The sequence below is a fragment of the Ictalurus punctatus genome, chromosome 6, assembly GCF_001660625.3.
Source record: "Ictalurus punctatus breed USDA103 chromosome 6, Coco_2.0, whole genome shotgun sequence".
Classification (NCBI taxonomy): domain Eukaryota; kingdom Metazoa; phylum Chordata; class Actinopteri; order Siluriformes; family Ictaluridae; genus Ictalurus; species Ictalurus punctatus.
The window spans coordinates 2,470,962-2,543,050 of record NC_030421.2 but is presented as its reverse complement, the minus strand read 5'-3'; the positions used below and the strand labels follow the sequence as shown (position 1 = coordinate 2,543,050).

The window sequence follows — 72,089 nt, the reverse complement described above, 5'->3', positions numbered from 1 at the left end:
TGATGATGATAATCCGACATGCTGTGTTGCCTGATATATTTTTTCCCCCCTTTTTCTGCATAATGTAGAGTACGTAAATTTCAGTCCTTGAACTTGCAGCTTAAATCTTTCAGATTTTAGATCCATCCGACAGTGCTTAACCTATACAGGTTATGCACGCCATTTATCCATTATACGGTTTCTCTACTATACTATAGGTATGTTGGGGTGCAGCATTGTGCAGCTTTGCCTTGTCCTATTCTAACACACGTGACTGAACCAGGGCACAATGACTATTCACACAAATGAAGCACGTGAAAGTTTAGTAGTTGAATAGCTGGAAGCGTACACTCGCACATAAACGTCTCACGAAAGGCAAATACAGATACTAAACTGCATTTGGTCACGATTTGAATTGTTCATGTAAACAAATTCCAATAATGACTACTTTAACAGTAATGTATAAGGAGGTATAGTAGATCTTGAAGGAATGGGTAATTAGCTGATGAACTTACCGATGACTACTCTCGGGTCTCCAAAGCCAGCTCCATGAAACCCCTTCAGATGATTCAGAATGCAGCAGACCTTGTCTGGAACAGCACCCTCCTACCTCAACTCTCTCCTGAAGGCGTACATTCCCTCACGCAATCTGCGGTCGGTTAACGACCGACGCTTAGTATTACCTACTCAGTGTGGATCAAGATCCCCTTCCAGAACCTTCACGCTAACTGTCCCTCAGCGGTGGAACGAACTTCCGATCTCAATCCGGACCACAGAATCCGTCTCCATCTTCGAAAAAAACCTCTAAAATGCCAACCCAGACATTTATTTTAAATAAATAAATAAGAAATTTACTCTGGCTCTTACACCTCTACTCTGCGCACTTTGCTTCTCTAGAACTCGAGTGTAAATCTTGTACGGTAGCACGACTTGTATTGTTCTCCGCTCGATATATCGCTTCGCTCGTATTTCCTCATTTGTAAGTCGCTTCGATAAAACCGTCTGCTAAATGAACGAACGTGAATGTAAAGGATGAGCTTATTTACAGCAGGAGATCCAATCAACTGTGCCTTGTTTCTCTCAGTAACGTGGTGATGCTTATCCTGATTTAATACCCTTTGTGTGTTCGCTCTTCTCTCATGATGTAGGTGGTGCGAAACAAACCTGTTGCGAAAGAGGCTCCGGGCAAAAGGAAATGCAACTGTCGCCAGGAGATGAGAACCACGCAGCTCGGGCCAGGCCGCTTCCAGATGACCCAGGAAGTAGTCTGCGATGAGTGCCCCAATATTAGGTAAGTCTTCCCATACCATACGTTTATCATGAGAATATATACTGAAGTGGCGCGCACACAGAGTAAATAACGCTGCCACTGTTGGTTTGCAGGCTTGTGAATGAAGAGAGGACTCTAGAGGTGGAGATCGAGCAGGGGGTCAGGGATGAGATGGAGTACCCCTTTATTGGTGAAGGTGCTGTGTGACTGGACCGAAACTGTTGGATTTCTAAGACTTGAATTTCCCGCGTGCGTGCCTGGCAAATCACTATCGTATCTTGTTCCCTTCTGTGCAGGCGAACCCCATATCGACGGAGAGCCTGGAGATCTTCGCTTCCGCATCAAAGTCTTGAAGTAAGATCATTTATTTCAATCCATCCAACATGGTCCTGACAATATAGGAGTTGTTTTATTGTTATTTTCACTTCATTTGGCAGTGATAACTATGGTAAGGAAAACCCTGCCGATTTGTTACCGTGTGAGCCATGTGATCGCCTCTCCTGTAATGGGGAAATGTTTTGTTTTTACACACGGACATCTGCGTGTCCTTGCTTAATCTGTGTGTTTTGGTACTCTAGGCACCCAGTGTTTGAGCGCCGAGGTGACGACCTGTACACGAATGTCACCATCTCCCTGGCGGAGGCTCTGGTTGGCTTTGAGATGTATATCCCACATTTGGATGGCCACAAGGCAAGTGTCCTGATTACCACTCGCACATTTATACTGCCGTGTAAGTTTCCCCGATCTATTGTATAAATTGTGGTTCCTCTGGTTTTACAGGTTCATATTGTTCGAGATAAAATCACCAAGCCCGGAGCTCGAATCTGGAAGAAGGGTGAAGGACTTCCCAACTTTGACAACAACAATATCCGTGGATCGCTTATAATAACCTTTGACGTAGACTTCCCCAAGGAGCAGTTTAATGAAGAGGAGAAAGCTGGTATGGCAATAGTGAAGGTTTATTGGTCTAGATTATTAATTTATTCACTTATTTATTTATTTACTTTTTATTGCACATGGGGTATAGGGTGTGAGATGCATTTTAGTTATTTATTTATTTATTTTATTATTATTGTTTTACCTCCTGAGGTTTCCATCATGAATTTTTGTCCGTCTCTTTCCTTGTGTAGATCTAAAGAAGCTTTTGAAGCAGACACCGGCTCAGAAGGTTTACAACGGTTTACAGGGATACTGACACACCAGCCAACCAAACCAGGACTGATTACCCTGTCAAGTTCCATACCCCATTTAAACACACACACAAAAAGAAGCAAGCATGGAGGATTTATTTATTTTCTCAGACTGTACTCAGGATAGGTTGTCTGTACGTGTGGTTTTTTTTTTTTGTTTTTATTTAGTTTTGATTTGGGATTTTTTTTAAAACCTTTCTCTCGAAGTAAGGTTATCAAAAGCAGCCAGTTTTTATTTTTTTATTATTAACCTTTTTTTCCCCCCCGCGATTTGTTTCTTCTTTAAGGCTTTAATGATTTCGGTTTCAGTGTTTGCGTTACAGTTTAATAGTTTTTTTTTCTGTCTTGGCCTACCCAGTCTACCCAGTCATGACTCAACACTGTCCAGGAACCGAGCTGCCACAGGAAAGCGTAACGAGAAAGACCGAGGCTTTATATCGGAGGACACTGCGTCTGTACTGTTTGCCGTCAAAGCCGAATATTTCTTTTTCAGAAAGGATTTATATGAATGTGTTGTTTATTTGTAGATGTTTACCTTCGTGCTTCCTTCTTTGAGTATTTCCTGGGGTGGGGGGGGTTTTGGGTCATGTTTGTTAACTGTCAGATATTTCATCCAACCTTTTTCAATTTTTAACATGTCAGACGTCACCTCCATGGCCTTGCCTATGATTAAACTTTCGCCTCTGCTCCTGTTAAGTCCCATGCCGGTGTGTTTCCACCAAGGGACTACTGCACTAAAATTGCCCAATAGGAGGAAAGTTTACAAGGATCACAAGAAGACCTCAATTAAAGGTTTATAATGATGTTTCAAACTGACTTTGTATTAAAGACATTTTCCCGTGTCAGGCCACATGTCCAGCCCAGGGTTAATAATGGATAATAATGATTACAGGGTTCATACAAAGTGCATGAATTAGGCTTTTTTTTTTTTTTTTTAAATGTAAGTACTGGAAAACCTTGAAAATAGCCATTTTTTAAAAAATCTAGTGGTGCTTTAAAAAGGTCTTGAATTATCAAGTTAATAAATGCGAAATCGCAGAATATCTTTAGTGTTTATTTTCCGATAGAACGCGAATACAATCCTTTCACTTAAAATATGACATCTCCTCCCTCTCCCTTCTCCCTCTCCTCCTCCCTCATTTTGACTGAGACGGGGCCAGTCCGCTTTTCAGACCCCTTTAGTGACAAATCTGTCAACTTTTTGGGCAAACCGTAGCTACTTTCCATAGAAGATGGTCACCAGTACTGCCCTGCGAGCGCGAGGTCCTGCTTTCCCCCCAGCAGGTACACCTCTCTCTGGGGCTACTCTGGTAGGGCAGATAAGAGCAGCACGTTCAGTATGAGAGGAAAAAATAAGAATAACATTCCGTCGCTTCTAACTTCCTCTCTGAGTGTTCGTTTCACATGTAACTACAGCCGAAAACAGCACGGCCGTTGTTTAAATGATGTCTGTGGTGGTTTCGTCAGCAGGCATCGCGGTTATAAAATCAGGATTTTAGCAGCAGCTTGGAAGTGACTGCTCGTTAACGTGTCGTCTCTTGACGGGCCGTGGTTCCGTCGCTATTTCACGCTCGTCCCGGTGTCAGACGACAGAAACAAAAATATGTCAATGAGAACAGCTTTATTGGGAATTCGTCTGTATTAAAATGCAGCATGTGAGCACCGAGGGCAGGAGAGAAGCAGACCGACGTAAAGAGTCGACACTAGACAGAACGCGAATATGACGTAATAAAATATGCTAATTAGCGCGTGACATCATTTAGTGACGTTTCATTGAAAGTTGTTGGCAGCGGTGCTCCTGTCACTCACCTGGAGCACAGGGTGTCCCAGAATTCTCCATACATGGGGGAAATTAACACTTTTTTTTTTTTTTTTTTAAGCCAAATGTACATTTCTTTACAAAGCATCCTGTACATGATTGCCATGTCTTTGTGAACGCACATGGAGTCGTCTATCACAGCTTTGGCTCCCGGTTTGGCCACGGTCTGGTGTGAGATGTGTTCGCCGTGTTTCCTGTTAAAGTCCATCCCAAACTTGCGACAGCTTCCCGATCCAGCCACGAGAAGGATTTCGATACGTTCTTTTGTCAATGGGCATTCTTAAAAGGAAAAAAAAAAACATTTTTAACTGAGTATGAAATATTTTGGAAGACATTTTGCTAAAAATATTAATTCCCCCCATGTGTGGAGACTTTTGGGACACCCTGTATTCTGACGTTATGGTGAAGATGAAGCAATGCCTGGGAAATGCGAATTCAGTCCAGCATGGCTGCAAGAGGTGCCATTTTATTACTGTTATTATTATTTATGAATTTATGAACGAATATGTTTGAATGACTTGAATCTCTTGGTGCATGGAAAGTCTTGGAATTTCATTATGAAGCATCTGTACGAACCCTGTGATTAATAGGTCAGGTGATTATCTGTGTGGCGATGAGGTGGCTGTGAGAAATGAAAGGTTATTCGCACAAGTAACAGTTCTGTGCTTGTTTATCAACTAAAATGTATAGACGGTAGATATTACCAGAGCACCTGTAATTCATAAAATCATTGTAAATGATCTGTCAAGGTGCTTTGGATTCCCATGAGGCAGGAGGCCGGTGGTGATGGTCCACGGCGGCGGTCTGAATCGGGCAGAAACGTACAGCCACTTTAAATTGAAAGCAAACTTGGCTGCCAGAGTTCTCGGCAAAGCTGCAGCCCATGTCTAACCGCATTAGGGATTACATCGGGGATCTGTAAGAGAATATCATGAAACAGCGTGCACGTGATCCTTCTCGGAGAAGAACGCGGGTCAATCCAAGGTAGGTGGCGCAAGCGAAGTAACAGAATAGATTTCTTTTGGGAAAAGAGAACCAGGACACAGAGATGGTTATCTGGTTAGAACCTCACGTCTATGTCTACAACAAAATCCTTCACGGGGCGGTTATTTTACCACATTTGAAACTTGAACTTAAGAAGAAAAACTAAAGCAGGCATATGCAACTAATGCTTACGGTTATTAAACACTAATCAGTAAAGTGGCTATTAATAACAGTCATTACAAAGTACATCAATCACTGATCAATTTATAAATGAAGCACTAATGATACATTGGGAAACTTTGGATTTCCACTGCTGACCCAAACGCTCCTTTGTGTCTGACCACAGCATCTTTCTGATGTCTGCCGGCTTCATATTCATAAATTCTGGTATTTAGAATATTTTTTTTTCCCCCTCGTGCTAAAAATGTGTTTGGTGACATGCTTCGTAGTCTGTACGTGTAAAGTAGAGTAAGCCATCACAGAAATTCTAATGGTTTCCACTACGAACCCTAAGTTAACCTTAAAACTATTACCATTATTGGTCCTTAATGGTATCCACTAGACATAACATGCCACCAATAGAAGGCAACAAATAACCAGTGGAGACCTGCATGGACCATTCCAGTTTCCAATAAAACCAGTACGATTTCCATTAAAACCATTACAAATTCTCTGAGGCTATCTCTTGTTCTTTTTTCAGCAGGAATGTTACTACAGTAATAAAATCTATCGATTTATTTGACATTAGAACATTTACAAATCGCTGACATGAATAAATATACCGTATATTTGGCATATTGCGACTGTGGAACTATTTTGTTTGTTTGTCAGATGTGTGAGAGAGTAATACGGTGTATTAGCTTAGCAACGATGAGAACAGTTGATAGCATTATGAGCTCTAAGTGCTTTGAGAATAGTAACAATGGTCGTTCATTGTTGTACTAAGTACTGTAATTGAGGAACTAATGCAAAACATTGTGCACGGGTCAAATCTTATGTAAGTGCTCACAGTCTCCAGTAGAGGGCGACAAACGTGCATTAAACTTGCGTGCTGTCCAACTGTAATGGTAAGGTAATAAAAGCTTTGAATGCCCTAGAAGTGTACGTTCTTAACGGCACAGTTTGGGAATACAGGTGAGTGTGGGTTTCCTTGCACGTCAAGCAGATTCAGGTTAAAACGAATTAATAACCAAATGTGATTATTTGAAGGTGACATGTTGGAGCCCGGTAGTGTTGCCACCTCACACCTCCAGGATCACTGGTTTGAGCATGAGCTCAGATTACTGTCTGTGAGGAGTCTGTGCATGTTCTCACCATGACAGTGTAGGTTTCCTCTGGGTTCCCTGGTTTTCTCCCACCTCCTGGAAAACCCAGCAGATGGATGAGCGTATGAATGTGTGTGTGTGGACCAGGGTGAATTCTTACACCTCGCTCTCAGAATTCCTGGCATATGATTTGTATCCACTGTGACCCAGAGATGTTCAAGTCTGTCGTGATTCCAGCTGGACCACTCAAGAAGATTCACAGACTTGCTGCGAAGTTACTCCTGTGTTGTCTTGGCTGATCCAGCTCACTTTCGTGGTTATGTCGTGGTTAAATAATTCCCCAGTTTGAGGTCCTGAGACCTAACAGGTTTTCCTCAGTAACTTTAAAGCTACAGAATGTTTTAGCTACCTTCAGCAGATCTGAGCCTCGGTGAAATCCAGTCTCAGATGTGTGTGGATATTTACTCTGACTTTACTTATTGATGCCTGAATAAATTGTTTATTTTTTCCAGACCGGATAAAAATGAATTTGATGTATTCTTGAGTTAGTCTGAATGATTTCAGAGTGCACTGTTTTATGTGATGATTAGATAAATATATGAAGTCAGTATAACTGAAATAATGTGCGTGATATTACATCAACATTGTTTCTTATACTTTTCTTCCTAGAACTACCTTCTCTAACAGTGACGTTTTGGATTGCATTACAGCATTTGGCAGACACCCTTATCCAGAGCGACTTACAATTATGTCATTTTTTTATATATACAACTGAGCAGTTGAGGGATAAGAGCCTTGCTCAAGGGCCCAACAGTGGCAGTTTGGCAGTGCTGGGATTTGAACTCACGACCTTCCGATCAGAAGTCCGACGTCTTAACCACTGAGGTCTCACTTCCCACTTCACCCATCCATCCATCCATCCATCTTCTATACCGCTTATCCTTTTCAGGGTCACGGGGAAACCTGGAGTCTATCCCAGGGAGCATCGGGCACAAGGTGGGGTACACCCTGGACAGCGTGCCAATCACATACACACTCACACACCCATTCAGACACTTTGGACATTCCAATCAGTCTACCATGCATGTCTTTGGACTGGGGGAGGAAACCGGAGTACCCGGAGGAAACCCCCGCAGCACGGGGAGAACATGCAAACTCTGCACACACAGGGCCACGGTGGGAATCGAACCCTTCCCACTTCACTCGGTTTAATTTTTGCTTTCTTTTTTTACTAGGAGCAGGCCACAACAGATGTGGAGCGTTTTGAGAAGAGGAAGCGTTATTCCGTGTTGTGAGGTCATGCCGGAGGAGGTATTTTCCGGAATTTTGTCTGGACGTTTGTATTCTGGGATTCCATCTCTGAATCTCCACCGAGAAACACGTCCTCTCTCTACACTCCAAACCACACCGGTTCACATGTATGTCTGCATGTTTTAATTTATGCATGCGTGACTCACCCCCGCAGTGTTCTCTTAAAACTGTGGGATGAAGAATTTGCTCTGGTGGTCTTCCACACAAGCTCACAAGCCGTTATAAGTGAGGAGTGTGGAGCTTTTACTTCTAGTTGACACCAATAATCAGAGCAGACCAGAAATTGCTTTCTGGTGTGGATATTATTCATAAGGTTCTAATGTTTGCACAAAGTAATAATTGATTCGTGAATGTGATTGATTATCGGATATCGAACGGTTAAAGCAAAGACCTTTGCTGTGAGTGTACCACTGTCCATCCGGTACAGACCTCTTTCCTATGGGTTTGTGGCCACAGGAGGGCGATGTTAATTCTCAGTGTTGCTCTGTATAAAAACCAAACTTGGAGCCTGGTCTGTGCTGAGAGAATGTGAGCCCAGAGTTCAAAGGGGCACTGGCAGGCTGTGAAGCTTAATGGCACACATAGGGGTTAAAGCTTCCTGGCAGAAGTGCTGCAGCGCCTCTGCTTACACTGCCTTGGCAGAACTTTCAGCCTTTCACTGCCTTGGCAGTAGTTTTGGTTAATAGAGTCTGACTTTGTGTGTGCATGTATGTGTGTGTGAGAAAGAGAGAGAGAGAGAGAGAGAGAGAGAGAGAGAGAGAGAGAGGGCATATTGTAAATTCACTTCCTAGGTAGACAAAATTTTCTGTCTTTTATATCTCAAGCACTACAAGGCTTAATAAAATTACACTTTGTAAGTAGTATTGTATTCACTAATTTCTGTCATGAAATCAGAAATAACATAACATTTTCTAAAGTCTAAATGTCTGTTGTTGTTATCTATCAAAAATACTAACCAACAAAGCATGGACTGAGGTAAAAAAAAAAAATATTTAAAAAAAAAAAAAAACAGCTTAAAATAAGAGAGCTGATGGACAAATCCTGCAATTTTGTGGTAGAGAGCTTGAAGTAAACAAAAGGCGGCTCTTGTGTGGAATAATGCCTGTCAGCCGTGTCCTCAGCCCGCCGCTGCTTTGAAGGTGCACACAGCCTCCCTCGGCCTAGAAAGCCTCTACGCTCTATGTTACTATATAGAATCCCATTGATTCAAAGACGCACACAAAAAAATGAAAGCCTCAACTATTTAACAGCACATTGTGGGCTCTAATTATGGGAAGCATGGGCAGGAAAACGCCGCTTGAGGGTTTTTTTTCCCAGAAAGCGCCGGAGCCCTTCGGAGAGTGAGGACGACGCTGCTGTTTGTTGAAATACTTTCACGGGCTAAACATAGTTAGCTGTCATTATGGATCGTTGCTGAACTCCTAACAACATCTCCAGTCCACTCCTATCCTAATGTCACGGTTTAATCTGTCGCTTTGTCCGTTGCAGGAGCCCAACCTACTTCGTGGCGTCCACATCCTGCGGAAAGGGTGATGGTGGCGAGCGAAGGCGGAGGTACAGAAGTATGTTCAGACGATCAGATTTGATTAAAAGCCTCCAGACAGTTTGATGCAAAGGTTATTCCAAGTAGCACAAACACCATATATATGTCATCTCAGTCACACTGGGTTTACTGGCTCTATTACCCAGGTGTTTTCTGTGGAACCCACTCGATCTTTAAGAAACATCCTTCAGAGCTGCATGAAAGGAGATATTAGTATATCAGCCTGAGTATATGTATGTGCACATGAAGTACAGTAAGAGTGTAGGGGTGCTGAGGGCAGGCAGGCTGGTGAAAGCGGTCTTTGTGTGGGTGAGGAGTGCGTTCAGGCCCTCCCCTCAACCGCCATGCCTGGGTGCTGTGGTGGCAGATCACAGTTAATAACTGTGTGGTCGGCTGTCAGGAGCACTTAGCCTGATGCTGGGCAGGCAGGGCCCTTGAACAGAGCGTCCTCTGCCTGAGTGGGAGTGTATATATGTGTGTATATAGAGTATGTATTTCTGAGAGCAAATATAAGTATGCAAGAAGCGCAACCTGCAAACTTCCACGAGCAGTTTAACTGGAGTATCTTAGGTTAGGGTAGTCATAATCAGCTTAGTGTAATTTAGTACTTAAATACTGGAATGGTTATAAGCTAGCTTCTCATTAGTTCTTGTACTGGAATGGGTGGTTTACTTCTACACTCAGTATTGGATGCACAGTTGTACACTATGCATTTAATGATCCAGTACCAAACGTTTTTGGGCTAATTGAAAATAACAAAGTGGGGAACTGGACCAGAATAACCTTTATAAGAACAGCTAGCAATTTTTCAAAGCAATAATGTTTACATCTAGTACGTGTCTGCTATGTAGCAGTGTTTTTGCTCGCCAAGTCTGCAATTTTGACATTTTTATACCACAGTGACTTCTGATGGATCTGTTTTCTGCTACAGTCTGAGTGCAGTGTTCCTGTATTTTTACATCATCCGAATATCAAACCTTACATTACATTCCACTGATTTTCCCAGTGAGAACACACGACTTGCACGGTGACTAGTGTACTATGGAAGCATGTGATTTGAGACGCACAGTGAAGAATTTCAGTTCCTATAAATCATTACGCTATTTAACGTCAGTGACGGCGTTTACCCGGACAGTAACGATCTAATCATCGGCCTTATTCTGAATAAGACGTATAATATTCTGATTAAGGTGTTTACATGAGTCGCTTTTAGAACATTCCTTTCATGCTCAGGTTTTACGTGTTGTAGAACGTCGAGCGATTAACGGCGCACGTCGTCACGTCCCGACGCCACGCCGTCCGACGTCCTGTCCGGAATTTCACGTATCGACGTATAGTTCGTCTTTGTTATGGGACCGTATACAGTTCTGGATGTTTCAGTTTTAATTTTACGAAAGCTTCAAGTGAGTTGATTATTTGTCATGCTATACTTGTTAATAGACGACCGATTGAAGCCGTGGGCTGTGTCCGATGCATGTACATACATATCACTCTCCTACTCTATAGCAGGTAAGGACGCGGTTTGGGACGCGGCCGTGCTCTCTTGTTCGCCATCAGACGGTCGAGCGCTGCCGTGTGTGTACGTGTCCTGTCTCACGATGCGGTGAAAACTCTCACACGACGTTAATAGTGTGATTAAGGTGTGTACGTGTCTGTAACGCGACTAAAACAGGAATACTCCACACGTCTCAATTCCATCTGTGTTTACTTCGAGTGTGACTTTAATCGGATTAAGGTCATCGATAATCGCTGTTCACGTGCTAGTTTCGTAATCAGAGTATCGTCTTAATCGGGTTCGTATCGGAATATCGTCGTCCGCGTAAACGTACTGGGTAATGACAGTGCATTGGCACAGACGCTGATGAATGGATTTGGAGATATGTCGTTATTTTCAAACTCTCAGGTAGAAGAACCACTAACTAATACCTGGATTTAAAAAAAAAAAAAAACCCAAACAATTTCAGAACTCTTTCTTTAATGCTTTTGCTATGAATAATGTGAATCTATATTGCCTTTAAGATCAAACCTCTTTGTAGCCAGGGACACTTTAAATTAAATTCCACAAACTCCTCAGTACAGATTTCATGAACATTATTTAAAACTGTGCAATAATATTTTGTCTATTTATTGGCGCCATAGAGCATTCTATTCCTAAACTTTCCACTGACAGAACACATTAGGTCCAAGTTGACATTGTTTATAGGCCTACTTGTTTTTGAGTGGTTGAGGTTTGGATTAAAACCATCCGATTCGAGGGTCCAGTTCAATAAGCTAATAAGAACTCATTTTTACAAATTTATAATCGTAAATTGGGATTTATACCAAGGTAATAAAATAAAAATAAAATCACTGGTTTATTCTTCACTTGTCTATGCTTCATTGGCCCCACTTCGACAACCGGCGTTGTTTATTGCTTATTTGTGCAGTTAAGATGAACTGCCTACAACTCTCATTATCTCATCCATGAATCTAATTCCATTGCCAAAAACAGACAGAGCTGCACTTTGCTGGCTTTGGTGGCCAATAATTAAAGCAGGACATGAGTTCAGCTCATTAGATAACAATGCATGTAAACAGGTATCTGCTTTGCATGTTCTTTTTATTCCAGAGTATGATCCAGGTTCAGGTCACAGGGTATCACAGTGTGTATGACAAAGTGGTTTTGTTTGCTTTGTAGTAATCCCAAACTGTACAATGGCATTTTATTCAGTTTTATTATTAGAGTATACGTAGAATATTTTAATACTTCAAACCAAACTGAAGAGATACATCCATGGAGCAGTGAGTCAGAGAGTGAGAGTACTACAGTGTCCAACATGATAAGTGTGTGGTAGTTAATTACCCTGCCATTAAAAAAGCTTTGGGGACCCTATTCTTGATGACTATCATCAGTCTAAGTCAAATGAGGTAAATAGCATGAGGAGATTGTTATGCATCCATGTAAGGGAAAACAACACATACCTTTCTGGCTGTATGGGTTCTCCTGTGTGAAAACCTGGTCTGGCAGGTTCTGTTTCATGCACCTATGACTCCCAGAATAAATCATAACTTCCTGCTCTCAGTTCCTGCATTTGCTTATCCTTCGTTTCTCCTCTCCACCCTTCCTCGTGATGCAGCTCTGGATTGGTTTTGGAGAGCCTGTCACTCAGCAGGCACTTGGGCTCCTGTGTCAGACTCCCAGGGGCTTTGTCTCCTCAGACTCGCCCACAAATTAGAACACAATCAGTTATCCATCCCCTCAGCGCAGGCTCCAGGCAGACCCCCAAGCCAGCAGACGCAAGCCACCCTGTAGCCGTAATTCCACCTCCTGTTGCACAAAGCAGAGGCAGCTTTGGCCTTGTCCTTGACAAGACCCTTTGGATTGCCTCCGCCCCCTGCTTCCACACAGTCCTCCAAAGACCTGCTGAGAGAAACCAGGTTCTCTATGGTTTGAAAAAAAAAGTGTTGGCTGCTTAATTGAACCCTGGCAATCTTACACCATTCTTCAGCAGCTAGGCTTTTTTGCATGTCTCATACCTACATTTATTCATTTTGGCAGATGCTTTAATGTGAAACAGCTCACAACGGAGCTGAACAGATGAAGGTTATGTATCTTGCTCAAGGGCCAAGAGTGGCAACTTGGTAGTACCAGGTTTCAAACGTACAACCTTCTGATCACTAGGCCAGGGCCTTAACCAGTGAGCCACCCCTGCCCTTCCACACCGCTCTTACTGTTTGACTAAGGAGAGTTACAGTACAACTAATACCCTGTGTTCTTGCATGAGTGGACAAGCCTAGGTGTGAATGTGTGTACATATTGTCCCGTTCTGGAATGGTGTCCCATCCAGGGTGGATCCTGGTATAGGCTGTGAATCGCCTGTGACCCTGACTACGGTAAAACACAACTGAAAGTGAGAGCAAAATGATATATCACGGTTGCCATGATGTTCAGTACAGTGCTATCTGAATTGTTACTTGTTCTCTATGGGCAAAATTTGTTCTCTATTGGCAAAAGTTCTATGATGTCTGAGCCTGAACTTGCAACAAACCTGTAACACATTTAACGATCCGGGGACAGTATGGAAAATGGCAAAAAAAAAAAAAAAAAACTCGTTTGAAAATTCTGTTCACCCTGCACTATATTGAAAACACATTATTGATACATTATTTGATGTTTTACTTTGTGAATTAAATTTAATTTTTGTAAATATACACTCATTTCAAATCTGATGACTGTAATACACTCCAAAAAAGTTGGGACAGTCGACCGTTTAGCGCTGTGTAACATCACCTTTTCTTTTAATAACACTTATTAAGCGTTTGGATGCTGAGTGAAGACTCCAGTTGGTTAAGTTTAGCGAGCGGAATTTCCCCCCGTTCGTCCGTTACGCATTTCTTCAGATGTGTAACTGTATGGGGCCTTCGTTGTAATCCGGGCAGAATGTGGTTTGGCGTTGTCCTGCTCTGGATGGCAGCATATGCTGCTCCAAAATGTGTACATATCTTTCTGCATTAATGATGCCCTCACAGATGTGCAAGTTACCCATACCATGTGCACTGACACACCCACATACCATGACAGACGTTGGCTTTTGGACCTGACACTGATAACAGCTCGGACGGTCCTTTTCCTCTTTGGCCCGGAGAACACGACGGCTGTTTTGTCCAAAAACTATTTGAAATGTCGAATCGTCGGACAACAAAACACGACTCCACTGTGCTACTGTCCATCTCAGATGAGACCGAGCCCAGAGAAGTTGACGGAACTTCTGGACAGTACTGATGTACGGCTTCTGCTTTGCATAGTAAAGCCTTAACTTGCATCTGTGGATGCAGCGGCGAATGGTGTCGACGACACTGGTTTACCAGCGTATTCCCGAGCCCATTTCAGGATCTCCATTACAGACTCATGACGGTTTTTAAGACAGTGACGTCTGAGGGATCGGAGATCACGCGCATTCAGAAGTGGTTTTCGGCCTCGCCCTTTACGCACCGAGATTTGACCGGATTCCTTCAATCGTTTAATTATATTGTGCACTGTAGAAGGTGAAACGCCCAAAATCCTACCGATTTATCTTTGGGGAACGTTCTTCTCAAAGTGTTGGATTATTCGCTGATGCACCTGTTTGCAAATCAGTGAGACTCGATGCATCCTGGCTCTCGAAGGACCAGACCTTTATTGGAGATACAATGATTAGACGATCGCCTCACCTGTTTCACATCACCTTCTTATTTCAACTTCTCACATCGCTATTGGTCCTAAATTGCCCATTTATCTTTAAAAAATAACTACGCGGTTGATTAGACAAAACATCAAATATCTTGTCTTTATACGTTTTTGTCTAAACACAAGTCAAAGTACATTTACACATCACTCCTCTTTGTTTTTATTAGCATTTCCCAACCGTCCCAACTTTTTCATAATTGGGGTTGTACTTACAATCAATAAGTGAATACGGTAAATGCTGCGCCATTAAAGCTCTCATAAAAGGGTTACATGAAGTGATGCCTTGCGAGGTAAATAAATGATCTCATAACTGGCAGAGCTTTCATAGATTCGAGCTGTCACAAATCACTCATGATACAGTATAAATTCTTAGAAAAGCTGCTTTAAAAACCCATAATGTAGCCTACTCGGTTCAGCGAAAAAGTATTTCAAACTATAAAAAAGAAAACCCATCCTGATATATACCTTGTTAAAAATATCATAAAACATAGTTTATTTCAAGAAAAGCTAATAAAATACTATATTAAACACATGCAGCATAAATACTGCCCATGTGTGGTATGATCATAGTGATTATGTGAACTAATATCAGTCATTTTATTCAGTGTCGGATATAAACACCTCCTTTGAGGGTGTAATGCTAAACTGGAACCAAGCTGGTTGTCTAACCATTAATTTGCATGCCTGCATTTGGATCAAAACACTCCACCCTTCATCTGTGAGTTTTTGTCATCTAAATAGCTGGGAGGCTATTAAGTTAATTAATGACACATGGAAGGATCTGGATCACCCACGATCACAGCTCTCACTGGCTTTATCTATTCCCTCCCTGTGGCACAGCAGTACACATACTCACTCGCTCTCGCTCCCTCTCTCTCTCTCTCTCTCTCTCACACACACTCCCACACACACACACTCCTTCTTCACTGTATCAAATTAGTCTGACTAATGTTCCCAAAAACAGATCTTTCTATCATCTATATCCCATTTAGTCATCTCAATCATTTAAATTCCACCAAACCTGCTGGTCCTTTCATTCTTTATACTTTTAACTTTCCTACCTGTCACATACTGCGGTTCTGTTGGCAGTAAAACTATGGTTTGATAGCCGGCTTGTTGTGGCGTAATGCCGAGAACCGAGCGCTCTGTGTGCAGGAGTAGAGGAGAGGATGGGAGAGGATTAACACATAGAAATGACAGAGAGAGGAAGGGAATGCTGTCCTGAGACTTCCAAAAAAAAAAACAACCCAAAATAAAACATAATAGCTAGAAATATAGTAATAAAGGGACAATATCAATAATCCCTGGAAGTTGGGGGTGGGTTTGAGGCTGGCCCTGAGGGCATGTTGAACAGAGCTGGTGTGCGCTCTGATGAATATATCTGTATGTGATTATTTTGACAGCAGTTATAAACCCATAAGGTCTGGCCTCAGTTCCTGCTCTTGTTGATTTAAACCACCGTGGGCCATAAATAATGGCTGATTAAGTGGCCTATCTGGCTCTCTCAGCCCCCTCTGCCTGGGTGCGGGCCTGCGTCTTGAGTGCTGGCCCTCAATGTGTTCTGCATTAGAATTAGCGAAGAGCTGGTCGAGCCGGTCGAGGGCCGCTCCCCCAATACTAGTGAAGCCTTCAGTTTTTCAGACTTTAATATTTAAAATGTATTCCCTATAGGGAGACAGACAAGAACAATGAGTTTGATGATAGTCAGCAACAAAATAGACGTGCCTCACGGTCCTAAACATGCTGATCTGCATAGCCTCATTAATTTGTGAAGGCCTATAAAGCTATGTAGGTTTTCTATAAGTGTTCTCCAATGTTAACAAATGCATAAAAATAATACAAACATGATCCTATCACTCCAGTTCTCTTCACTGGCTTCCGGTCTTTTTCAGAATTCAATTCAAGGCTTTACTGATTGCTTTTAAAGCTCTTAATCAACAAGCCCTATCTTATATTTCTGACCTTATTTACCTGCATTCAGTCTCTCTGGTCTGGCAATAAAGCTCTCCTACGTCACATCTTAAATTAAAAGCTGACAGAGCATTATCAGTTGCTGCTCCACGTCTATGGAATCAATTGCCACCTGACATTAAGACTGCTCCATCAAGCTCTATTTTTAAATCATGCAGTTTTACACTCAGGTCTCCTTTAGTGAACAGTGGACTAGTTCAACAAACAGACTTCATATTAAACCATAATGAACTTTCTTTTACTCTCACACTATCCGTCGTGACCCAGATGAGGACGGGTTCACTTCCGAGTCCGGTTCCTCTCAAGGTTTCTTCCTCGTATCATCTCAGGGAGTTTTTCCTCACCACCGTCACCACCGTCTCGCCCAATAGGGATAAACTCACACACTTAAAATCTCCATCTTTTGTTAAAAGTGCTATACAAATAAAAATGAATTGAATTGAAATCTAGACTTAAGACGTATTTTTTACTCTTTGGCCTTCTCTGGCTATTAACTCGCCGATTAGTAACTGCTATCTTTTATTATTGTTAAAAATTTGATGTCATTGTGTATTTTATTGTATTTTATAATTGTTTCTGTACAGCACTTTGGTCAGTGTAAGCTGGATTTAAACGTGCTTCATAAATTTTATTTACTTACTTACTTACGTCTGTGTTTGGGTTAGTGACTTTTAATGCAGTGCATCCGTTTTCCCCAGCTGGCACTGGTGACGTGTGAGCCAGCTAAATTCATTGTTATTGGAGGATTAACTTACATAGGTCAGAGACTTTGTATATGAAAGTGGGCTTTTATGGATATTTGTGGTTATTATTTCTGACTGTTAAAAATCTAGCAGTTTGTGCAGTGTAGAGCGAGTGTTTATGCAATAGCTTGTGTCGCTCCGCTGAGGTCCACGGACAAGATGGAATGATTGGGCGGAATGCCTTTGATGCCGCTGTCGGGGTACAGTCCAGTAAACGCATAAGAAAACACTTTGGATTGGCAAAGGCTAATGATGTTTGAGAGACGTTTCACATGAAAATCTTTTCAAGGTTTTTTTTTTTATTTTTCCTTCTTCGAGGTATATTTCAGCCAACCTGCACCAATATGTTAAGTCTCTTTGCTGAGGTGAGAATTTCAAAATATGTGCTGAGGTGGTATTGATCATGAACCAGCTGGTCAGTCCTTATTTCTCCAGGCCAAGTCCCTGTAAAAACATCCCTTAAGCTGCCACATGCAGTGAGCAATAACTCAACCTGATGTCCTGCCTTTGTACAATGGCCTCCTGCCAGCATTGTAGTAGTAGCGAGTGCTATGGCACATTCCCCTCTCTTAGCGAGGATAACATTTCAGCACTTTAGATTAGCGACCCAGGGTCCCATCAACACCTTTAAGAGGGTCACGCCTCCCTCTTCAGTGCAGGCTGAGGAAGGCTGAGTAGGCCATGCTGTGTTAACCTGACCAAGGGCAGGAAAGCAATAACAAACACAGGATCACAGGACTATCGTGACCTCTGACCCTTACAATCTCTCACAAAACTCCACAAAGATTACTATCATATATATATCCACTTCAAAGCCCCCCCCCTCCCACACACATACACACACACACACACACACACACGACAAATGTCTCTTTATACACTGAAGTGTACAATAAATGCAACAATTCGTTGCTATCCCTCACAAAATTTGAAGTCTTCTAACAGGAAGGCGAATATTAAATAAAACATTGTAGAAGTTCAGGTGATGGCAAGTCTGTAGCAAGGATCTCACAAGAAAATCTACCGGTGTTAACCATTCATAGGTTTTCATAATGTACTCATGCACATTCTAACCACATTGCGATCGTGAAAACCATCCAGTCAGATTAAATGCTGAATTATTATCTCTCTAAATGATTTGAGTGAACAGTTAAAACACATAATAATATACAAAACTGATGATAATAATGATGATGATGATAACGATAATAATAATGACAACAATATAAGCCAACAATAATGAATTTCACTGTTTCAGCAGACTCTCCTTGCAAATACTATACTACTACTACTACTACTACTACTACTTTTAATAATAATAATAATAATAATAATAATAATAATAATAATAATAATAAAAGCCAATAATAATGCATTTCACTGATTTTTCAGCATACTTTCCATGCAAATACTATGCTACTACTTTTAATAATAATAATAATAATAATAATAATAATAATAATAATAGTAATAATTAATAATAATAATGTGTTGTTTTTGTAACTAGAGATACCATTTCCACCAAAGTTTAAATATAAGATCATAAGCGAATGATCGGCTGTGCAGTCGAATTCCAGACTAATTTCATGTTTCGTGTTTATTTTGTCGAAACGTGTCATCATACATAGAAACATCATCAGATTAACTCTGTAGTGGCGTCCCGATGAAACAGACATATCGAATTCTTCCATCTTGCTCTGCGATTGGGGGTCGCTTTAGTCCAGAGCTCTCAGACATGATTGGAGTTTTAATAAGGACATAATAGACCTGGCTCCAGCTCCCCCTCCCTTCTCTTTCTCTCTGGCCACAGAAATCTAGTCCACTGCTCTGGAAAACTTCACAGTGCCAACAGAGATTTAGAATGTAAAGGCTAGGCTCAGTAATGTTTAATAGTAGATGCAGCTCACTGATTGTGACCTTCTCTACTTAAACAAATACGGCCTCCTCCTTCTCCTTCTCCTTCTCCTTCTCCTCTCCGGATTCCACAGCCACTCCCCCGTCAGCCTCTTCTCATCAACCTCAAACTTCAGGTTCATGGACTCCATCACAATGTACAGCATCCATTTCATTGTTAATATGAAATACATGCAGCAGTGGGTCATCAGGTGCTTTTGCTGGTGTCTAACAAGCAAACCTGAGGCGTTTACAATGTTGTGACTGCCTTCTTTAGGTGATTGGCAGTAAATGATTGACACTAACAGTCATGGGAAGTTCCGCATTCAGGTCTTCAAAGTTAGTACACCCATTTTGTTTACCCACAAGACCATTCTGTTGTCAGTCATGCGTTCAGTGAAGAGCATGCAAGTCAAGGAAGCCAGCTGGGAAGACAAATCCAATCCAATTCTTAACAACCCCTGCGTTCTGATGTAACGTGGTAAGTAATAAGCACATGGCCCTTTTGTTTAGATGTGTTTGAAAATAAACCGGGTGTCTAAAAGTAAAGGTCAGACTACAGATATCAGATTTTTCAGATTTACATTGTAAATATTAGCTGTGTGTCTTTAAGAAGGCAAAAATAAATAGCGTGTTTGCTCTACACGTTTCATGTCGCTAAGATTGTCCAAGATTTTACTGACACTCTATCCTAGAGCTTCCAGCTGATCTCTTGCACCAGTGCGCGTGTTATCCGGGTCCACGGCCTGCATCGGCAGAGCTGTCCATTGCACTATATAAGCTGTTCATTGAGTCGCTTGTGTGTCTCAGCAGTGTGTTTGGTTTCCTGTGCATTCTCTGTCGACAGAATGCAGAATTTATATTTTTGCTTTGTTCTCCATGACTGATTCAATGGACTTTGAGCCTTCTTAAGTTAGTGACCCAACCTATAGCATTAGCATCACTAGCTCTACGTATACCCTCACTAACTCCCTTCATTAGCTGATAAGAACATTTACGTTCTAGCTCTGTCTGGTGCATCTGTCCGTGTCAACGTCGATCCTTTGTCTAGACACGTGAGTTTTGAGCGGTTTTCAGACAGAAGAGGACCACAGTGACAGACAAAGTGTTAGCAGAGAACGCCTCGATTGATAAGAAAGTTGGTCATTTCAGACTGGAATCATTGTCTTATAATTTCTAGATATTAACCTTGGTATTTAAACAAATAAACCACACTGTAAAACCGGATAAGTTCATTTAACTCAAAAAAAATTTGAACCTCAAAATTTTCAAGTTGATAAATCAATTTCTTTACGCCAAATACACTTAAATATCACCAAAAAAAAAAAAATTTAACTCAAACTTTGTAATTTAAAATACATTTTTATATTTAAGTGCATTTAGCTCAAAGAAATTGATTTATCAACTTTAAAAAAAAAAAAAAAATTGAGGTAATTAGTTTCCTCAAATTTTTTTGAGTTAAATGAACTTATCCGGTTTTACAGTGCAGTATATTTGCTAAATAAAGTGGGCATAATGGGCATGTTATACACAGGAAACACTGAACTGCATGTAAGCATTAAGAACAAAGAGCTTTCCTGGAATTATTTACTATTTATCTACTAGTTCATGAATCATGCCCATACGAGTTATGTTACTGGATGTGTCAGAAAGCCTGATACTGACACGTTCTGTAGCCAATATACATGTATATACGACATGAAGACTATATTATAGCCAATGTCTCAGGCAGAGACAAGGAAGTGATTCTGACATTTGCCTCTTGGTAATATCCATTGGAAGGAGAGCAGGAGTGGAAAGTTTGCAAAATGCTTTGAACCCTGGTTGCATAATGACCTAAAATCATAGCGTTTAATCAGGACAGTGCATACTGTAGCCTATATATTTAGCTCTAGGATAGTCTGTTTTAGCCACTACTTATGGTAGGCAATGAAAATCCTCAAGAATACACAGCATTCTGCACAGTCAAAACATCAATTCACTCATTCTATAATAATAATAATAATAATAATAATAATAATAATAATAATAATAATAATAAAGAAGAAGAAGGATGAATTCAGGTTTGCAGATCAGAAATCACAGTAAACAGTACTTGTGGGCCCCAATCATTCTTCACTGAATATAATCCTTACAAAATACAAAATTCATTAGGGAATAATTAACACTGGAACTGTGTCGGTCTCCTCGGTTTGGGTCTCCAGAATCCTTCTCAAAACACGAGCCAGTTTTCTTTCTAGTCTGTTCTCGTTTGCAGGGTCTTAGCAGAGGTGTAGGGCATAAGGTACAAGGGCTAACTCATACGTACTCTAATGAAGTATTTACAGATAATTTCAGCTGTCAAACACTAGTGGTCGATGACACAGTGCAGAGTGCTGGAGCTCCGAGCCTCTCTGGTCGTCGCGTTTAGCTCAAGCGGATTTCATTTCAGCTTGGAGTCACTTGGAGCGCAGGAAAGTGCAGAGCTCTGGGGTTTTAACATCCAGCTTCCCTCGTGCTTTAATTTGCTCTCGTTAATGCTGGACAAAGCACGAGAAAGTCACACTTACCCTTGCTGTTAATTATGGGGTTGAGTGTCTGAGAAGCTGAATTGAATCTCTGAGTAATGCGCGGCTAGTTTTAGTAAGACGGTCATTGTTGGATGTCTCCATGGCATGGTTTAATTGTCCAAATACATGCACGATACGTGTGAATGAATTTAAGGAATTTCAATCAATAAATCAATAAATGATGGCATTAAATGATGGATTCCTCTCCTTTAATTCACTATTAAATATCTTTAACCAACGTTAAATCAGTGAAGTGTGGAAATATAGAATAAGAATCATTTGGACTTGTAAAAATTGCATTCACTAGAAAGCTTGTAGGCTATTTATCCATCTAGTGGAATATCATTTTTAAAATGTTGGGGGGGGGGGGGGGGGGGGGATTTCTTTCGTTTTATCGGGTAGAGAATAAATGGGGTAAACTTTCCCAAACAAAAAAAATTCCTAAACGATTTTGGTTACTTTACACAATTAATGTACATAATAGTTACTGCTGCCGTATGATCCCCGAGTTACAGCATAGTTAATTAATGGTTTAGACTATCGGATAATAATAATAATAATAATAATAATAATAATAATAATAATAATAATAATAATAATAATAATAATGCGGTTATTATTGTTATTATTATTATTATTATTATTATTATTATTATTGTCGATGCAGCCTACGGTTCGTGGTGGAGCAATTAGTGTGAGTCTAAAAGGTTTGGATGGTGCGAGTCGTGACCTCTGAATGGAGGTAATTTATGGAGGTTGGAGGTTCTCCTGCGCCGCCGCCTCTCCTGTTAGAGACCCATTTAAAACATAAATGGACCTTAACTCGTGCGAAAACACATTATTTGGGAAAAGATTATTTCAGCCGGTCATTTTGCCATCTAATGTGTGCAGACGGGAGCAGGGAGACTCGGCGCGTGGACAGATAACACCCATCTTTAATGCTGAAAACCTCCCGGCTAGGCCTGAGGCCTTAAGTGAGTTTATTTATTAAATTGGCCAAAGATATAAAAAAATAAAATACAGAGAGAGAGAGAGAGAGAGAGAGAGAGACGGTGGTGTACCAAACTCGAAACATTCTTTAAAATCAAACACATGAAGAATTCGATATGACAGTGTCCAGTCGGACATTAAGACATTTTAAAGAGCAGTAATAAAACATCCCAATCGATTTGAAGATGTAGTTTTCTGTATCATTCAGGTGCTCGGTGCGTTACCTGTAAAGCGGCTGATTTCAGTGGAGGAGGCTGTGGGCTGAAGCGCCGCGGCTGCTGCTCTCGTTAATCGCTTTCGGTGCTAATTAAAACTGAGGTAAAGCACGACTCCCTGACACCTCACCTCACCTCTCCCTGCTAACCCAGAAAAGATTTCACCTCCGCGCATTTAACCCCCTACACGCCCCCATTCATCCTCTCAATAAACTTACAGCACAACACTCTTTTAGAAATGTACTCTTTTAGAAACGAATTTTATAAGATAAACATGAGCGAATTTATTATTATTATTATTATTATTATTATTATTATTATTATTATTATTATTATTATTGTTGTTGTTGTTGTTGTTGTTGTTGTTGTTGTTGTTGTTGTTATTATTATTATTATTATCATTATTATTATCATTATTATTATTATTATTATTATTATTATTATTGTTATTATTATTATTATTATCGCTGTGTTATCCCTTTATGTTCAACAAATCGATTTTCATTTAATTCGTTTCCTTTATTTTTAAATCTGCATTAATTAGTAAACCTGCATGCAGTTTACTAATTAATTGATTAACTGCAACTCAGCCGAATGCAATTTTTTGGGATATATATATATATATATATATATATATATATATATATATATATATATATATATATATATATATATATATATATATATATATATATAATTTCGTTTGCTTATAATAAGTGTTTAAATAGCCTATATTTGGTAGAGAACCTTATTTTGCCCTGCTTTAGTGATTCATAGTCACCATTTTCAAGTTCATTTCTGTTTAATATGACGGTTTCTAATAGAGACAGATAAAGATTATGGGCAAAATAATTGAAAAGATTAACTATTTTAATAAACTTGTAGGATTAAATGATTCGTAGGATTATAATGGATGGTTAAAATATCATTCAAAGTTGTGTGTGTGTGTGTGGGTGGGTGTGTGTGTGTGTGAGTGAACCGACCACTAACCACTAGACTGTGCTATTTCCCGACAGTCCTTCTGTCCTAATATCACTCGATTCTTTCATGTATTTTAATCGGTTGTGATCTGACATATGATGACGTCATTGTGTGATCGTATGGATTTACATAGCATAAATATTATTCAATAGACCAAGAGGTTGGGACACTTTATGGAGCACTTTAATTTGCTCTGAATAAAGGGCATCTGCCAAATGCTGTAAATGTGACTGTAAAGGTAAATATAAATGTAAGCCTTGTGGTGTTTGTTTCTTACAGGCCTAACAAAGGCAAGTCGACATTGCTGTTAACTAAGCCTTAAGCTGTGACTCAAATTATATATGTGACTCATATACCTAATGCTTAAAACTCTTTAGCTTTCCAGTCTAGAGTAATATTGCATGGAACGTCGTTTTAGTGGGTTCTTAGACTACAGAAAATGTTTGTTAAATGTAAAAAGTCTTATGACATTTTTTTTTTGGTAATTAAATAGCTTTTAATGCACATTATTTAATCTAATTGTTCAATTGCAGTGCAGTTTTGAGGCAGAGTTGGAAAGAAACTCCATCATATTATTATTATTATTATTATTATTATTATTATTATTATTATTATTATTATTATTATTACTCAATCGTTTTTACACACTCACACTAAGTAGAAAAAGTGACGCCACATATTTCAGGCATTTCAATGCCATAAACTCTTTTTTTTTTTTTTTTTAGAGTAAATGAAGTAATATATTTTGAAATAAGTAATGTAATAATCTAGGGCTAATATAAAAAATACTCCTGGTGTATTGTGTTTAGATTTATTTTATTAACTCAATGCAATAAATACTACTACTACTACTACTACTACTAATAATAATAATAATAATAATAATAATAATAATAATAATAATAATAATAAAAGCCATTCAAGGATTCCTCAAGGGTTCTTTGAAGAGTTGAGATTCCTCTCTCCCCAACAGAGCTGTACTTGGAATGCCTTTCTCAGAATTTTTTCCCAGAGGTTTCCCCATAGGAACAAGATTTAACTGAAGTGTGTACAAGGCAGCTTTTCTGCTTGAATATACTGAATCTCAGTAATCCATAATTTTGACATACAGGGCATCTAACAGGAATGATTTACAAATGGGATTCGTTTAAAAAAAAAAAAAAAAAAAAAAAAAAAAAAAAAGCACATCATTATGTAGATGTACGAGTCTCAGGTCTCAGTCAGAGCATTCCTGCCATGCAGAGATTGGTGTATTTACTTCTCTAACCCACACAACCAAAATTCAGCACATTAATCGCCATTATTATAACAATCACTCATTAATAATTATTCAATTATTCGTACTTCATATTAGAATGAGGTTGAGTGCTGACCTTCAGGACAGGACTTTGACACCTCTGCTATTAAGCATGGGGAGTCAAAACACCGACTTTATAATATGTAGACTGAAAAAACTGTGGTTGTTGGCATTAAGAATAAGTCATACAATTTAGGCTTGCGTAAAGTTAGGATTATCTGAACACAATACATGCGTTTCCTCCAGAATAACTAGTACATCAGATACAAGCAAAGAAAGGAAAGTCAACACTCTGAACGGTCAGTCGTTCCAGGAAGCCTTATGGGTCGTAATAAAATACTGGGTTGAGGACGGAAAACGTCTGAAAAGTAATAAGTGACAAAATATTGCTCGTGATTACTTGAGTTCACCTTGCATCGTTTACCAGTAGATTATAAATAGTCGGCTGATAAGTAGGCTAGTTCAGCAGAAAGTTTCTGCACTCACATTTTTTATTTTATTTTAATATTTCCAGCCATTTTTGTAACGTAATGTCTGTCTGTCTGTCTGCCTGCCTGTCTACCTGCCTGTCTGTCAGTCTGTCTGCATGTCTGTATTTATGTATGTATTTATGTATGTATTTACGCATTTTCAAAATGCCGTAGATGACGAGAATGGAAAAAAAACAGATGTGGTCGTGGAGCAGCATATCAGTGTCATCCAGCTGTTTCATCCAGCTTGGGCCCATTTCATCAGGCTCATATTCATGTCTTCATATTGAGCCAGAGGTTTTGTATCCGCTGTCCTTTAACCACCACATAATTGTCTTATTTTTTATGTAATTCAACAACAACAACAACAACAACAACAACAACAACAACAACAACAACAATACCACTACTAATAACAATAAAACAATAATAATTATTATTATGATCATAATACTACTACTACTATTAATGATAATGATGATAAGAATACTACTACTACTACTACTACTACTACTACTAATAATAATAATAATAATAATAATAATAATAATAACTCTAGGCATATGACATCGTTTAACTTTCTCCACTCACATGAACAGGCTGCTCTTTAACCAGTCCACTATCTCGATTCAAAATTTAAAAAGTCGTCAGTAAGGGGGGGAAAAAACGCCTTCAGGAGAAAATCTATATGTCTCCCCTTTACTTAACACAAACAAATTTTCACTACTGCATGCTCCTTTTCTGATAGTGATCCATCAGTGTCACCAACAACCGAATCCGTGTTTCACGCTCAGTGTTTGTTACCGTAACTGGGAAATATTCAATATGAAAGATCTAAAATCACAATAAAACATCAACAAAATGCCACTGCACGTTTGGTGTAATATTAACGCAGTCGGTAATGTAGCTACAGCTTGGCAGTGTTGTTGGAAACCAGACTGCAGTCGGGTCACAAATATTTACTGACTTTATGAAATGTTCAGCGCGCTCGTGTTGATCCCTTTTCCCTGTCAGATGAGTTCGTGTTTAATCGAATACACACAGCCTGGTGTTACCCAGGCGTTACTGAACACGCAAAGGTCTAGAAGTTTCATCATATGATACGATATATGATTAGTCATGTCATGACATGGTATAATAAACTCGCGGTTAAATCATTATTATTATTATTATTATTATTATTATTATTATTATTATTATTATTACTACTACTACTACTACTACTACTACTACTACTAATAATAATAATAATAATAATAATAATAATGATAATAATAATAATCATCATCATCAAAATAATAATAATAATAATAATAATAATAATAATAATAATAATAATCTTACTGTGCCAGGTTGCTGTTATCTACAGCTAAATTATATTTCTTAGACAGCAGTGGTTCCCATTCGTTTGCAGCTGAATTGAATGAATCATTTAAATTGTGTAACAGAAACAGAAATCTATTAATTTGATAAACCACACTGAATCAAAACCTTTTAATTTTTTATTACATTTCAGCATCAAGGAGGTGTTTAATAAAGGTTCATGAGAAGGTATTTTATAAAACAGCTATTAATTCTAGTTCAGGTGAACAGTCTGATGATCCGTTTCTAATGTACAAACATCCTCACAAACGCTTCAAATGCAATGAATGAACAAGAAAAGTTCATTTGTGTAGATTTTGTTTATTTGTTTGTTTGTTTATTTATTTATTTTCGGACGGAACAGAAAGCACAACATGGGGATTTTCTGGTTTTGGCATGCATGAACGCGAGCTGTGTCCCCAGTTCTGTGTTTTCTTCTCAGGTTTTATGTTGTAATCATGGTGGCGTTGCAGATGAACACACTCCATGGACACCAGTGGATCTGCGACATTAATGGGAATTTCTATTGGTGTGTATGCGTTTTCTCTGCGGTTGCTGGAGCTACAAGAACATCGCGTTGGGGATTATTCAGATTATTCTTATAAAGGAAGGGAAAGACATTTCACACTTTTTTTTTTTTTTGGTTTCTCTGATAGAAAAAATAAATCACTCCTGTAGTCTCAGACACGCGCACACTCGCACCCCAGACTCGCGTCGTCGCTCCTTCAGGTAAATCCTCCGTCAGTTATAGAGAGGCACCTGAACCGAGGAGAAGTGAGGAGAGCTTTCTGCCATGCACAGTGTCAGCACAACTACCTTCTCTACCACTCCGGGCTGTTAAATACTTTGCAGCCTTCATATGGTGCACATATTATTATCGCTTTATAATCACCGATAATCATCGGATAGCCAGTAGTGTCGGATGATGCTGGAGAATCAGACACATCACAGTCGGCTTATTCCACCTCTCCGCGCACGCACAGCTGTGTAGCTCGGTGAAATGACTGAGCGCATCTGGAGTCACTTTTGAAGAAGGTAAGGTCGCTTTGCATGAGTGTGGTGGAGTTTGAGGATTGATCAGAGGAGCACTTTTTGTGTGCTTAGACTGGAGGTTAAACTGGAGGTGCGTTTAAAGTGCGGGATCGAACTGGTTTTGAGCTGGAAACGCCTCTCGTGTTTCAGACAGGTGTGAAGCTGTGAGAAATGTTTAAAGATGTTTAAAAGTGATCGACTTCGTGTATGTATATGGGGAGGATTCAAATGACAAATGGGTAATCTCTCTCTATCTCTCACTCTCTCTCCTGTGTATGTGTATAAGAGAGAGAGAGAGAGAGAGAGAGAGAGAGAGAGAGAGAGAGAGAGAGAGAGAGAGAGAGAGAGAGAGAGAGAGAGAGAGAGAGAGAGAGAGAGAGAGAGAGAGAGAGAGAGAGAGAGAGTCATTCGAATCCTTTCCAAACGCAGACTCGATGTTTTTTTTTTTTTTACCAGGATCCAGGGGGGAAATGACGGGTATTATGGTTCAGTATTAACTTTGATACGAATGCGAGGTGACAGAGCGCAACACATGCAGTTGATCATCTTCGGGTTTAAGTTATATTAACAGCCGATTGCATAAGGCCAATTACTTCTTAACCTGTGTGAGGGAAAGTCTTACTAGGCTCTGATTAGCTAGGTCCAGAGGTTTTGCATGCAGACGGACGCGTAATGTTTGCACTCAATAACCAGAAACATATTAATCTCATATAGTGAAAGGCTGTTCAAGTGTCCGGGATTAACTCTATAGAGCTGTATTGCTAAGAGTGCATGGATGGGATTAATAAACTAGATCTGACCCCCCCCCCCCACCACCACCACCACCACCTCCCAACACCCCCGTCTCTCTCTCTCTCTCTCTCTCTCTCTCTCTCTCTCTTTCTCTCTCGCTCTCTCTCTCCGTCACGCGCTCTCTGTCAGTCAGCGCGCCGCTGGCACGGGAGAGATTGAAAGTGACACACACACACACACACACACATTCACACGCACACTCACACGCGGCCGACCTCGGTCTTTTACGTCGAAGAAGAGACTTCTGCTGCGATCGGTCGCTTCTGAGTAGCGAATCGACAACCGCAGGTCCTTATCTTCTTTATTTCCTTTTCTGTGTTCCCGCACACTAGACGGACTTTCTCTCGGTTTGTGGCGCGCGCTTTCTCCTCGCTTTGCGCTCGCGAAATGGTCGCTGGAGCTCGCGGCGGGCGGACAAGAAAATAATCGCACTTCCGTTACGGGGAACTTGTGTCGCTTTGCTGGTCGGATTTCTGTCTCTGTCTATTTCTCTCACACACACCCTCTCTCTCTCTCTCTCTCTCCCTCTCTCTCTCTCTCTCTAGTCATCCCTACCGCCTCCTCGCTTTAGACTCTGGCTTCCAGTCCCGCGCTCACACACAGCCCAAGTGTCAAACCGCCGATATCACCGAGCCGATTTCAGCCCACCGATATTACCAGCAAGCCGGTTCCAGCCAGCAGCGCTGCAGCAAGAAGCCCAGCCCTGGATTCACTACTTTTACTCAATGGACAGAGCCCTCTCAACGGCCAGCCCCGATACCAACACGCCTTGAGCAGTAAGTTCTCCTCTTTTCTCCATTTCCTCCAGGCTTAAACCAGGTGCTGTTTTCCCTCTGCCTCCAATATGCATAATATCCAGAGTGTTGCATTTTAATCCAACTCTTGTTGTTGTTGTTGTTGTTGTTGTTATTGTGGTTGTTGCTGTTGCTGAATTAACACCTACAAAGTTCTATAGACTCCCATAGCGTTCATTATGTCCATCTCCAGTAGACTCGTACTATATAAGTGCTACAGTGTTAATTGACCCCTTAGGATTTTGCTCTAGAGCCTTCTATTAATATGCTTTCCACTTCATGGAAGTTAACTCTAGTGTCAAGTCTTATTTCTAGAGTAGCCTAAATGATCGGCATTTATTAGGTTAATTGCATGCTCAGTGTTGCAATACTGGGGAGCATATTCATTTTGTCGAAATTAAAACTACAGTGAATAGATCATTTTAAACGATGATGAGTGCTCAGATTTTGTTTGGTAGCACATGCGTGCAACTCGTATAGCACCTTTGGACTCTGCTTAGACGGCTACTGGTGTTAGTCTTCTAATATTAGTGAACATTAACGCATAAAACGGCTACCGGCTGTTATAGGAGTTCCTGTTACATTACAAGTTAACATCTGTTAACCTAAAATATTAAGTTACTGACTTAGGTTTGTAGTGTAAGAGCTGAGGTCTACAGTACAAGCTGAAAGTTTAATTTCTATCCCTCAAACTATAATATGGACCTGGGCCCATACAAAACGTTCCAGATTATTAAACTACATTCATATATCGCTGATATTTAGATTTTGATTTTTATAATATATATATATAAGTTGTAATCTGTTGGATAAAGGTTAGATAGTTGGAGGTTAGATAAATGAATATCGAAAAGGGAAAATTAAAGCAAATGTGGACTGAATGATTAATACTTTAATTCTACAATTCTTTTAAATAAAATTAACTATGTAAATTGTATACTAATAATAAAACTTCTACTACTAGTACTACTGATAATAATAATAATAATAATAATAAGAAGAAGAAGAAGAAGAAGAAGAAGAAGAATCTGATGAAGAATAGGAAAAAATGTCAGCAGTGTCACTGTAAACGTTACCACTATTAGTACTACTGAGAATAATAATAATAATAATAATAATAATAATAATAATAATAATAATAATAATAGTAAAAGCAAGAAATTAATTTAACTGATGTTTCAACAGACTCTACTATTACTACTACTGCTACTACTTTTCATAATAATAATAATAATAATAATAATAATAATAATAATAATAATAATAATGCCATGTGCGTTGCTGTTATCTACAGTTAATTTATATTTCTTAGACAGCAGAGGTTCCCATTCGTTTGCAGCTGAATTGATATACTCATTTAAATTGAGTAACAGAATGGTGGAAGGTTGTGGAGTCCTGTAGTTTTTCTCATTAGAAAGCACATGAGTTACAGGTTATTACAGCTGCACATAACTGAGTAAGAAATGAGTTCAGCTCGACAGCACGTCGCGCTTTGGAGACGCCGAGTGTTGCGCGTTACTTATCCAGTCATGTTCAACAACATTAGCCGAAGAATATATTTTTTGGTGTTTTTTTTTTTTTTTTAAAAGCTCATGTTCATTATTTCACCGTGCATGAGACTTTGGAAAGAGATAAACGTCCAATAGAAATAGTAGGAGAAGAAATAGAAGACATAGGCGTTTTGGTTTTCCTCGCGTACAGCCACCACTGACCTTCTGCCCTGTGGAGAATAACCGCACCGCGCACAGCCAAACTCCTTACCATCCAAACCAACCTCTGTGTGTGTGTGTGTGTGTGTGTGTGTGTGTTTGTGTGTGTGTGTGTGTGTGTGTGTGTGTGTGTGTGTGTGTGTGTGTGTGTGTGAATATTTTGCCCATACATAGGCTATATTCTTCATAATTAGAAAGAGGCGAATGAATTCATGCGGCTTTAAAAAAAAAAATCTCCCAATTTAAAAAAAAAAAAAAAAAAAAAAAAAAAAAAAAAAGGTAATTTCTTTTTCTTTTTGATTACAAACTGCATCAGGTCCATCTGCACTATTGTAATGTAGGTTAGTATAAAATAATCAACATCTAAATCCATTTCTGCTATTCTTTGCCATACGACGTCATTATTTATTTATATATTTATGTGTTTATTTATGGTGTGTTTCTGCTCACAGTGGTCGTTCTGAAACTTATTTTAATGAGCAGTTAATTAGTTAATTAATGAACACTTTAACAGACACGTCCACAGCAGGAGTGTGAGTATATATATATATATATATATATATATATATATATATATATATATATATATATATATAGGGCACGTGAACTCAATCTACTCAAATAAAGCTTTAATACAGTTCAAGCAAAACTTTCATAACTTTACCTTATATGAAATAATGGTGGTTGGTTTTAGGTTATTATAATAGTATTAGTATATTAATAGTAATATTAATAGTAACAGTATTATTAATCGTATTAACCCTCATTCCCTAATTGGAGACTTTTTTTAAAAAACGCATTTACGCCAGCATGCAGTACTAACCGTACTTGACTTACTGAGTTATTCTCATAAGCGATCTATTTATTTATTTATTTATTTATTTATTTTTCAGAAAAAGCAAAACTATAGACATCTATAGATCATATCAGAAACGCAGTGGTTTATTTATACCCAGATTTGCCGTTGGTAAAACTTGCACGGGGACACAAAGACCCATTCGAAAGGTCACTCTTTCTCTTGAAGTCGGAAGGAGAGAGAAACGAAATTGTCCTAAACCAAAACAAAAAAACGAGCTCTAGGCTGACTTATGAAAACACTGTCTATCCTTCCAGAGTCGAAATGAATACTTCACAAATGCAAATGGAACCAAAATGCAACAGACAGTTTGACTCTTATTAGTGCCACAAACTCTGGAGTAAACACGCAAATGAAAGAAGCAGAAGCATATGGGCAGTGCGCAGCATTCAGTATCGGATTGCATGTGAATTTCGCCTCTCCATTCAAGCCTCGGTTTAGGCATACAATAAATGTTTATGAAATATGAATTATATTTTAGAAGGCACTTAAGCTTTTCCCATGCTTGTGAAAGAGAGGGATGTTTATTATAGCGTTGCCCTGAAGCAGCTGTGGCGTTAAGGATTTTATCGAAGTGGCACTGGTGCGTCCAGTATTCCTAAGTATAAACTATGCACCTCGCTCTTGGACTATCCACCACACACACACACACACACCCCCCCACCCCACCCCAACCGTTCTGAGTAAAAGAAAGCAAAATATGTCTCAGGAGTTCCTCTGCTAGGCTTGACATGCAGACAGCTTCTTATAACTCATGCGACACTATACACCAACCTGAACTCAATAGTGTGTCAAAATAGTGCGTGGACAGTGCGAGTGAGTCAATAATTTTGTCACATAGCATATCTGTACACGATACTGTTCTGTTTGTTTCGTATGTCTCCACACAGAGTAGCATACCCGTGTAACGCCTGGTGCACGTCACTAGGGAGCCAATTCTTATTATTCAGGTTAGGGTGTAAGGTGTAATGATTTCAAGAACACACGTGTTACAAGGTTACTATTGCAAATTTTCTCTCACTTGGTTTTATTTTCAAACACTGAGCTAGAGATCATTGCTTTTGTTCCATTTAGGCTTTTTTTTTTTTTTAAAAAAAAAAAAAAGCTCTTGTGCTTGTTTTTAAATGATTACTCTGCCAGTGTTTATGCTTATTATTAAGACAGGTAATTAAATAGCTAGCAACTCCACTTTCCCAGCCTTGTCCAGTTGTATGGTAAGCTGGTGTTCAATAGAAATATAGGTTGATACTCATTTCAGTGTGACACTTAAATTAAAGTGTAAGTGCTTGTTTTGATGCCCAGCTCCTGTTTAGATTGTACCATTTGAACATATTTAGCCAGAGCTGCAGGATTAATGCAGCATTCTACATTATAGAATAAATATCCAAGCGTGAGTATTTTACAGCCCTGCTCCATGTACTTGTCTGCCTTGTCGACCGTACTGTATGTGACGACTTACTGCTGTGAGACAGTGTGTGGTCCTTGGAAGTGTCAGAGCAGAAAGTCTGTTCTGTGGTTAGTGTATAGGTGGATGGGTGTCACATATGTTTTTTGCTGTGTGTACGCACGCTTGCAATGGACGGGGGAGCGTAATAAAGTCCTACCTCCGACTCTTTGTCTTTTACTACCAAATGAGATGTTTACGAGCAAGCCGAACGAGGTCTCGAGAAGGCCTGCTGCACTCCCGCCATTGCTCAGGCTTCCTCACCACATGACACATTTACACGTGTCACCAAATCAAGTCTTTCCGATCTTTCTTCCATTCTTCATTAGCCGGTTTATTTATATCTGTTATCGTCATACCGGTCAGACGGACGTATTGAGGGTCGTCTTCAAAAAAAAAAAAAAGACTTTATTCATACGTTTTCCATGTTTCTCACCCTTCTTGCACTTACACATGTTCTGTTTTTGATTAGTTTTAGTCTCAATGTTGCTTGCCTTGTTATGTGTGAATCCTGTTTAATTATCTCTGCTGGTTACGCTGTGATCTGCTATTAAATGCATAGCTGATAAGTTGTTATCTGTCTTTCCCCTCCTTCCCAACACACACCTGTATAGAATAGACTCTGCAGGGGCCTTCATAGACGTCCCTCTGACCCTCCACTCATCCTTTATCAGCGCTCCAACTGGGCCTATATTTTAATAACCCTGCAATAAATGACTATCACACAGCTATTCTCTGGCCAGCGAGGTTAACGCCTTAGCACACTGTCACCATACTGATATGGGCTAATAGTCCAACACAGACGAACCCAGGCTTATTTCATCATTTATTAGGTCCATTATTAGGAATAATTAGGCCGGGTTTATCAATACTCTCACGTCGCCTGTATGGTTTTATTATGTTTAGGAGGATCATTTATTATCATACCTTAAAGTACTCTTTACCTCAGACAGTCTGCTTTTTTTTCCCCCTCACTTTCTCTATTGATTGCACAGATTTGTTTACACAGAGCGTATTACCGTACGACGAGTTCAGTAGTGTGGTGTTCATACTGTCCTCCATTTACTGTGGGTGGTACAAGGCATTGTCTGTGCCAGAGGGAGTGAAAGAGAATAGAGGACAGCTAGAGAACGAGTGTGGAGTCGTAAAAAGGGAGTGAGAGGTATAGGGAGCCGACCTCTGCGGAGTGGTCGCTGGAGATTTGGAAATCATGGTCGCTCAGGATATAAGCCCTGTTCCACTTATTATTAAACACACCAGACACTTGATGCTTGGATCGAGTGCGTAGTGGATATTTCTACAGTAAGTTCGTGTGATCTGTTGTGTTTAAACAGGCAGCGTTGATTTAATCTTTCACCTTCCAGACACTTTTGAAGACTGATCAAAAAGACATCACATGACTTAGAAGTTCCTTTAGATGGATATGGGTTTATTCCGGTTTTATATTCTGGAGAATCTTTTCATCTGCTTATGCGTTCAATCATCTACATGATTGTTTTAGTAGATAATATTTTGTGCGGATATCAAAAAGATACGTGCTTTTAGCATGGCCAATGAATTTGCACAATCACTGCATTATGATTACAGTTGCACAACATTCCCATGTTTTTGTTATTGCGTTTTTTTTTTTTTAATGGTGGTGCAGTTTTAATCTAATATATGGTATACACACAACAACACACATACGTATATCTTTTCTACTTACATCTTAACCATATGATTTTCATTTTATACAGTCCGTTGTTATTGGCCTTAGCCAATCTGATACTGAGTTCTGATTTCTGATGTTTTTTTTGTTTTTTTTAAACAGTATTAAATAAAACATTACAGCACTGAACAGTAAAATCCCTCAAATGGAGTGAATTTTCTAGTATCATTTTGCATCCAACTTATCTCCTCTGTCAAATATTTGTAGCTCAAGAAGAGGGGGTTGGAGGACAAGTAGAGCATGATAGAGAGAGACAGAGAAAGAGAAATAGGCACACTGATGGAAACCGAGATGCAGACTATTTCTTGATTGTGATCAGTGGTAGCGTCATTAGACTCAGGCAGGTCAGGACCTGTGCTGTACTGCGAAGGTACGGAAAAATCAGCGGGATCAGCATCTCAAATCAGCTGTAAAGACGAGATGAAAGACGCTGAGACACCGAGGAGGGCAGTGGGCAGAAGGATTTGAGATGTCTAGTGTGATGTGATGATAAGAGGAAGATGTGAAGATGCAAAAAAAAAAAAAAGGGAGAGATAGATGAAATATTCAGAGGGGGCACCTTTCATCAAAATAAATCTTCCATACAACATCTGCTGCACGACATACCGATTCTTCTCACACATGCCTTCTCGTCATGCACAGCATCGCTTTTTTTTATATCTTCTCGTAGATCTGCTTAAGCCTGTTAAAGATTCCAGGCTTCGTTTTGTTAAGTGTTTACTAAGGTTTTTATAGCCCCTGTGGGATCTCTAGTCTAATAAGTATGGAGGCAAACAGGCATTGGCACACTGTTTATTAGATCTATGACTTTCCTTAGTCTTAGTGAAGGTTTCCCTTTAACACTAAACTGAGGCCAGATTTCTACCACTCTTATGGGTGACAGATTTAAGTAAGAAGAGTGGCTCTTCACTAGGTTCCAAAAGAGCAACTTGTTCTCTCCTAAGAGAATGTCTTCTCGTTGATAAAGAGTGATTGGCGCAACGTATAATCTCCAGTGTAGATTTGACAATTACAGTTGCTGATTTAAGATGTACAGTGTTCATTTCTGTCCAGCTGGACTATAAACACGGCAGTTGTTAATTCAACACCAGAGAGTTTGTTGGACATTAGCTCAGCTGCTTTTGACTCCTGCTTATGCTTAAGACGTTTTCATTTGTTTTGTTTGGTTCACATAGTACACATTTTCATCTGTTTCCCATTTAATTCTTTCATTTCTCCCATTTTATATCCTTGCAATGAATGTAAATGGTGTGTACTTCTAATGTGGCCACGGTCCATTGCACTTAGTCCACTTTGTTAAGAGGTCCATAGCGAATGTGTTAGAAGATGGCTTAAATGTGGGACCAGAGCTATTCCACAGCTGGCATATATATATATATATATATATATATATATATATATATATATATATATATATATATATATATATATATATATATATATATATATATTTACACACACACATATATGGATCTATGTGTGTGTATATATATATATATATATATATATGCATACAGTACTTTCACAAACTTCTCACAAATAGCACATGTGAACAATTATATATATATATATATATATTGTCCAAATGTGCTATTTGTGACAAGTTTGTGAAAAATTCTCCAGAACGTCCCCAGAATCATTTATTTCCCTTCAAACTGCATTTAAGTGCGGTGTTCCTCCTTTTTTCTTCATTCATTAAACCACAATGAATTTAGCCCCTTGCTTCGCAGCCCTAGTTGGAGTTTTAATCACTCTGAGGTTAATGGTTTTAATTTATTATTCATTTCGAACATTTATTCCCAGCTCGTAACCTTCCTCCAATTTCATTTGTGCTCCATTCGTGGGTTCTCGTTTAGGCCGCAAGAACAAGGAAGTAAGGACAAATTTGAAGCCCAGAGACGAAATAAATTCGCTTACAATAGCATGATGCTACGTCAGTGTTAAATTACATATAAGGAACTGGTTTAAATAGATAGATATTTGAAATGTGGGCTGTTTTGTGTTAGTCCTACTTAAGTGAATAAACACCGTCACAAGTCTCTTCTGTTAAAAATTTTCACTACTGGAATTGGGACCAGACTGGCGTTTATAACACTGGGCAAAGTTGTGATTTCCACCTGGCCATATCTGTTAATTTCTGTAAATGACGGCAAAACACACAGGCCTGTATTCTACAACTACAATTCGGTAAATAATTTTCCCTCTTTTTGCAGCAGTTTTCCTAGAAATTTGCTTTTTTACCCTGCTTCATATGAGACTACATTTGACCGTAGCCTTTGCTCTGTGGAGGGAGTGAAATGTAAATTGTGCTCCTCCTCCTCCTCCACTTGGCTAGTAGTGTATGAGTACTCATTCTTTCAAACTTGGCAGGTGAGCTGCCCTGCCTGGCATTCATCCTGATGGACATTACCAATATTAAAGGTTTGGCTGAAAAACAAGAACTTTTGGAAGCTAGCCCAATGGACCACACATGTGTGCATGAATATGTAATCACTAGACTTGGTAATCTGTACGCATATTATTGATAGAAGGAAATATTGGCAAGAAAATCAAACTACACACATGAAAAATATCACTGAATTTTATTCAGTCATAAATCGTTCTCGCGGAGCCATACAAAAACAAACCAACAAACAAATCTCTACTTACAACTATCAAAAATAATCACACACACACACAAACACACATATGCATACACTTATAAAACTACTTTCCAGAGAGATCTGACAAAACATTTGTGCCCATGCTACATTCCCCCAACAAACACATAAGCACATATACATATACACAGAGTTTACACCTAGTTTACGTTCCCCACAGACACTGGTGCAGAACGAGATGCATAGCCCATCTGTTTGTTGATTGCAGTGATATGGTCCTAAGGAAAGGTCCTGTGGGTTATAGGACAATGCTATTAGCTTTAGCTCAACTACCTTGATGTTATCCCACATAAACCCACCAGTGTTCCTGGGAATTCGGATCATCCACGTCCATGACCAGAATAAAGCGTTCCCTGAAGATAAATGAATGAAGATTGGTGCAGAATTTGCACGATCAGAGTATGGTCAATTACATAGCATGCTGAGAGCATAGCATGCTGCTATGCATTTTTAGCAATCTGATGTCTCGTAGTAGTAATAAGCACCTGGACTTGTCTCATCTCTACACCTGTTCAAGTGGCTTCAGTTTGATGTCACTTTGATGTACTGTTAATACACTATCGAAATGACTTGGATGACTGAAAATACACCTAGCATGGATACTTACAACACTCTTTTTATCATACATATCTGTCTGTTTTCCTCTCTATCCATCTATCTGTCCATCTCTGTCCCTCCCTCAGGTCCGTACTCCCTGGCTGGTGTTCCCCCTACAGTGTGGAGGGGGATGGAGCGCGGAGGAGGAGAGAGCCCACGTCCGCGGGAGAGCCCAGAGCGCCGCACTGCTACCAGCCCCGATCTGAGTGGCCCCCCTCCGGGGAAGATAAGCCGCCTGGAGATGAATGGCAGCCCTACCGGGCCACGTAGTCGCCATAACGGAGCTCCACAGAGAGCCTTAGGAGGTATGACTCCAAAAACAGCTAAAGTAAAGTTTCACATTTTCCCCCGTGTGCCTCTCTCACCTTCCAAAAAACATGCCAGTAGGTGGACTGGTTGCGCTAAATTGCCTCTAGTTACAAATGTGTGCTCTGAGATCGACCGGCATCCTATCCAGGGTGTATTCATGCCTCACATCCAATGTTCCCAGGATAGGATCTCTACAGTGCTGAACAGGATAAACAATTACTAAAGATGAATGAATGAATTTTAATTTAGGCATTCAATTATTTTGAAGTGGATCGATTTAATACCGCATTGTTTAAGGAGTGTCGTTTTGTAGTTTTTAAATAGACAAAATAATCAGAGGTTTAGACAGACATGAATGCCTTGTGAATAGAAGAATACAATGCTAAACCAGCTAGCCAAAAGTAATACTAGCCAAATCTGTCGCATCTCATAGCTCCCTGTGCATTTCCTTCTACAGTCTGTCTGAACTTTTTATTAGGCTAGATTAAAAGGCTAACCCACAGCCTACAATATGAATCAATTCCATCCTATACACTAATGTGGCCTGCGGAGTGTCATGGGGACAATATAACACCGAGTGTAGTTAATAAAGGCGCACTGTAGGGGGCCTGATTTATTTGCCTATGTCATTCATTGATCATAACTTCACAGTCACAGAAATAATATATTGGGTGTAGTGGCCACGGGTGTTTTTAGCAGATAACATTTCATAGCATGTTTTGTTTCACACAAAAAAAACACACACAAAAAAAACGACGGAGCATCCAGTTATACATCCCCAAGTCAGGTGACATCTGTGCACATCTGTTTAACTCAGTCAATCTTTTTTTTTTATTTTTTGAATGCATTTGAGGATATTTTTTGAGTCAACCTGTAAGGAATATCAATTAACTAGTTGGCTTAACAGTCAGTGAGGAAACTATAAAAACTTTATATAAAAAAAAAAAAAGCGTGAGCCTACACAGTATGCGTGTGTGTGTGTGTGTGTGTGTGTGTGTGTGTGTGCATGGTTGTGGATCTGAGCATTTATTCAGAAAAACAATAGAAATAAGGCGGTCGAAGGTGAAGCGCGGGCGTGCAGGCAGCATGCGTGCATGTGTGTTTGTGTGTGTTTTAAAGGGATGAGGAAGATCAGAGATGTAGAAGGCCCTTTCCAGTGTCTGTGTGCTGAAAGCTGGGGTCGATGGTTAATCCTAATGAGGGGTTGTCTTTGAACATAGGAAACTTAGTGTGCTTCCTGTAAACCACAGTCGAGCAGTAAGGAGAGGGCCACACACACACACACACACACACACACACACACATGCCTGGGAGCTGGTGTGTGTTGACAGTTATATTTCCCTGTTGGGGGAAATTCACTTACTTGATTTGGCCCAGGCCCACAGTGTAACTCACTCCGTAAGAGCATTTATGATTGTGAATTGGGAGCCGGTTTGATTAATGAGGAGGAAATAGAAATATAGGAGCTGATTGATTAAAACAAGAGGCTTGGTTAGGTGCTATATATAAAGTATATATTATTATACTTGTACATGTACAGTATAGTACATATATGTTATTATTATTATTATTATTATTACTATTATTATTATTATTATTATTATTATTATACATAGGAACATCACACCAAAGCTCTTTTCAGTGAGTTCCTAAATACACTGGGGGGAAAAAACATTGGATCAAAGTACTAAAAAATAGGGCGGGGGGGTAACAAGTCGACACCTTTTTTTAATTTATTTATTTATTTATTTATTTATTTATTTACTTTTTACTTTGAACGAATGTTAGAATTTGTTTTTCAGTGTAGAGACAAGATTGGCTATACACATTGAGCACCACACCAAACCAAACCACACCACACCAAGCCTCTATATATTTTTGTAGTGCATGTGTGTGAGACAGAACGATGGAGAGAGAGAGCGAGAGAGAGAGAGAGAGAGAGAGAGAGAGAGAGAGAGTGTTCATGTGTGTGTTTTACCCAACTTGGCTGTTATTATTAGCGGTCTAGTTTGCCCGACGCTCTCAAACCCTCATTTCTTTAATTAATTTAAGCCACCAGAAGGCTGTAGAACAAAGCGCAGCAGGGAAAATGCTTTAAATGGTAGCAGGTTTTGCAGGGAGGAGCAAAACTTTATATTCGCCCAAGTGAGGCAGCAGAGATCATGAAACTGTGCAGAAGAACAGTCAAACAAAAGAAAGGGTAAAGTTTGCATATCTGTTGCAATGTCTAACTAATTAAATTAACAACATGACCTTCTAGTATTATCCGTGTAACATAACGAGTTATCAGTTCAGCTTGTAAAACAGACACAGAGCAATGCGTGATCATTTGTCCGATGATGTTTTGATAAAGAATTGATGATTTGCGTGGAAACTAGCCAACTCTGATCATCATTTAACAACGGTCCGATTAATCTATTAATCATTAAGCATTTATGCATTAGTGACCTATGAGTGTTCAGAAACAGGCGCGGTCAGAAATTCTCTCACAATCTCTTTCTCCCGGCAGGTCTGATGATTCCCGTGTTCTGCGTCGTAGAGCAGGTGGATGGAGGGATAGTGGTGGAGGGGGAGGGCCGAGAGGAGCATGCAGAGTTTGTGCTGGTCAGGAAGGACATTCTGTTCACTCAGCTGGTGGAGACGGCGCTGCTTGCCCTTGGCTACTCCCACAGCTCAGCAGCCCAGGCACAGGGTGAGTCTAAGCTCAGTTCACACTGATTATGTTTCATTCTGGTTAAGTGGAGCTGACATTACATGTGTAGTGTGGAAACGTTATAGTCTATTTAAAAAAAAGGAAAGAAAAAGGTCTATAGTCCACCTGAAAGGTTCATCTGACTTCCGAGCGAAACTTGTCTGAAGTTTAAAAGACCCACCAATAATTGACTTCTTCAAGGTAATTCAATCAGATTTAATATCAGATTATTATACCGTCTCTGCAATCGTATGACAAAAGTGTGCCTTTATGTTTTGCATACGAGCGCCTGAAAGAGACAGATGTAGGTATCAGGATGATGAGCCTGTTCAGAGTTCTTGCAAATGGAGTCTGAATCACACAATTCGACAGTAAACTGGTTGTTGTTGTTGTTGGTGGTGGTGGTGGCGGTTGTGGTGTTGACAAATTTATTTAAAAAAAACAACAACAACAAAAAAGAGCCCAAAATTCTTCTTTCAAGGGGGCATGGTGGCATGGTTAGCACTTTTGCCACACAACGTCAGGGTCGGGGGTTTGATTCCCACCTCCTGTGTGTGCGGAGTTTGCATGTTCTCCCCGTGCTCTGGGGGTTTCCTCCAGGTACTCCGGTTTCCTCTCTCAGTCTAAAGACATACGCTGTAGGCTGATTGGCGTTTCCAAATTGTCCGCAGTGTGTGAATGGGTGTGTGAGTGTGTGTGCGATTATGCCCTGGCACCCTGTCCAGGGTGTTCCCCTGCTTGTGCTCAGAGTCCCCTGGGATAGGCTCCAGGCTCCCCGTGACCTTCTGTTGGATACGCAGTACGGAAAATGGATGGATGGATGTTTCGTTTTGGTTGCAGAGGTTAAGTTCAGGGTTAGATTTAAGTGTAAAGTGAAAGTTCTACAGTAAGACAAGTAAGACAGATATGACTGTTTTGTGTGCTTGGGATGCTGAGTCTGTTTGAACGACAAATACGTCGGAATGCGTTTGCCTGTGCATGATGCCTCCCGTAGTTGCGTATTATGTTTACATTTCAATCATTGTGTGTATGAGTGTTTGGGTGTGTAAAATACTCAAATTATTTATAAGCATGCAAGCAAAAGAAGGATTATAATGTCATTTTAATTTGTTGTTATACATATGGTCGGCATCTCCGGGAAGAGTTAAAGGTTTATATGTGTATTGTAAAGAATGCAGAGAATTTAAAACGGCAATTTATTCACGGTAACAAAGACAGCTTTGTCAAGAATGAGCCTAAATCCAAACATTTCTAAACACTCGGTGATCTCGATCTTTTCTCAAAAGGTATAGCATCAAGTTAAGTTAATTTTGTTTAGCAGTAAGAACCCACTTCTCAAACTGAAAACACATGTTTGCCTTACATTCTAGGACCTTTTTGATCTCTTTGTTTTCAGTATAAAATTGTTTAAACTTCTTTTTTATTTGCTTCGATAGATATTTAAATGGAGAAGTCATCTTAAATCCCTGCAAAATATTCAAGATGTTTCAAAGGACACTTGATGTGCGACTTTGCTAAATTAAACTCCAGGTCAGCCTTAATTATGAAAAATGCAAGTGGAAAATGTAAAAAAAAAAAAAAAAGGGTTGAAAATTCAGTTCACCTGGTGCTATGCTCAAAACACATTATTGACATATTATTTGATGTTTTACTTCAATTTAATTTATTTAATATAATATTTAAATGATAATTTATTTAAATCTAATTTATTTTTTGAAAATATACACTCATTTCAAATTTGATGACTGCGATACACTCCAAAAAAAGTTGGGACAGTCGACTGTTTAGCGCTGTGTAACATCAGCTTTTCTTTTAATAACACTTATTAAGCGTTTGGACGCTGAGTGAAGACTCCAGTTGGTTAAGTTTAGCGAGCGGAATTTTCCCCAATTCATCCATTACGCATTTATTCAGATGTGTAACTGTACGGTTCCTTCGTCACCTTATTTTGTGCTTCATAATGCGCTACACGTTCTCAGTCGGAGACAGGTCAGGACTGCAGCAGGCCATGCTCGCACCCGCAGTCTCTGTTTACGCGACCATGCGCCTGTAATCCGGGCAGAATGTGGGTTTGGCGTTGTCCTGCTCTGGATGGAAGCATATGCTGCTCCAAAATGTGTACATGTCTTTCTGCATTAATGATGCCCTCACAGATGTGTGAGTTACCCATATCATGTGCACTGACACGCCCCCATGCCATGTGCACTGACACGCCCCCATACCATGCCAGACGCTGGCTTTTGCACCTGACGCTGATAACAGCTCGGACGGTCCTTTTCCTCTTTGTCCCGGAGAACACGACTGCTGTTTTGTCCAAAAACTATTTGAAATGTCGACTCGTCGGACCACAAAACACGATTCCACTGTGCTACTGTCCATCTCAGATGAGACCGAGCCCAGAGAAGTGGGCGGAGTTTCTGGACAGTGTCGACGTACGGCTTCTGCTTTGCATAGTAAAGCCTTAACTCGCATCTGTGGATGCAGCGGCGAATGGTGTCGACCGACAAAGGTTTACCAAAGTATTCCCGAGCCCATGTCAGGATCTCATTACAGTCTCATGACGGTTTTTAACACAGTGACATCTGAGGGATCGGAGATCACGCGCATTCAGAAGTGGTTTTCGGCCTCGCCCTTTACGCACAGAGATTTCTCTTCAAGATTCCTTGAATCTTTTAATTATATTGTGCACTGTAGAAGGTGAAACGTCCAAAATCCTTCCGATTTGCCTTTGGGGAACGTTCTTCTCAAAGTATTGGGTTATTCTCTGACGCATCTGTTGGCAGATCGGTGAGACTCAACCCGTCCTTGCTCTTGAAGGACTAGACTTTTTTAGAGGCTCCTTTTACACTATGATTAGACGATCGCCTCACCTGTTTCACATCACCTCTTTACTTCAACTTATCACATCGCTATTAGTCCTAAATTGCCCCTGTCCCAACTTTTTTGGAACATGTTGCATGCATCAATTTCAAAATTAACGTTAATCTTAAAAAATCTATGCAGTTGATTAGATAAAACTTCAAATACCTTCTCTTTATACATTTTGTATTTAAATACAAGTCGAAGTACATTTACAAGTCACTCCTTGGGGGTTGGGGTTGTGTATATATATATATATATATATATATATATATATATATATATATATATATATATATATATATATATATATATATAATGTAACTCTGGAAAAAAATTGGAAATTTTCTCCATTTTACAAAAAGCTATTTATATTATTGTCATGTAAACAGGGATTGGAGATGGATACAAATGCAGTAAAGCTTTTAATGAGAAGCAGGCAGACAAATCCAAAATGTAGGGCAATATCAAACAGTTATCATAAACACACAATATTTCACAACCTGACAATGAAACACAAGGGGTTTAAATACACACGTAATCTAATTGGATAACACGGAACAGCTGAGACATAGGAAAAACCAATAACATAACAGGGGCAGAGACAGGACAGAAACCAAAACAAAACACATGCCAAAAGTAAACGCAATAATCACAGCCCGGAAGAGCGCACTGTCGCGTTTCGGGCAGTTCATGTGCGCTGATTGCTCCGACACTCAGCGCGTGGGGAAAACTGTGACAGTCCCTCCTCAAGGGCTCTTGTCTACACAAAATGTCTACACAGAACTCATAATCCTGAGGCAGGCGTTGTCTTAGTAATGGGGCATACAAGTGGAACACAGGTCAGTGACAGGCTCGCCGGGGTCAGATGGCTGGGCTGGGACATGTTCACCGTAGTTCTTAGACAGGAACCAGGCTTGGGAAAGTGTGTCATCAGCCTTAGGCTTGAGCAGAACTTGATAGGCTATCTCGCCGGCCTCAGGCATGAGCAGGACTTGGTGGGCTGTGTCATCTGCCTCAGGCATGAGCAGAGCCAGGTGAGCCGTGTCATCGGCCTCAGGCGTGAGCAGAGCTGGGTTGGCTATATCATCGGACTCAGTCGAGAGCAGAGCTGGGTTGGCCATGTCGTCGGCCTCAGGCATGAACAGAGTTTTGTTGGCCGTGTTGTCAGGAACATGGCTTGGGAGGTTGTCCCGTTGGCCTCTGGCAGGAAGATGGCTTGAGAGGCCATCCCATCGGCCTCTGGCAGGAACCTGGGTTGGGAAGCCATCCTGTTGACCTCTGGAAAGAACGTGATGTGGTGGGCCATCTCATCGGCCTCAGGCAGGAACAGGACTTGGTAGGCCGTCTCGTCGGCCTCTGCCATGAACAGGACTTAGTAGGCTGTGCCTAACTACAACTGAACCTGAACTGAAATGAAAGGACCATGGCTGGATAGACCACTTCATTGGTTTCACACTGGGGCTCCAGGAGATGAGGTCGCCACGTTGTTTTCCGGCTGGAGCTCGGCAGGAGAGACCACCTCGCAGGTCTCGGGTTGGAGCTCTGGAGATGAGGTCGCCACGTTGACCTCTGGCTGTAGCTCTGCAGGGGACACCACCTCATGGGTCTCAGGCTGGAGCTCTGGAGATGGGGTCGCCACATTGACCGCCAACTGGAACTTTGCAGGGGAGACCACTTCGTCGGTCTCTGGCTGGAGCGCTCTGTCAGCCTTCTCATAGTAGGTGGTGAACAGCCTCGTAGGTTCATCCGTAAGGCTGGCCCTCCTCAAAAAAATTTCTAAATGAAATTGAAAGTCTGCCTTCCCATAGATCACCCTCATGAGACAGATGAACTCCGTTACACTCCCTAGGCCTATAGTTCCCATCGTGATCAGGAGTTCCATCCATTGGTGAGCCGGACCGACCAACCGGGATATCATGACCCTAGCAATTATCTCTCCTTGGTCTTGGGGTTCACCAGGCTCTCAAATTAAAATTGACACTGGAAGAAAAATCCCTTCAGACGGCTTTCAAAGACCTCAAAGGGAGCCAGAACATCCGGGTTAAACCACTGGGGAAATCATATGGAATCAAACGCCGGCATAAAGATCCCGGTATGACGTTCCCTTCACTCTCCTGCTGCATCCATGTTGTATGTGAAGTAATCTGTCATGTAAACACGGATTGGAGATGGATGCAAGTGCAGTAAAACCTTTAATGAGAAGCAGGCAGACAAATCCAAAACATAGGGCAATATCGTAAGCAGTTATCAGGCAAGGGTCGGTCAGGCGATCGGCAAACGGGCATAAACAGGGCATACACGAGAATCACAACCTAGAACGAAAACCAAATCAAAAACCATGGAATGAGAAACACAGGACCGATGGCTCTGTAGAGTACTGGCGGCAAAAACACAATACTTCGCGACCTGACAATGAAACAAGGCGTTTAAATGCACACGTAATCTATGATGATAACACAGGACAGCTGAGACATTACGAACAACCAATACCATAATGGGGCGGAGACAGGACATAAACTAAATCAAAACTAAACACAGTAATGACAACCCTGAAGAATGCGCTGTCGGGCTTCGGGTAGTTCATGCTCGCTGAATGCTCCGGCACTCATCAGGAGGGGAAATCCGTGACAATTATACATTTGGTGAAATGGTCGCAGACGGTTTCACGAAATCTGGCAGAATGAGTGAGGATCGAAGTCAGTGCTTCAACTATGAGAAGAAGAAATAGAAAAAGAAGCAGTATGAAATAGCTTTCTAGAGCCCTTCTTATAGTGTTGCAGCTGTGAAACCATTTTTTTTATAGATTAGCAAAGAATGTTTAAAAGAAATTTTAAGATGCTAAGACTATACAGCAGAGTGTAGCAGTCAATAAGAGGCAGAAGGCCACGTTAAACTAAGAGAAAAGATGGTGAGAAATAAAATGAAATGTAACGCAGGGGTGGTTCTGTTATGGTCTAGTGGTATGAATTTTAACCAGTGATGTTGCAGATCTGGTCAAAAATAGTGAACTAATGAATACTGAGGATTATAAACAGATTTTGTTTCATCATCCTTGGATAAACAACTGAGTGAAAAATGCCAGTAACTGTACCACAATACCAATACGTTGCAAACACAATTAAAAACTATGTGGCGAGGAAGTTTGAGGGGACTGTTACATTATTAATTCATTTGCTACCTTAGACTCCTGACTTAAGCATTACTGAAGATTGTGTGAGGATTTTTGCAGCCAAGTCTTTCATTAAGCCTAGAATATTTTACCACAGAACTAAAGCAGCTCGAATAAATATATAAAGGAGACATGCATGTAATTATCAATGTGTTAATGCAATAAAATATGGTGCTATTTCAAGCCAGAAAATTGTATCGTATATAAAAATCGTATATAATATATATGTAAAGTCAAATTTCATTTGTAAGCATGCAGCGTCTATCAAGAGGCAAAAAATCGGGTCATTTTCCTCTTCCTAGTCTTCCCATAATGAACTACTGATGTGCTGAGTTTACAATCCACTATTTTTTCCCATGAAAATGGGGGAATGTCGAAATTAATGGACAACTATTGTATTTTTAGAAGTATGATAACTACTTAACATCTGGTGTCAGTAAACCAAAAAGTGGCCAAAGAGGTCATCTCTGTACATTGGTGTAGTCTGTTCCAAAATAACTTCGAAACAGGAGGGAAAGACAAATGAAACAGCACACCACAAGAAAACAAACAGTCTGGAGACAGTCCGATTTACTCCACACCCTGGAGTTAACAGGTCAGGCCAAATAAAATGAGAGTATTCAATTACTGCTCTATCTATCTATCTATCTATCTATCTATCTATCTGTCTGTCTGTCTATCTTTCTTTCTTTCTATCTGTCTGTCTATCTGTCTTTCTGCTGTCTGTCTGCCTGTGTTCTTCAGCACCTACCTACCAATCTCATGCTCACACAAACACACGGTCTGTACTAAGCTAGGAATCACCCTCTTTTAGTTTCCCCTAACCTAAAATGCAGAGCAAGAGGAGAGAGGGAGAGAGACAGAGGGAGAGAGACAGAGGGAGAGAGACAGAGGGAGAGAGACAGAGGGAGAGAGACAGAGGGAGAGAGACAGAGGGAGAGAGACAGAGGGAGAGAGACAGAGACAGAGAGAGACAGAGACAGAGAGAGAGAGAGAAAGACCTCATCTTAAATGAATACTTTTTGTTTTTTAAAATAAGCATTTATGTTAAATGAATAATTTCTGGCTTAAATTATACATTTTTTCCCCTGTGGTTCAAGACCAAAATTACACAGAGTCCGGTCTATTTTCTCCCTGTTTGAATTGTGTCCTGCATAGCTCTCTTCCAGCGGTGTATTTAAGCTCCTCTCCCAGCACCACGGCCTTTCTTTAATTAGCCCGGCCAGCAATTAACTGGGAGATATTGTTTATTTCAATTATAAGGGTCGGTGTATATTTATAGAAGCATATAGACAGACCTGTAGTTTAAGGCTTCAGACAATTAACAGTGGTGATGGCTTAGAGAAGTGCATTGTTGCCCTGCCACGTTTGACATGTGGCTACTGAGGGTCAAACCACCATCTGGGTCAGTTGGTAGGAAAAATGTTCTATTGCCTGATATGGTACATGCCGGCATTTTGGATGCTGTGAACTGTACCAGCTGACTTGTTCTATTTATTTATTTATTTATTTATTTATTTTTGCGGGCGGTAGATCCTGAGTAGTTCTGAACATAATATATGAATCCTATTAACGTGTCACTAATTCTAAACCGGTCTTAATAGCAGATTTCTTATTAAAACCAACAACCAATAAATTAGTGCTAGTGAACCCCAAAGAGAAATAACGCTGACCATTTGAAAGTAGAATTTAAATTTAAATGTCCTTCTAAAAGGATATGAATGTCTTGTGTAAATGTAGGCTATTCTCACATCTTATAAAAAAAAAAAAAAAAATACTCGTTTATCCAAACGAATGATCTCGGGCAGCATTTCAACTGACACACGGTCTGATTTATCACCGTCATGGGTCTTACAGTATTTGTCACCCAGGAAATCTTATCCATTAAACTGAAATGGATATTATTCGTATTATTACTATTAATAGTAATATCATGGATATTATTATTAATAATAAAATATATTATTATGACAATCATGATCGTATGGAGCTCTGTGGTCACCCTGACTCACACACATCAGGGGCTTCTCCTTCCCCTTAGTTATCCAATTAGTTATACATTACGGCACAGTGAAATTCTTTTTCCACATATCCCAGCTTGTTAGGAAGGGTACGGCGCCCCCTGGAGCAGAGAGGGTTAAGGCCCTTGCTCAAGGGCCCGACAGTGGCAGCTTGGCTGTGTGTGGCTTGAACCCCCGACCTGATCAGTAACCCAGAGCCTTAACCATTGAGCCACGACTGCCCTAAACCATGCAACTTATATGCAAGTGTGTGCATACGGGAGCATCTATCACAACTCATTGCATTTTCCTGCTTGAGAGACAAAGAGAGACAGAGAGCGATAGTATGTGCAAAGGGACTGTATTTGTGTATATGAGTGTATATGGATCAGTACACATAAGCTTAAGCCAAGCCACCAGCTTCCCACAAGAAAGGCCATCAGAGAGAACAGGAATTTTAATGTGGCAATTTGAACAATGGTTTGAAGAGGGGAAGAAAATGCAAGAGAACATAAGCTTTCCAAGTTAAAAATGATTCATTAATGCCCTTACCACAGTGTATTTGTGTGCTGTGTGTTTTGTGTTAACAAAAGTAAATCTGAGAAATAGTCCCTCTAACATCTTTTTTAGTTTCTACTCTCAGAAAAGTTGCAGTTGGTCCAAGAATGGGACAGGTTTTTTTTTTTTATTTTATTTGTGAACTTATTTGGTTAGATCATCACAAGGCTAACTTTAGGACATGCATTGGTTTGATTACTCAGCACTGTAGTGAAGCTATATGCGGAGAACGATTTCTGTGAGTAAATTGGATGCCAGCTTTAGTAAGCATGCTTGTGTGGCTTGTATAGACTGTCAGACCGTGGCCAGCATACACGCAGCATTGCACAGCGAGACAATGAGCTAAACAGGCTCGTCCCACAGAAATCAAAGCTCGCCAGTACTATAAACATGGTCTGAAGACAAAAAGCGAGGGAGAGGAGATCTGAAGGGGGAGTGGCACCACACAAATTGTCTTCATCTGTTTCACTTAGTCCTCAAATTCTGTATCTGGGGAATACATTCACACAGATAACTTTGAAGAACCAAGGCAAGGCTCCCCAAAGGCCTGTTGGTAAGTAAGTGAAGAAAGTGAGAACCGAGAGTCTCAGAGGTGGTCAGGCGTGTGTCGTGTTAGTTTTTCTCTAGCAGTCAAAACACAAACTCGCTCACAAACTCGAGAGACACAAATGAGCAGACTGTCTGGATTTTGAATAAAAGAGTTAGTTGTCCAAGGCTAACTGGTGTTGGCAGTAGTGTATTGGCTGGGGATAGGTTGGTGTGTGTCTGGTATTGAGACTCTTCTACAGCTGGAGCTCTTCAACTTACAGAAACAGCCTGAAGCACCAGAAAGAGAGAAAGAAGAAGCTCGGCCATACTTCATCTGTCTCTCATTTAGTGGACAGTAATGCGATTTGCATTGTTTAGCTTTCATGACTTCAGTGTGTCCTTAATAATCCAGGGGAAGTTACCATCCACCTTTCTAGCTTGGAGTTTCATTTATATCTACATGCTAAGCTTGAATTTATTGTTCATGCCTACAGTGTGTGTGTGTGTGTGTGTGTGTGTGTGTGTGTGTGTGTGTGTGTGTGTGTGTGTGTGTGTGTGTGTGTGTGTGTGTGTTTGCGTGTGTAAAGGAGAACTTTCCTTGCATGTGGTGGCGATGGTGTGGGCCTCATTGGAAAATAGGTCAATAATACGATAAGCAAAGAGTCCAGTTTCCATGTGTAGCACATCCTAACAACGCTTGTGACATCTGGAATTAAATAGAGCAAAGTCAATGATTGGGCCAGTTCCTCCTTTATTAATGTCTCAGTTTCTTTAAAAACAAAACAAAACAAAACAAACCTGCAGCTCTGTCATTTGGTGCCACCAGGGCACCAATTTTGCCCCCTCACATGGCAGAACTGTAAGCCTTTCTTAGAAGAAAAATAAAATAAAATAAAAAAAACAGGACGAGTGCATGCATTTATGATTGAATGCTGAGTATTACTGAGTAAAGAACCCGATCATCAGAGCGGACGTTTGTAAATGCCACGCCCGCAAAGCCGATGATCTCACTGTAGTAAGGAAATATGACACTAATTATGTGAATAACATATATAATTCGAACCTATTTGGAGATTTAAAGGTTCAATTGATGTCATATCTGTAGTTTAAGGGGTTAATTAAAGTAAATTTAACAATATCATAGTTTTATACTGAGATCCAGGACTATATTTAATGGTAACGATTATTTTCCGTACTCAGCGGTGAAAATAGTGCATGAGGACAGTTGCAGAGACCTGTTGCATTTTATTGCGTTATATTACATCTTTATTCGTGTGACATCCTGACATCCCATAAATCATCAAGGTTAAAGGTGAATCAAAGAGGAAATGCCAACTGTCTCCTCCCTTGACTGAGGTTGCTTAGGGACAGCCTGATTCCACATATGATTTATGAGACTACCAAATGACACTCAGATGACTAACATGGTGGTCACATCTTTATGGACTACTACTCAGTCATAAATGGCCATCCCATCCTTTGCACAGTGAGAGGCATTTATAACGGTCAATTTGGGTTAATCAAACAATCATTGACTGGCGTTTATGGCAGGGCCATTAATGGAGGGGCAGACATGGGTGTCCGAAGCATAGCCTGTCCTCCACGTCTTTGCGGGCTGTAAAAGGAGCTGTGGCGTCCCAGCGAGCCTCACTTTAATGGGGCTGCCGCCAATGTGCGTGTCAGGTGCTTCTTCCCTGCCAGATAAGAGTTTAATAGATAAGGCCTTATCATTACAGCTATTGTTCCCTGCTGTCTGCTTTTATAGCCTGGGATGAACTGCTCCACAGGGACAGACAGAAAGACACAGAGTGAGCGAGGGCAAAAGAGAAAGCTCCAGTACACTTCCCCGTATCCATGACGCAATGCACATTCATAAACAACAAATACTGACTCATCTCCAAGTATACACACGCTTGTATCATTCTAGAAGCACATGTGTAGTGTTTATGCTCAAATCGACACAAGTTATCCTTTTTCTGTCTTTCCACTTCCTGTTTTCCACTGAGATATCCAACGTGTCTGATTAATAATTATGTACTAACATAATTAGGCCTGCTGTTGTCACGTCATGTAGCCTAGTCAGCTTTTAGTGTTTTTTGTTTTTTTTGGTGGAATTACCGAGCGAAGGGCCTTTACATTCCAGCCATCGCTGGTAGTGGGGGTAGGACTGGCCATCTTAATCGTGTAATGGAAATGGATTTATGTTGCGGAAATTGGTACAAATTAGATCAAACAGGTTTAATGAATTCTCTCTGTGTGTCTCACTCTCTTGCTCGCAGGCATCATTAAGGTGGGTCGTTGGAACCCGTTGCCTATCCACTGCCTGACGGACGCTCCCGAAGCCACAGTGGCTGACATGCTGCTGGACGTCTACCACATGGTCACACTCCGTATCCAGCTGCAGAGGTCAGACAGCAAAACAGCAGCAGTCTTAACTCTGTTTGAGATGTTGCAATGAGATGATGAGGTTTAAGAGTTTAAGCTACGTGCATGGCTTAGATTTAATGGGAACAATTATTTTCCATACTTAATACTGAAAATGTTATGAGAGTTGTGCTGAAACAGTCCATTTTCTTCCGTTAATATTATGACCGTGATCGCTACTCAGAACTGGAGAACCGCAAGTCACAGGCTTTTCATGGTCACTTGCAGTTTACTCCCGCATTCACCGATAACTCAGGCGCCACATAACATCTACTGCTGGTATACTTTTCCAGTCAGTTTAATTACATGTTCGTGGACGGTGTTTGGTTTTCTGGCTCAGTGCCGGAATAATATATTGATCAGGCACTATACACTCATCGGCTACTATATTAGGAACACCTGTACACCTTCCCGATGATGTGGATGCAGCGCAATGCATAAAATCATGCAGATACCGGTCAAGAGCTTTGATTGATATTAATCATCAGAATGGGGAAAAGTGGCCTGGTTGCTGGTGCCAGACGTTTGAGTTTGAGTATTTCACTGGGCCTGCTGATCTCTTCGGATTTTCACGCACAACATCATCCAAAAACAACGTCCTGTGAGCGAGATTGGAAATTGTAGATCGTATCGGCCGGATTTGCACCGCTGCCGCATGATTGGCTGATTGGATAATTTCATGAATGAACGAGTGATCCTAATGTCATCCTAATAAGGTAGTCGGTGAGTGTATATCCTCAATGTATAGAAGAACAGGAAGTGATGGATCTTATGGTTACAGCTATGCCAAGCTAGAGGACCTGCCATCAGAGCAGTGGAATCATGCAACAGTGCGCAATGCACTTAAAGAGCTGCTGAAAGAGATGAACCAGAGCACACTGGCTAAAGAATGCCCACTTTCCCAGGTACAGACATGACTTTTTTATCATGCATCTCTTCCTGAACTGTCCAAGTCTTACTACTGATCGCATCTCAGAGATGTTCTTACAGAAATAGTAGTGCAATGTCAAAATCCATAATGTTATACTAGTTCCATTTATAGTGTTTGTTGTAGTTGTGTGAGTGTAGCATGTTCACCTCCATGCAAAAAAAAGCAATCCGTGAGCTTTGTGTATCTGTGCGTGCTGTGTTTCAGTGGAGTTCTTTATGTGGGTGTTGATCCTCATATCAATTGTTAGCACATGTTTGTGGCGTACTGTCTCCATTGCTGTGTGCTACCATTTATTTCTCAGCCTCCATCTCTGTCCTTGTCCCTCTTCTGACCTTTTCTCAGAGTATGATCTCCTCCATCGTGAACAGTTCCTACTACGCTAATGTCTCCACTGCGAAGTGTCAAGAGTTTGGCCGCTGGTATAAGAAGTATAAGAAGATTAAAGGTGAGATCTGAGCTCTTGTGTCACATTTGTGCATATCTGATTCTCTAATTAGATCTAGTTAGAGCCGAATATTAATGAGTCAATACGCCTCAAATTCTTTTGCCATTGTACCAGAGAGTACAGTGCCAAACTCAGTTATGGTCAGTTATGTGCTCCAGATATGAAGCTGATAGGAAAGTTTGGATGTCCTGAGGTGACCCCATTTTATATATTCTCCTGAGGTTTTGAGGCCTGTGGTGCACATCTTGTATTGTAGATTGCCTCACACCGTTTATTATACATTGCCTCTCTGTCACTGGACAGGGGAACCCCGATCTATCTCTCAGCTTAATGGAAACCACAACTCCCTCACCACTCTGCAGGAGGTCTCCAGCACCAGACCCAGCAGATGAGCGTGCCCGCTGCCAGGCTGTTTAAGCCTCTTAGCATCTAAATGCCTGTGACAATTTTTCTCCTTCCCTTACCCCATTAAAAAAGCAACATAATTACACAGCAGGACAGATCAAAGTGTCGAGCAAACCCCAAGCACAGCTTCAGAGAGAGAGAGAAAAGCCAGCAGAGAATAAGAAGGTCCTTGGTGACAGAGCAAGCAGTGTTGGGTTACATAGAGCCTGCTTTCAGCCTCCCAAAGCCAAACACACAGCCACAAGCCACCAGATGTGACAATGGAGAAATCTTATTGATTGACAGTCATAGTCAGAAATTTCAGTAAAAGAGCACTGGCTAAAGCACTGATAGTGTGTTCTTATGATTAGAAATCGTATCATTTACCTGATGAATGTGCGCTGGGAACATACGTGATACACGGTTACCGTGATTCACTTTCCTCTTTGCTTTTTTTTTTTTTGTAGGCGATTACTTTGAGAAGATGTGGCCAGTACGAGAGAATTCTGAAATTAAAGGTGTGTAGTCGTTTTTCAACAACAACAAAAAAAAAAACATTACCGATGAGTGATGAAGCACTTGAGAAAAGCACGTAAGAATATGAAGGAAGTGTTCATTATTCAAACCTATTTATTTTGTCTCTTCACAGTGGAGAGGGACACCCTGGTGGACTTCTGTGTGTTAGGACAGCGTCCTCCACCTCACCTAGCTGGCCTGGCTCAATTAGGACCTTTGGGCAGTGGTAGTTCTCTTGTGAAAAGTGGCTCTGGAGAACCTCAGAACCCTCAATCTCAGCCCCCATCTCAAGGACAGTCACAGCCACCCTCATCTCACAGTGGCCAGCTCCACCACAGTCCACCACTACGGACCCAGGTGGCTCCTCCCACAGCCCTGCAGCCTCTTCTGGGACCAAGAGGCCTCCTCTCACCTCAGCTCAGTCCACAGTTAGTGCAGCAGCAGATAGCTATGGCTCACCTCATCAACCAGCAGTTGGCTGTCAGTCGTCTATTAGCCCACCAGCACCCACAGGCCCTCAACCAACAGTTCCTTAACCACCCACCCATACCGAGGCAAAGCAAGCCTGGAGGACCTGGAGAGCCAGGATCCAATCCTTCCGCGGCTGAGGTCTCATCAGACATCTACCAACAGGTCCGCGATGAGCTCAAGAGAGCCAGTGTTTCACAAGCTGTGTTTGCCAGGGTGGCATTCAACCGCACACAGGTAAAAATATATATATATATTTTTTTATTTTTATTTTTTTTTAAGATAATAAATAAATAAATGCACACAGATGTTGAAAAGCCCTAGATACCACAGTTATCCCAAGTTTTCACAGTACGTGCAATGTCTAGGTTATACTTAAATCATCTAAATCAGATGAATCAGATAAAGCAGACATTCAAGACTTTAGTTGAGGTCTCTGGGTAGAAAGTTAGACCACAGTTTTCCAATCTGCAGGTCATTGCACTGAGGCCCAGCATGGTGGTTCCAGCCCCTGGGCCATATCAGTCTTCTTTCCCGCCCTCTCAGCAGCCTACGCACCTGGTGCATTGAACCTCTGCAGGCCTGAATTACGCCCCATTAGAGCCAACCATAGAGTGGGTGGGAGATGATGTGGTGCAGGTGAAAACCTGGTGGGATTTGCATGTGTATACTTGCAAGACCTGGGCCTTTCTCATTTTGCTTTCATGTGCTTGTGTGTGCATGTTCATGAACACCAGGGTCTGTTGTCAGAGATTTTGCGGAAAGAGGAAGACCCTCGCACAGCCTCCCAATCTCTTCTGGTCAACCTCAAGGCCATGCAGAATTTCCTCAACCTTCCTGAGGCTGAGCGAGACAGGATTTACCAGGAGGAGCGTGAACGCAGCATGAACCCTCCTGTAGGTCTGCCCCCAAACTCAAACTCCAGCCCTGGGGTTAACCGCCTATCTCAGGTACCCACTATCCCACTGTCACAAAATCCCTTCAGACCTTACACACTGTTCCTACAGAGCTGTCTTTCTGCCTGGCCCAGTATGAGAGTACCAGCATTGCAAGTTTGTGTGTCTGGCTCTCCATTTTTCTACGTGTGCTCTAGATTTCTGTTGTGATTTCTGTAAAGGGTTGTCTAATCTGATTAGTTGTTTTGTTTGGGTTACACATATTTGTGGTTGTTGTGAGCTTAAACAGAGTTGTTTTTTTGTACTGTAAGGTTGATGTAGCTTAACACAGGGTTAAAGAAATGCAAAGAAACATTTAGGAATGTACTCATGAGCCGTGGCCTTTTTCTATAGCACTGGTTTCTGGTGCTTTTCTCACTTATCTGTGTATAAAGACTGTAGGTTTCAGTATTGACGCATTTTTGACAGATTAATTCTGAAGTTCATGACTACTTTTTTTTTGTTTTTATCCTTTAATGATTCTGTTCAATGTTCAGTCGACAATATTTGAAACAATATTATGACACCATATGTTCATGATAAAAAATTTTTTAAAAAAACGTTTTCACCTTGTATGGAGTTAAACTATGGCTAATTGCATCACTGTATGTTCCACTCTATGCAGAAAGTGTGGGAGCGCAGCATTGACGAACAGTTAACCCCTGATGCCTGGGCATCCATTTGGAAGAATAAGAACAAAATTACCAACTCGGTGAGGATCACATCAGTTCTCTCTCGCTCACGAAATGATCCTGACAGCGATGTATTCTTTCATGCTTGCATAGTGAAGAGAATAGTTCACCGTTATTGATTATAACATTTTTATAGAAGAAAATCTATATCGGGGATTGATCTACTCCAGGGTAGTACGCGAGCTCAACACCGATCTAATCTCATAGGGCCTTATTATTATTTATCTAATCTCATAGGGCCTTATCGGTTTTGTCATGTCTTATGACAACGTTAAAATGTTGTCAGTGTTTATTTTTGTATTATATATTTATTATATATGCATATTTAGATATTATCACCGGGGCAGTGGCGGCTCAGTGGTTAAAGGCTCTGTGTTACTGATCAGAAGGTCAGGAGTTCAAGCCCCAGCATTACCAAGCTACCACTGCTGAGCCCTTGGGCAAGGCCCTTAACCCTCAATTGCTCAGTTGTATAAATGAGATAAATGTAAGTCACTCTGGATAAGGGCGTCGGCCAAATGCCATAAAATGTCAGTGTAAATTGTATACAGTCTCTCATTACATAGAGGCAGTTCCTAAAAAAAAACAAAAGGTTTGACTCTTGTATCTAGATATGTTTATGTATGTTAAGTAGATGGCTTGGAACTTGTTTTTTTTTTCTGAACAAGCATAGTGTTATAGAAGGTCGTTTGAGCAGGACTCTTTTCAAACTTAGAGCATCAGTGAAACAGTCCAGATAGCAACAATCTCTCTGATGCTGATTCTTTGCTCCCAGGGAATGCAGTTGTGTACTATTATTATTATTATTATGTCTGTATACTGTTATCTTACTATCTTTTGTGTTGGGGAATGTGAGATTACTTGCCCGTGCCTGCAGAATGGCTTCAAACACTGCATGTGGAAAAATTTTTTAAAAAAAATAAAAAAAATAAAAACCCAACACAACCTTAAAATCAATATGACGTGATTCAGACATGAACTACAAAGTAGACGCAAGAGAACGCCTTAACTACGCTCCAGTTGAATTGAATGTGTCCATCTCTGCGCTTCACTAATACAAACACGGGCTACTTCTAACCTATTGTGTGAGGACTGTCGATTGTTCAAAGCATACTTTGTTTGTCTTGATAACGTTTGCCTTGTTCTTGTCTCTGCTGAACCTGATCTCCACGGCGTCCTGTAGTCCAAGCCGTCTGGTCCGAATCCTGACCTTCCCCTGAAACTGGAACCACTGGTCAACATCACGTCTTCAATTTATGATGAGATCCAGCAGGAGATGAAGCGAGCCAAGGTGTCTCAGGCTCTGTTTGCCAAGGTGGCAGCCAACAAGAGCCAAGTAAGCCCTTATGTTTGCTTACCCAAATAACTGCTTTCAGTATGCTAATGATACACTTCAAAGCCTTCAAAGCCTACCGAAACAAAACTTTCTCTTTTTCTACTGCTTGATTTTATGCACTTATGGAAAGGTGATGAGTCAAAGTCGTCGGGGCGAATGGAGGGATTTGACTGGTAATTATTTGTTTCGTGTTAAGGACGCATTTATGTTCAAATGATTACACACACGCACCATTCAAAGACAAAGACACACACTGAGCACGTTCTTTCCACATGAAAGGAAAATAAAGCCGAAAATAACAAATGATGTTAAGCGGTGCTCAATCTACCGTAAGCAAGTGTCTCCTCCCATGCAGGCGCTGGTATCTGATCGGAGCACGTCTGCACCTGGTAAACAACAACACAGGCAGATAGACATGCTTTACGTTGCAGATGTCCATCAGAACGGTTTCCATTCACCCGACCATGACCCGCCATCATCACATCCCAAGGATCTCATCCTCCATGACTTACAATCGCTATCCATTTGCTTCATTGGAGAGATATTCCATCGCACTACTCAGATAGTCCTGATTATTGCCTCCTTTTCATGATGACCTGCATGTGGAGACATAGCCAGTGATGTTCCGGTTCAGGTTAGATTGCTGCGGCAGTATGGACACGTAGGAATAGTAGGGAAGGACACACTAATAAATTAAGAAGTAATAATAATAATAATTCCTTCGATTTATATATAGCGCTTTTCTAGACGCTCAAAGCGCTTTACGTTGTACGGGGGGAATCTCCTCGACCACGACTAGCGTGTAGCGTCCACCTGGATGATGCGACAGCAGCCATATTGCGCCAGAACGCCCGTCACACACCAGATATTAGTGGAGGAGAGAGTGATGTAGCCAGTTCAGAGATGGGGATTATTAGGGGGCCGTGATAGATAAGGGCCAATGGGAGGGATTTCGCCAGGACACCGGGTTAGATCAGTACACACGTGCATGGCTAGTTATGAAAACTCTGTTATTGATATACAGATTAAAACATGTGAAAAGAGGGCTGTAATAATAAAATGATGTGGCGCATGCCTTCAACTCCAAGTAACTCAAAAGCACAGAATTCATCTGTGAGTGTTGATTAAGGAATATTTTGGAAAACCTGCTGGACCATTTACGGGTCCCTCTCCCATTTGAGAGCAAAGAGAGATAATTGATTTAGTCAAATCTGATCCTGCGCCCAGCTGCGCCTAATTCTTGCCATGAAATTGCCTGAGTGACGACAGTGCTGTACTGACCCTTTCAGACAAGCAGCCTTAGCACAGCGTGTGTATATTTTGCAGGTGTGACCACCCCGATCCTAAAATGTGTGTAAAGTGTGTGTAAAGCAGGGTTGTGCTAGTCTATGTGTATATGTGTGTGTATGCATGTGACAGATGCGGTTGGGTCCCACAGGTCTGGGGTCGGTTGGGGGGGGTCACGGCTGAACGCACCCATCTGCTGCAGCTGGCCAAGAGGGCCTAGAGAGAGAGACAGAGAGAGAGAGAAAAACAGAGAGAGAGAAAGACAGAGAGAGAGAGAGAGAGAGAGAGAGAGAGAGAGAGAGTGCTGATCAGGTTATTAACACAGGATGCTGGTAGAGGTTGGCTGCCCACAACAGCTGGTATCAAAGACTGGCCTAGTCTAGCAGAGATAATCATATCTCTCTCCATTTCACACTCTCTTTCACATATTCTCATTTCTCCCTCTCTTCCTCCTCTCTCTCTCTCTCTATCTATCTGACTACCTTCCGTTCTACTTCTCTTTCTATGTCAGGGTTGGCTATGCGAGTTGCTCCGTTGGAAGGAGAGTCCAAGCCCAGAGAACCGCACGCTGTGGGAGAACCTGTGCACAATCCGCCGTTTCCTCACCCTCCCCCAGACCGACCGCGACCTGGTATACGAAGAGGAGTCCCGCCACCACCACAGTGAACGTCTGCACACCGTCCTCCATCTGCCCTCTGACCCTCAGGTGAGTCCGGATCCAAAGTCGAATTGCATTCGCACAGCTAAAGCCGAGCTCGTGACCGTTTTCAGTGCTGAGGTTTCCTGTTGGGTTTGTGGAGCTGACAGAAGCCTGGGTTTATTAATATGGCATGGTAAGAGATCAAGAAAACACAGATTCATTAAAGATTTATTGTGCAAATTTCCCCTAAATGGTTTGTGATTTATGATATTTTTCCATATTTTTATTGCTGCTGTGGAAGGAGAAAGGGGTCGTTGTGATTGTCTTTCATTGTGTGGTTGTGTGCACACATCTTTGGAGCTTTTGTTTTAATATCAAGGCCTCTGATGCAGGGTCCCTGCCAACCTCTAATAACCTAATACATCCAGCCCCCTTTAATCATACACACACACACACACACACACACACACTCACACAATAGCTCCAAATACAGCACTGATTAAATGGACTTTCCCCTCCCCCAGCCAGGGTCATTACAGTATATACACTGAACAGTCAGAATTCACACCTACACACGTGCACACCCATTTATATATGTAAATGCCAACCTTATAAAGCAGCACACGCATAAATCTCTTTTCTACCAAACACTTTCTTTCTATTCCCGCAGCACTTCTGTAGTATTCTGTAGCCTGCAAAAAATATTCTCTTTTTTTTTTTACTGTTTTTTTTTTTTTTGTTGTTCTCTCTTTCTTCTTCTTGCTCCAGTTTGGATTCTTTTTATGGTAGCGGTTTAAGCAGTGTATATTTGTGTGTGTGTGTGTGTGTGTGTGTGTGTGTGTGTGTGTGTGTGTGTGTGTGTGTGTGTGTGTGTGGTTGTACTTATTTACGTGTTTTGGGCGCAGTAGGAAATGCCCCATTAGGACACACCCTGACAGACAGTACCACCACAGCCCTGATATTATTAATGACGGGAAGAGACAGAACACAAACACACACACACACACACACACACACACACTCACACACGTAGTATACATGTATACACATTAGGTGACTCATGGGAATTTACAGTAGTGGGTGACTATGGTTACTGTACAGTGGCTTTGACCATACGCTATTACAGAGTACTGACCATGAAGGGACTGACACTTTTAGGATGGGAAACCTGCACCCCGTAGCTCAAAGCAAGCCCTGGTGTTATTTTTACACTTCCTTTTCAACAAACTATACAGAATACCTTTCCTACCCTTCATATTCAATAATACAGTGCGACGCATGATATCGATTCTCGTAGAAAGTTCTTCCGGTCACGGTACGACCGGCCCGGTTCCCCGCCAGTGCGTGTTACGTTATTATTGTCCGGCGAAGGTGGTAGCGCGTATGTTTCAGCACTCGTTGCTGACCGTCTCGTACATTAATCGGAGTCCTCGGTTTAAAGTCTAGCTTTACTATTTCCCTTGAAGTCCCTTAAAGTCTCTCGGCGTCCCATTTCGAACTCGATGCTTTTGTGTGTTATTAAATGCTCATCACAGGAAGGAAACTGTGGTCGCTCCATTAACACATTCCAGGTCTGCTCTGACACAGAGCCCAGACAAGCCACCACACCGAGGACAGAGACAGCTAAAAATACAGCTCGCAGGAATCAAACAGCTGTATCCAGAACAGTCGTGTCCTTTCTTTTGCGTATGATTTGTTCCATGCACAAAGGCTGTGCTTTTAGTTCTGATTCAGCTCTTTATAAAAATAAAAAAAAAGAAGGGATCGGTGACCACAATGAGTTTAAGCAGATCAATTAGGTTGTGTTGTTTTAATTCGCTGTCAGCACAAACTGAAAAGGTTGTGTAGCCAACGATCATAACAAGCACAGCTTTGTCTGTCCGTCTGTCTGTCGGAGTGTCCGTCTGTCCGTCTATCCGTGTGTTTGTGGGTGTCTCTCCTGCTGTTGTTTTCTTGACACAAAAATAAGGGTCCCTCCCCAGATCAAAATACCCAGCATCCCCTCGGCTCCAGCCAGCCTGTCACCACAGACCACACATGTGTCCCAGCTGCTTGAGCACTCAAACATGCTCACATACTGTACATGCACACACTATACGCACACAGAGACACAGGTTCTACCCACTTTGCCGTCGTTTCAACAATCAGTCCATGAGTTTTTTGTTTACCGGGTCTGTAAGGTTACCCAACAACTGTCCTCCCAGACATTCAACATCCCACAGCACATACAGTGTTATACACTTGTCCTTGTATCATGTCTGATGGAGTCTATACCTTTGTCACCATGAATGTATGGCATTCCAGATCAGTTCATGCCTTCACTGTAGAGCTCGTGACTCATGGTGCACACACATAAATACACACCTGCTAAGTGCCATAGCGTCCTATAGCACTATTCCTTCCATGTGTGCACAGTGCACATGGGCAGAAGTGTCTCCACACTGCTCATTTGGCATGTCTCTCCTTATGAATAATTTCTCTTTTGTTTTTGCTAAATTGGATACCGCTATGAGCCGAGTGCTCCACCCCCTGACCCTGCCATGTGTCCTGACACTCCTCAGTCTTTCAGCCAATAAAAAGAGATGATTTCTGATTGTATCAGTTTTATTAACTTTGTAAATGTAGTGCTCATTAGCATAACTATGGAATGTATTGTGTTTTGTCTGTACATATCATTATGTGTACACATATTTGTAATGCGCACATACTGACTTGTACAGACAAGCACGAAGCACATGCTCTCTCTCTCTCTCTCTCTCTCTCTCTCTAACTTTCACACACACACGCACTCATCCACTCCCAAGGAATTGCAACATGGGAAAAACTAAAACAGAAATTATCATGCATGCCTTTAATTGAGGTAGGTGAAGTCATGCAAAAGGAAACTCGCGGTAAAATGTCTTCACATCATTGCATATTTAATGTCATGATGTGTTAGCGGTGTCTCTAGTGACGAGACAAATCCCCCACCGCCCCAATCCTCATTAAGAGTCAGCTAAATCTTTCATAGTTATACCCTAATTCTTTCATACTTCTGTGCTGTAATTTTCACTGGAAAAAAAAAAATTGTGCTTTTTTTCTTGATGTGAACTCACAGAGCAGTCCCTAGTTGCAATTAAAATAAAAAAACACACACATACACACAGAGAATTCAATATTGAATTATGCCATAAGTGCATGACGGCAGAAAGTGTGTGTCCAGAGTCGACGCTGTGGTGGAGGAGTCGTAGTGGGAGCAGTAAATGAAGTGGACGGAGGGAAAGAGAAGGAGACTGACTTCATGGCTTTAACGGTGTGAGGGTTGATTTGAAGATGGAGTCATTCTTCTGGTTTGGCTTCAACTCTCTTCATTAGTGTCCTACTCCATTAGTGGAGTGGAGCAGCCTCTTGGATCCGTGGCGTAAAAAAAAAAGGGGGTAGAGCTTTTTTGATTGAAGACTCTGGGTGCCTCCTAAAACAAGAGCGTTGGGAACTTCGTGGCTTTTGGCTTATCTTCTGCCACACTTCACGACACAAGTGTGAGAAGTGTTTTCTGTGTGTGTGTGTGTGTGTGTTTGTGCTTGAGGTATAGAGTTCGAGAAGAAATGATTCCTAAGAAATACACTTCAAAAAAGGCGAGTCCAGGAAAAGTGTATGCGTATTAATGTGTGGGGGTCAGTGTGGTGGTTGAGTGGGTGGTGTGTGTGTTTGTGTGATGCAATTGAGCCCTGTACTGTGTGTGGTCTCCGTAGGTAGGCCAACACTCAGATAGCAGTGTTGTATCATGTGGCCAGTTATAATGTTCATGTGTCTCGGTCCCACTCCCGTCCCAGTTTCTTAACTCTTTTTGTGGTCTCCGTTTGTTTCTCAAAGACATCACGAATAATATAACATAGAGCAAAAGAACTGAAAAAAAGACAAACATACAGTACACACTTCCTGTAAAACACTAGCCCCAGAAAGCCCCCACAAGTGAAATCGGAGCAATTCTGTGGTCTGGCCTGCCCTCAGTATTATTTAAAAAAAAAAAAATACCCTGTTATTATTGAGTGGAGAGAGCAAGCAAGGGAGAGAAAGAGAGCGAGAGAAAGAGAGTGAATGACTATTATCTTTATGTAGGTCCTTTAATTTTAATGCACCACAGATTTATAGCTTAGCATTCCAGCGCAGAGGCAGTGGGCACCCCACCCTGGTCATAAACTCAGCAGGACAGCGCCATAGTTTTCGATAGTTCTGCTGTGGCGTGCTACACCTTCCAGAGTTTCACAAACACTTCCACCGCCATTGTTTTGCTGTTTACGTGAACAACACTATTTACCACACCCGTACCACACCCTTTTCTTTCTTTCTTTCTTTCTTTCTTTGTTCCATCTCATCTGCCTTTCTTGCTTCCTTACTTGCACTCCACTAAAGCGCTCCTACGGCTTTGCTCATATCATCTCCATATAATCCAGATGTTTGAAATGACAGACCTGATAATGGTGTGGTAATGGTGTGGGTGACAACATTGTTATGTGATTTGGGTAATAGACTTGGTTAAACAGTCATAACTCAGGACAGTGTGGTTGGATATTTACTAGAGGTGACTGGACATTCTGGTCAAGAGCCCCACGGACACTTGATGAATATTCATTGAGGGAAACCTTTGTACTCTGGTGCACAACTTAACTTATTATTCATTTTCCTGCTTTAATGATCCCACTAACCTGATCTTTGGTCTTTCTTATCAGATTCTCCACAGACAGCCTGTGCCAGCATTAAAGGACCACTCTCCCATGCGTGAGGACTCAGTGCCCAGCTCTGGAATGGAGGACAACCCTCAGGCTGGTGCTGGTAGTGGCAACACTGGAGGAAGTAGTAGTGTTGCAAAGAAACCCCGTTCCCGCACCAAGATCTCACTGGAAGCCCTGGGCATCCTGCAAAGTTTCATCCAGGATGTGGGCCTCTACCCTGACCAGGAAGCCATCCACACCCTCTCAGCCCAATTGGACCTGCCCAAGCACACCATTGTCAAGTTCTTCCAGAACCAGCGCTACCATGTGAAGCACCATGGCCGACTGAAGGAGCTGGGAGTTGAGGGTAGCGGAGTTGATGTCGCTGAGTATCGAGATGAGGAGCTACTCTCTGGCTCAGAGGATGCAGAGTCTAGTGAAGATGGCCATGAGGAAATCTACAGTGGACAAGAAGGTGCCTCAGCAGGAGCAGCCGCCTCTTCCTCAACACCATCTTCCACCTCAGGCCAAGAAGAAAGCAAGGACAAGGCTTCAGCTCTAAGTTCAGTCCGGCCCAGCTCCCTGCCTTCCTCCAGTTCATCCCCCAGCCCACGAGACCAGCTCGAGTATCAGAGATAAAGCATTCTGACCTGGGAGGGAAGGGGTCACTTTGAGAAGAGGATAGTGGAAGGTGGAACAAGTGGAACAGTAAAAGCAGACTAAAAGAATCCGGCACAGGGTCAAATGAAGATTGAATAAAAAAGGACAAGAATATGTTTGAATATTGATTATAGAAACAAAATGTGTTACGGTAAAAAAAAATAAATAAATAAATAAAAAAAATTAGTTGAGATAAGGGATTAATAGTTCTAGCAACAGAGTAATTGGCATCAGATACTGTAAGTTTTGTCAACGTGATGAAGGAAAATTTAGGTTAGCGGTCCCAAATCGTCGTTTATTTGTTAAAAAGGTGCCAGATATGTGATGACACTGAAAGTGGATTTCTTATCCTCAACTGACAAGTGGTCACTCTTACTCATGGTTTCACAAATTAAGTTGCCAGTACGTCATAGTAGGAAAATACTAAGCCAGTGATGTTTCTCCCCAAGTCCCTAACACATTAAATTAACTAAAGAACTCCTTCATTCCTATCCTACAATCCAGGGGATCATTAGAAACCCTTGTCCCACCCTTCCCACCTCTACAGCATTCAGAGTAATGAGAGTGATTGAGCTTTAGATAAGTTTTAGATGAGCCATGGACATCTACAGGAACCCATGCATCTTTATTTGTGTCTGATCAAGGAGCCTGGTGGGTGTCTGCGGCTTCTCTCTTCCTCCCATCTGTGATGGGGAATTCTTTACGGCTATAAGAGGTGGCCGTGTTTGGCCATTTAAGTGGTTGAATGGACGGGTGGGTGGGTTAGAGGTAGTGATGAGGGCTGGGGTGTATACATCAGCCTTGCTCACTGATTCCACTGTAAATACATGTGGTCTACTGAAATGTCCAGAGTTAGCTTTGCCTCCCCTTTGAAGATAGAGCCATGTCTCCAACAAACAACCACATCATTCCATATAGTCCAGTGTGGTGGGACAAACCACCATCCTGGTACCCATGCACCCATGCATGGACTTCCCTCAACACCTCTGTCAGTCTAAATTTAGTGAATGGATAAATACATGAACTTGAGACATCTTGTCACTACGTCTCTTTGTACTCACTTTGCACTTAAAATGGCGGGTAAGCATCGAGAAGAAGAAAAAAAACACCCATACGTAGCCATCTATTGACTGCTAAAGACAATTTAATGACAGGTGAGAGTGCAGTCTGACTGCCGTGTCCTGCTTTTGGCCAAGTCGAGGAGAGTAAAGTACGTGTCCAGCAACAGTCAACCATCACTCATTTCACATTGTAGGACTACACCCCTTCCTCTCGTCCTTTCTGTCCTCGGACTCTTTCTCTTACCGGCACACACAGTGTACTAATTTCAAACCACATACCCCCACACTCCGCATCTCTATTTATTGCTATCTATATCCACATTTATTATTATTGTTGTTGTTATTATTGTTATTACGGTTGTTCTTTCCGTCATTGCTGTTATTTTCGGTTGTTTGTTTGTTTTTGTTTTTTTTCACGGTCTAATATCAGCTTTCGGCTCAAAGCTGTTGTTTTGGTAATGAAAGACTTTATGAAAGAGGGGGAACCCTGCCAAAACAGTGAGAATTAGAAGCAGTTACTGAAGAAATTGAGTGAACCCTGTGATATTGTGTACTACCATTTCGATCATTACTTTTCCCAAAGAAAATGACAGTAGGTGAGTCGAATCCAAAAATAAGACAAAGCATATGAAAATATACCTTTTTTTTTTTTTCTTTTTTTTTTTTAAAGAGATATTGACAATCCATTTATTGAGCCAGTTAAAACTCTGTATCCTGAATGGAAACGTGTTGATTCACATCTCGGGAAATGGACTTGCGTACGAACTGACACGGCTCCTCTGTGGCGAAGCCTCTGTGGATACTATAGCAAAACGTGGATCCGGGGTCCTGCTTTGCTTTTGAGAATCAGCTGCTACCTGCTCATTTCTGGATAACAGAGTTAATCATCATTGTTAACCTTACACTGACCTTTAAACTGTTTTTGTTCATGCGGTGATGTTTATGTAGATGTTTTATCTATTATAAATGACAGCATTTTTTTTTTTTTCTTTACATGTCTTCGATGTGCAAATCCTTAACAGACGTCTCCACTGCGAAACATCCACTCACGTTAACGTATCTTTTTTTTTAAAAAAAAACACGATGCCGGTTTAGCTCTTTGAGTTATCACCGAAAACGCAGACCATGAATTTTAAACAACATTCAATTTTTAATCAAAGCCAGACATTAAACACTACAGTATATTTTTTTACTCGATTGCTTATAAGAGAGATCTACTCTTGCTTCCTGGATATGAAGCCTCTACATCTTTGAGCTGGCTATGCAGTGTGACTATGTCTGGCTTATGTTTTTTTTAGTAAGATTCGATTAGAGGCCTAACCGGAGCCGGGCATGTCTCATAAGACATATGCAGGAGTGACAATAATTCACATGTAAGTATTGGGGCACACCGTGCAGCCACGCCATACCGCAGGGAGCCTGCTGCATTTCACAATACTGTGACGCGGTGTATATATAGTGTATAGTGCGGTGTTTTAGACCACTGCTTTCCTTTTTTGTTTACTTCGCAGTGTGTCTCTCCTAGTCAGTGATAGTGAACCACTAACCAACACACCTTAACAAGTCCGTTTATGCTTTTCCCGGTTCCCTTGATGGTTTGGACTTGGTTTAGGACCTCTATGATAGGGTGGTAAAGCTGTGTAAACGATTTCAGAGCCATTTATTTTCAGAGCCTTGTTTCAGAGCAGAGATGGTCTTACTGATCCTGCTTTAAATTTGGAAGTATAGTAAGTAATACACTCGGTTCTAAGCTGTATAGTGGATTATTTATTTGCTGCTGGTGGATGAAATAGTTTCCCTTGGTTTCTCAAGCAATGCTCTGGCAATGAGTTGCCCAAATCACTATAGAAAAGATCACACACACACACACACACACACACACACACCCTAGCTTGCATACCCTTGAATGTGCAAAAGCATATCCTGTCAGTACGTAATACTGAGTTTTCGTATCGTATTCGATTTTTAATAGAAAGGCCTACATGTTCACAGTTCTAAACGAATTGCTAAAAGTCGCCTGTTTTGTGACGTCCTGAGGCATGTTCGATTCTACGGCAAGTCCTGGAATGGCAAGAGGAAGCCTTATTTTGAATCTCTTCCTTAAAATGTCAGATATTTGCAGGCTCTGATAAGGGTGTCTAATAACAGAGTACTGATTGTCAGGTGGATCTAAACCTTAATTAAGCTTGTCAATCAGCTATAGCTGTAGGAGGCCAAAGCCCACCCCTACCATTATTATCCCTCACCCTCTCGTAGCCCTGCCCCCTGCAGCGCCAAGAGAAGTCTGAAACAAGCAGCTTTGATGAGTCCGTCTCTGCTCTGCTCCTAAATTATCCACAGTCCTGGTGAGACAAGTGTGCGCATGCTAGACTGGTGTTTAACCTGCTGCAGGGGTGACCTCCCACTCACTCAGCTCCCTCAGCACCTCCTCCTCCTCCTCCTCCCTGTCCTATACAGAGTTTGTTCTAAGTGAGAAAACAAAGAGTACTCGCCGAGTCCCTGATGAGAGACCGGTCAGGGTCACTCGACAATTATTCGCCTCTTCCGTGACAGGAGTGCCATCTTTGCCTTTTCAATTTCTAGCACTTTGTCTCATTTTCTCCTCCACCAGGCGAGAGACAATCGCTCTCGCTCACGCTCACGCTCTCGCCGTGCTGCCGGGGTTAATCGGAAGTGATCACGTCCCCTCGTGGGGAAACAAGTGGTTCCTCGAGAACCTCTCAGCGTAGATGTTTTATAAAAAAAAATACAAAGCAGAATAGGACATAGAGATCGGAAAGGACAGAAATCAGTCATAAGGATACAAGGCACAGTTACTGATATGATTATCATCCACAGACACACACGTGTACACATGAACACATTACTTCTTGTAGCACTTAAAGATTTATTTCTTGACATTTTCTGCCTTTTTTACATTCCTCTGATTACTGGATAAATTGCAGAAGGAAGCACTTGGTCTTCTGGTGCGTCTTAACTAAGCACAAGGCTCTGTCTGCTTGCTTTGGAGACAAACTCTTTATCCTCATTAACTACAATGTGAATCAGGTTTGCCACTCCAGGATTTGGTACTTTCTCCTCAATCAAATGGATCATCGTTATCACTAAGTGATAATAAATTATGTGTGTTATTTGGCTTTTTTTTTTTTTTTTTTTTTCTTCTTTCTTCTTCGGGTTGTGTGTCTTAATGTCTCGGTTTTTTTTTTTGTTTTGTTTTGTTTTCTTAAATTGCTGTCATTTAAATAAAGTGCATCAATGGATCAGTCGTACGCCTCTGAATCTTGTCCTCCGCGCTCTGAGTCAGTTCCTCTCGGATTCGACCGGTTACGGATGGAGCAAGGCCTAACAGCTGACATTTCACCACGTATATTTTAAAAGTTCAAAAAGCACAGCGGTCGTCTCTAGAACAATGAAATGTTGTCTTTCGCGAAGAGACTAAGTCTTGGGGAAAACGAGCGGTGTGGCCACAAGAACCAAACACGCTTTCATAAAAAGCAACCAAAACAAACCATAATAGGAAAAAGTTGTCCATTTGGAACGATGTTACTGGAAATGATCGGTAATGATACAACTTTTTTTTTTTTTTTTTTTTTTTTTTTTTTTTTTGTGTAGTAATCGTTTGCTGAGGAAGATCTTTAAATAACCCACTGAAATTGTGTGGGCAACTAACCATCACTGGTGACCCTAAAAAACCTTTTATCACATGTTTTTGGATTTCGCAAAAACCACATGCGTATAAGAGGAAACTTTTGAAATCTGAAATATATCATATTTATAGACTTCCCCTTAAAAAAAAAAAAAAAAAAAAGTAAAAAAAAAAAGAAAAAAAAAGTAAAATACTAATTCGGGCTGCACATTGGCTGGTTAGTCAGCCATTGATATCCCTGAACTGAGTATTCATTATGCTCAGACCTCTAAAAAAATGCCTCTATTGTACTTATTTCAATCTACATAGTTTGACTATTACTTCTGTATATGAAAGGTGGCTAATATGTTTGTCAAAGCCCAGGCTCACGTGACCAGCTTACGTTTATCCTCCATACAGCCACACAACCTCTACATAAAGTCCATTTAAAGTCCCTGGCCACCTGCCAGTCCTCCCTCCCTGCCACGGCTTCCTTCTTTTCAAAAGCAGCTTGCAGTGATGTCCTCTGGTTTTCATTCGGTGCCAGTCCCCCAATCTCCTAATTGAACTTATTATTCGCTCAATTGGCTCGTTTTAACCCTTTCTCCCCTCCAGGTTTGAAGCTGGATGTCGTTAAGCCGGGGCTTTTTCAACATCCGACGAGGGTATTAAGAGCGCCGTAAGGGTTTCGATATAAAACCATAGCGCTGGCAAGAACTGCTGCTGTGTCTGTTAGCTGATCGCTGCAAGTCAAGCCTTGTTCTGGCGCTGTGGCCGTGCCAGACCACCCAGAAAGAGGACCACGCAGTTTGTTTTATGGGTGATGAATTCTCATCTCATATCAATGGACCTAACATCGGTTGCTCTCTCTCTCCTTCGCCTCGACGCTGTAGATAGAGGCAGGGTGACAGTACATCCTGCAGACCATCTGTGTGCACTCCTCTCGTGCTCGGTAGTACATGGAAGTGGTCCATGTACGTCCTGTGATACCACGTGGATGTCAACAGGGACAGAAACCGGCACATCCTCTCTCTACCCTACTTTCATCAGATATATCCTGCAAGTGTAAAGACAGCACTTTACCACTACGCATATGCACTGTTACTGCTACCTTCATGTATCACTCTTCATAGCTACGTGGCAGAATTATTACACCTTACTTCTACTATTTATCCACGCACACAACATACCTTTCACCACCTGTGTCGTGACCATTCAATTCAATCTAGATCTGATCGACTAAATC

General features: G+C 41.1%; 2 protein-coding genes across 4 annotated transcripts in view; both read left to right on the top strand.

The window, feature by feature from the left end:
• The window catches only part of dnajb11 (DnaJ heat shock protein family (Hsp40) member B11), a 6,934-nt gene extending 3,679 nt beyond the window's left edge, over window positions 1–3,255 (top strand). Inside the window, exons 5-10 of the mRNA XM_053680699.1 lie at window positions 1,128–1,270; window positions 1,363–1,445; window positions 1,546–1,603; window positions 1,828–1,939; window positions 2,030–2,189; window positions 2,380–3,255. Of these exons, the coding sequence (XP_053536674.1) occupies window positions 1,128–1,270; window positions 1,363–1,445; window positions 1,546–1,603; window positions 1,828–1,939; window positions 2,030–2,189; window positions 2,380–2,444 (621 nt within the window). The 3' untranslated portion in view covers window positions 2,445–3,255. The remainder of the gene's footprint in view (window positions 1–1,127; window positions 1,271–1,362; window positions 1,446–1,545; window positions 1,604–1,827; window positions 1,940–2,029; window positions 2,190–2,379) is intronic.
• Window positions 3,256–28,898: 25,643 nt separating this feature from the next.
• On the top strand, window positions 28,899–70,478 carry satb2 (SATB homeobox 2). 3 transcript variants are annotated; one of them, XM_017470375.3, is made up of 14 exons: window positions 28,900–29,150; window positions 29,408–29,638; window positions 38,717–38,935; window positions 41,449–41,631; window positions 53,028–53,154; window positions 53,954–54,077; window positions 54,446–54,548; window positions 55,400–55,450; window positions 55,582–56,153; window positions 56,654–56,866; window positions 57,477–57,563; window positions 58,727–58,879; window positions 60,678–60,872; window positions 65,516–70,478. In XM_017470375.3, exons 3-14 carry the CDS (start codon window positions 38,761–38,763, stop codon window positions 66,134–66,136), a joined length of 2,604 nt encoding a protein of 867 aa, XP_017325864.1. In that variant the 5' UTR covers window positions 28,900–29,150; window positions 29,408–29,638; window positions 38,717–38,760; the 3' UTR covers window positions 66,137–70,478. The 3 variants fall into 3 exon arrangements, with proteins under 3 accessions (XP_017325863.1, XP_017325864.1, XP_053536673.1); XM_017470374.3 differs by lacking the exon at window positions 56,654–56,866 and having other exon boundaries at window positions 28,899–29,150; XM_053680698.1 differs by having other exon boundaries at window positions 28,900–29,638.
• Window positions 70,479–72,089: the final 1,611 nt, after the last annotated feature.

Coding starts and splice junctions, on each gene's coding strand:
- satb2 (XM_017470375.3), top strand. CDS start 38,761: ATGGAGCGCGGAGGAGGAGAGAGCCCACGTCCGCGGGAGAGCCCAGAG. Junction 41,632..53,027: donor CTCAGCAGCCCAGGCACAGG/GTGAGTCTAAGC, acceptor TCTTGCTCGCAG/GCATCATTAAGGTGGGTCGT. Junction 53,155..53,953: donor CTCCGTATCCAGCTGCAGAG/GTCAGACAGCAA, acceptor TTATGGTTACAG/CTATGCCAAGCTAGAGGACC.